Genomic DNA, 72,089 nt, shown 5'->3' on the forward strand with positions numbered 1-72,089 from the left:
ATTACAGGGAAGAGAGATGATAACTACATATTCCAGTAGATAACATATGATCAGATAGTATTAAGTGCTTTGAAGAATAATACAGGCTAAGGGAATGGAGTGTGATTGGAATGACCAGGGAAGATCTCTCTGAGGAGCTGACATATGAACAGCTCCTGCCCAAGTAAAGTGTGAGCACTGAGTTCAAAGACATAGAGTGAAATTCCCTTGGTGAGTTAAAGACATGGCAAGAAGTCCAGAAGGCCTGGATCAGAGTGTGCTAAGGGAAAAGGGTTAGAACAGACTTGGGAAATGATTCTAAAAATTCATTTTCTTGCCTGGCCAGCATGACTCAGTGGTTGAGCATCCACCTATGAACCAGGAGGTCAAAGTTTGATTCCCAGTCAGGGCACATGCCCGGGTTGCAGGCTTGATCCCCAGTGTGGAGCATTCAAGAGGCAGCCAATCAATGATTTCCTCTCATCATAGCTGTTTCTATATCTCTCTCTCTCCTTTCTTCTCTGAAATCAATAAAATATATATATATATTTTAAAGAAAAAGAAAAAATACAACTCATTTTCTTGGACCTGATCCAGTCATTAAGTTGTTAATGATTTAGAGTGATATTCTTGCCTTAGTATTATCAAGTTTGGTAATAATGTCTGTCTTAATACACAGATCTGATAAATATGGAAGGAAAGAGTATATGTAAAACCATTTTTGAACAATTAAAGAAGTTATGATTATCATCTTAAATCCTCAACCTCTGCTTTAAGGTTTTCCAGAGTGTTCTATAAAGATTAAAAAACAAACAACAACCAAACCTCCTTTCTCCTCTAGTTTTTCTGTAAGGATATGGCCTCCATTATTTAAAGCAAAAATTAACAGAACAAAGAAATATAGATAAATCCACAATTGTAGTGGAAAACTTTAGCATACTTTTCTCAATAATTGATAGAACAAGCAGATTAATGATATAAAATAATAGAATAAAGAAATTTACAAGCCGAAACCGGTTTGGCTCAGTGGATAGAGCATCGGCCTGCGGACTGAAAGGTCCCAGGTTCGATTCCGGTCAAGGGCATGTACCTGGGTTGCAGGCATATCCCCAGTGGCAGATGTGCAGGAGGCAGCTGATCGATGTTTCTCTCTCATCGATGTTTCTAACTCTCTATCTCTCTCCCTTCCTCTCTGTAAAAAATCAATAAAAAAAAAAGAAATTTACAAACAACTTAATAGATATACATAGTACTGCCTCTATCTACTCAGAATATACATTTACAAATTCACATGGAACAATCATTGACCTTATATTGAGTCTAAAAAATCATATGAAGAAAGCGTTATTAACACAACACAATCTATAAATTAGTAGTTTTTAATATCAGAAAATCTCTATGGGTTAGAAGAGTGTTAGAAATTAAAAAAATAGAATAAATAAAGGAAAATTAAAATAGACGATATCAAAAGTAAGGACATGTTGATTTTAAAGAAATAGTCTTTAAAGGCATATATTTGGGGGGAAAAGAGAAAAACTAGAAAAAATTAGATAAACATTCATTTTGATAAAGAACATCAAATTAAACTCTAAAAAGTAGAAGACAGACTAAATATTCATATAGAAATTTGTGATCTAGGAAGCATACACACAATAGAAAAAGGATCAATGCCAAAGTTAGTTCTCAGAAAAGACAAATAAAACTGATAAACCACTAGTGGACAAGTAAAGGAGAAAGAAGACACACCCATGCTAGAAATGACCAAATGAACATCTTGCAGATATTAAGATATTAAGAGGATACTGTGAACAGTTTTTTACAATGAATATAAATTTAGAGCAAATGGATAAATTCCCAGAAAAATATAACTATGACTCAAGGAGAAAGAGGAAATATGAATAATCTTACAGCCATGAAAGAAACTGAATCAATAATGAAAAGTCTTCCCACAACTGAACTCCAAGCACAAATAGTTCCATTGGCCAGTTATCCAAGTATAACACATGCTTATTCTAAGAAGCTAGCATTAACTTTGATATCAAAACCCAAAGGAACAATAAGGGAGAGGAAAATTACTGGTCAACCTAACTATAAACAAAGATCCAAAAAAGCTTCAACAAAGTAGTAGTAACAAACTAAATCCAAAAATATATTTTTAAAAGGATAGTACAGTTTAATAAAGGGAGATTTATTCCAAAAATATAAGTTTAGCATGACATGAGAAAGACAATTAATTTAACTTTTTACATTGTCATATTAACTCAATATAGGAAAATCACTTAATAATACCCAATATTTATTTGTAGTTAAAAAAAAAAAGTATTTAGCAATAAAAGAGTAGGAAAGAACATCTTAATCTGGTAGGGTGGCAAACTTTGTCTTATTAAAGAGCCAGACAGTAAATATTTTCAGCTTTGCAGGCCATTTGATCTCTGTCACACTACTTAACATTGCCATTGTGATACAAAACCAGCTGTAGACAATAATGACATTAATGGGCAAGGATGTGTTTCAATAAAATGTGTTTGTTTATAGAAACAGGTGACAGGCAAGATTGGGCCTATGGGCTATAGTCCTGATTTAGAGGGTAGCTATAAAATATAACTTATTGGTATATGTCACAGGAAATGGTGAAACCATTTGCTTTGAGATAGAAATAAGATAAAATTTTCCACTGTTATTACTGTGATTCACATTGTATTTGAGGTTGTAGTTAGTGCAATAAGGCAAGAAAAAGAAATAGAAGGTGCAAAGATTCAAAAGGAAAAATTAAAACTGCCAGTCTTTTCGGAAGAATTATGTATATATAAAATCCAAAAAAAACTACAGGTAATTTCTTTTTTTAATGCGGAGAATTTAGCATGATTCTAGGATACAAAAATCAATATAAAATTTTTTTCCTGCAAGAACTGAAAGAGTTATAGAGAGTATCAAAAATATAAAGTACCTAAGAATAAATCTATAAAAATAGGTATAAGACTTCTACAGAGAAACTGATAAACCTGAGAAACATTAAAAGGACCAAATAAATAGAACTAGAAAACATATTCATGGGATGAAATCTCTATATTTTAGAGATGTCAATTCTCCCCTACTGTAGAGATTAAATACAATTGCAAACAAAATCTCAACAGTTAGACAAACTATAGAATTAGACAAACTTATTCTGAAATATATAATAGATTTCAAGAGGTCAAGAATAGACAAAACATTTCTGAAGTAGAATAAGGTAGGGGGCTTGATCTAACAGATATCACAACTTATTTCAAAACTCAAATAAATAAAAGAGTGTGGTATTAACCCAGTGACAGAGAGCTTGGAAATAGGCCACTCTGTCACAGTCACTCATATATAACAGAAGTAGCACTATCAGTGAAAACATGGCGGTTTTTTAAGTAAATGGTGCTGGGAAAATTGGATATCGATGTAAGATAAGATAAAATCAGACCTATTCACACAATGTACTAAAATCAATCACAGAGAGATTCAAGACCAAAATGAAAACAGTAAAATTATAAATCTTTTAAAAATAATAAAGAGATATATCTATATGATCTTAGGGTAGAGGAAGATTTCTTAAATAAAACACAAACAAAATTATCCGTGAAGAAAGCAATTGATAAAATTCTTCCATATAACATTAAGAGCATCTGCTTATCTAAAGAACTAGAAAGAAGATAAAACTACAAACCATTATCTGAGATAACATTGGTAAATATGTTCTCCCATGCAGCGAGCATTCCTGTTGTTTTGTTGATGGTTTCTTTTGCTGTGCAGAAGCTTTTTATTTTGATGTAGTCCCATTTTTAATTTTCTCTTTAGTTTCCATTGTCCTAGGAGCTGTATCGGTGAAGATATTGCTTCGGCATATGTCTGAGATTTTGCTGCCTGTGGATTCCTTTAAGATTTTTATTGTTTCCCATATTACGTTTAAGTCCGTTATCCATTTTGAGTTTATTTTTGTGTATGGTGTAAGTTGGTGATCTAGTTTCATTTTTTTGCATGTATCTGTCCAATTTTCCCAACACCATTTATTGAAGAGACTACCTTGACTCCATTGTTGCTCTTGCCTCCTTTATCAAATAATAATTGAGCATAGTGGTTTGGGTCGATTTCTGGGCTCTCTATTCTATTCCATTGATCTATACGTCTGTTCGTGTGCCAGTACCAAGCAGTTTTGAGGACAGTGGCTTTGTAATACAGCTTGATATCTGGTATTGAGATCCCTCCAACTTTATTCTTCTTTCTCAGGATTGCTGCAGCTATTCGGGGTCTTTTTTTATTCCAGATGAATTTTTGGAGAGTTTGTTCTAGGTCTGTGAAAGATGCCATTGGTATTTTAATGGGGAGCACACTGAATCTATAGATTGCTTTGGGTATTATGGACATTTTAATGATGTTGATTCTACCAATCCATGAACACGGTATGTTCTCCCATCTGTTTATGTCTTCCTCTATCTCTTTTTTCAGTGCCATGTAGTTTCCCGAGTACAGGTCTTTTACCTTCTTAGTTAAGTTTATTCCTAAGTATCTTAATTTTTTGGGGGGTGCAATAGTAAATGGGATATTTTTATTAATCTCTCTTTCTGTAAGTTAACTATTTTTTTTTTTGCTTAAAAACTCTTTTTTTAATTATTATTAGTTAAGGTATTACAAATGTGTCCTCATCCCCCCCTTTAACCCCCAACCTCCCCCCCACACACAAACTCATGCTCCCATCCCCCCGTTATCCATGTCCATTGATTTGGCTTATATACAAGTATACAAGTCCTTCTGTTGATCTCTTCCCCTTACCCCCGCCCTCCCCTACTTTCCTTCTGGGGATTGATAGCCTGATCGCTGTTTCTCAGTCTTTGGGTCTGTCCTTTTTCATCAGTCTATGTTGTTCTCTATAATCCACAAATGAGTGAGATCATGTGGTATTTATCTTTCTCTGACTGGCTTATTTCACTTAGCATAATGCTCTCCAGTTCCATCCATACTGTTGCAAAAGGCAAGAGTTCCTTTTTTTTTACCGCAGCATAGTATTCCATTGTGTATGTGTACCACAGTTTTCTAATCCACTCATCTGCTGATGGGCACTTAGGCTGTTTCCAAATCTTAGCTATGGTGAATTGTGCTGCTATGAACATAGGGGTGCATATATCCTTTCTAATTGGCGTTACTGGTTTCTTGGGATATATTCCTAGGAGTGGGATCACAGGGTCAAATGGGAGTTCCATTTTTAGTCTTCTGAGGTAGCTCCATACTGTTCTCCACAGTGGCTGCACCAGTCTACATTCCCACCAGCAGTGCAGAAGGGTTCCTTTTTCTCCACATCCTCTCCAACACTTGTTGTTTGTTGATTTGTTGATGATAGCCATTCTGACAGGTGTGAGATGATAACGCATTGTCGTTTTGATTTGCATCTCTCATATAATTAGTGACTTTGAGCAGGTTTTCATATGTCTTTCTGCCTTCTGTATGTCCTCTTTCGAAAAGTGTCTATCTAGGTCCGTTGCCCATTTTTTTATTGGATTGTTTATCTTCCTTTTGTTAAGTTTCATGAGATCCCTGTATATGCTGAAAATTAAACCCTTATCGGTGGTATCATTGGTAAATATGTTCTCCCATGTAGTGGGTCTTCTTGTTGTTTTTTTGATGGTTTCCTTTGCTGTGAAAAAGCTTTTTATTTTGATGTAGTCCCATTTGTTTATTTTCTCTTTAGTTTCCATTGCCCTAGGAGCATTATCAGAGAAGAAATTTCTTCGGCATATGTTTGCGATTTCGCTGCCTGTGGATTCCTCTAGTATTTTTATGGTTTCCCGTCTTATGTTTAAGTCTTTTATCCATTTTGAGTTTATTTTTGTGTATGGTGTGAGTTGGTGATCTAGTTTCATCCTTTTGCATGTATCTGTCCAATTTTCCCAACACCATTTATTGAAAAGACTGTCTTGACTCCATTGTATGCTCTTGCCTCCTTTGTCGAATATTAATTGGGCATAGTGGTTTGGGTCGATTTCTGGGGTCTCTATTCTATTCCATTGATCTATATGTCTGTTCTTGTGCCAGTACCAAGCTGTTTTAAGAACAGTGGCTTTGTAATACAGTTTGATATCTGGTATTGAGATCCCACCTACTTTGTGTTTTCTCAGGATTGCTGCAGCTATTCGGGGTCTTTTTTTATTCCAGATGAATTTTTGGAACATTCGTTCTAGATTTGTGAAATATGCCGTTGGTAATTTAATGGGGATTGCATTGAATCTATAAATTGCTTTGGGTAGTATGGACATTTTGATGATGTTGATTCTACCAATCCATGAACACGGTATATTCTTCCATCTGTTTATGTCTTCCTCTATCTCTTTTTTCAGTGTCCTGTAGTTTTCAGCATATAAGTCTTTTACCTCCTTAGTTAAGTTTATTCCTAGGTATTTTAATTTTTTTGGTGCAATGGTAAATGGGATTGCTTCTGTAGTTTCACTTTCTGTAAGTTCACTATTGGTGTAGAGAAATGCCATGGATTTCTTAGCATTAATTTTGTATCCTGCCACATTGCCGAATTCATTTATTAAGTCTAATAATTTTTTGATGGAGTCTTTAGGGTTCTGTATGTACAGTATCATGTCATCTGCAAATAAGGACAGTTTTACTTCTTCTTTTCCAATCTGGATGCCTTTTATTTCTTCTTCGTGTCTGATCGCAATGGCTAGTACTTCCAGTACTATGTTGAACAGAAGTGGTGAGAGGGGGCATCCCTGTCTTGTTCCTGTTTTTAGGGGAAATGGTGTTAGTTTTTGCCCATTGAGTATGATGTTGGCTGTGGGCCTGTCATATATGGCTTTTATTATGTTGAGGTATGATCCCTCAATTCCTATCTTGCTGAGAGTTTTTATCAAGAAAGGGTGTTGGATTTTGTCAAATGCTTTTTCCGCATCAATTGATATGACTATGTGGTTTTTTTCTCTCAATTTATTTATGTGATGTATCACGTTTATTGATTTGCGGATATTGTACCATCCTTGCATCCCTGGGATAAATCCTACTTGGTCATGGTGTATGATCTTTTTGATGTACTGCTGGATCCGATTTGCTAGGATTTTGTTGAGGATTTTGGCATCTATGTTCATGAGGGATATTGGCCTATAATTCTCTTTCATTGTATTGTCTTTATCTGGTTTTGGGATTAGGGTGATGTTGGCTTCATAGAATGAGCTGGGAAGTGTTCCTTCCTCTTGGATCTTTCGACATAGTCTGAGGAGGATAGGTTTTAGGTCTTCCTTGAATGTTTGGTAAAACTCCCCTGTGAAGCCATCTGGCCCCGGGCTTTTGTTTGCTGGAAGCTTTTTGATTACTGCTTCGATTTCCTCCATAGTTATTGGCCTATTGAGATTTTTAGATTCTTCCTGGTTAAGTTTTGGAAGGTTGTATTTATCTAGGAATATGTCCATTTCCTCCAGGTTGTCTAGTGTGTTGGAGTAGAGTTGTTCATAGTATTTTCTAACAATCCTTTGTATTTCTATGGGGTCTGTTGTTATTTCTCCTCTTTCATTTCTGATTTTGTTTATTTGGGTCCTCTCTCTTTGTTTCTTGGTGAGCCTGGCTAGAGGTGTATCAATCTTGTTTATCCTTTCAAAGAACCAGCTCTTGGTTTTGTTGATCTTTTGTATTGTTTTTTTGGTCTCTATGTCGTTTATCTCCGCTCTGATCTTTGTTATTTCCTTCCTTCTGCTTACAGTGGGCTTTTTTTGTTGCTCTCTTTCTAATTCTTCGAGTTGTAGAGTTAGGTCATTTATTCTCATTGTTTCTTGTTTCTTGCAGTAGGCTTGTAGAGCTATGAACTTCCCTCTCAAGACTGCTTTTGCTGTGTCCCATAGGTTTTGGATTGTTGTGTTTTCATTGTCATTCGTTGCCATGATGTTTTTTATTTCTTCTTTGATCTCACTGGTGACCCAGTCATTGTTTAATAGCATGCTATTTAGTCTCCATGTGTTTGATTTTTTTGGATTGTTTTTGTTGTAGTTGATTTCCAGTTTTATGCCTTTGTGGTCTGAGAAGATACTTGATATGATTTCAATTTTCTTGAATTTGAAGAGGCTTTGTCTGTGACCCAATATATGGTCTATCTTTGAAGATGACAAATGTGCACCTGAGGAGAATGTATATTCTGTGGCTTTGGGGTGAAATGTTCTGAAGATGTCAATTAATTCCATCTGATCTAGTGAGTCATTTAGGATTGATGTTTCTTTTCTGAGTTTCTGTTTAGAGGATTTGTCCAGTGGCGATAATGGGGTGTTAAGGTCCCCTACTATGATTGTATTGCTGTCAATCTCTCCCTTGATCTTCTCCAGAAGATTTCTTACGTATTTGGGTGCTCCTATATTGGGTGCATATATATTTACCAGAGTTATTTCTTCTTGTTGGACTGCTCCCTTTAGTATTATGAAGTGGCCTTCTTGATCTCTTTTTATGTCCTTCACTTTGAGATCTAATTTGTCAGATATAAGTATTGCTACCCCGGCTTTTTTTTCACTTCCACTGGCCTGAAAAACCTTTTTCCATCCCTTCACCATCAGTCTGTGTGCGTCTTTTTTTCTGAGGTGGGTTTCCTGTAGACAGCAGATATATGGGTCATGTTTTCTTATCCACTCATTTACCCTATGCCTTTTGACTGGGGAATTTAATCCATTTACATTTAAAGTTATTATTGATAGAAACTTGTTAGTCGCCATTTTTGTTCTTTACCGCTGCGTTCCTTCTTTGTTTCCTGTTTTTTCTATTTACAGCAGACCCTTTAGCATTTCTTGCATTGCTGGTTTGGTTGTAATAAACTCCCGTAGACCATTTTTGTCTGTGAAGCTCCTGATTTGACCCTCAATTTTGATTGATAGCCTCGCTGGGTATAGTATTCTTGGATTCAGACCCTTCCTTTGCATGACTTTGTATATTTCATTCCATTCCCTTCTTGCCTGATGTGTTTCTGTTGAGAAATCGGTCGCTAGTCTGATGGGGGATCCTTTGTAGGTAACTTTCTGTCTCTCTCTGGCTGCTTTTAAGATTCTTGCTTTGTCGTTGGTGTTTGCCAATTTAATTATTATGTGCCTTGGTGTCGGTCTTTTCGGGTTCATTTTGTTTGGGACTCTGTGAGCTTCTTGGATTTGTGTGAGTTTTTTCCTCCCTATAGCAGGGAAATTTTCTGTTACTATTTTTTCAAACAGGTTTTCTATTCCTTGCTCCGTTTCCTCTCCTTCTGGCACCCCTATTATTCGGATGTTGTTTCGTTTAGCATTGTCCCAGAGTTCTCTTAGGCTCTCTTCCTGCTTTTTAATTTTTTTTTCTAGATGCTGTTCTGTTTGGGTATTTTTTTCTACCTTGTCTTCTAGCTCGCTGATACGGTCCTCTGCTTCTTCTAGTCTACTGTTGATGCTTTCTATTGAGTTCTTTATGGCAGTGATGTCGTTTTTCATTTCTTCTTGGTTTCTCTTCATTTCCTCTTGGTTCTTCTTCATTTCCTCTTGGTTCCTACACATATTGTTGAATTGGTCTTCCATTCTTTTCATCCACCTTATGACCATTACTCTGAATTCTTTCTCTGACAGGTTGCTTGCCTCCATTGCCTCTATTTCGTTTACTTCCTTTTCTGATGATGCCTGTTTTTCTTTCATATTTGGGTTGGTTCTTTGTTTCACCATGATTTCTCTTCTCAAGGTGTTTGGTTATGTAGATCTCTCTCTGTTGCGCTGATTCAAAGGCACAAAATACAACACAACAAGGCACAATGTACAAGGCACCGAACTAAATGCATTCACGATATTAATAACCCCAAATAAAGGTGACCCCCCGAGCGAAGAGAATTAGGGGATAAAGAAGAAAAAAGAGAAAAATATTAGAGAGAAAAATAAAAAACAAAAAGGAGTGCCAAAATGAGATTGGGAAAAGGGAGAGAAAAAAAAACACACAAAAAGACCAAAAAAAAAAAAAACAACAACAACAAAAACAAAAAAAAAAAAATTAAGAGAATGAAATAGAGGTGGGGAAGAGGCTATTTGTATGGGGAGAGCGAGGGATTGGAAATTAGATATATAAGTAGGGTGAAATTTAGACAGTGGGTAGAAAGAAGGAATAGGTAAAATCCAAAGCAGGAATAGGGTAAGAGAAACAGGACAACAAAAGGGGAAAAGTGAGGAAGAGAGTTTTGGCTTAAGGGTAAATGTGAGATAGAGAGAAATGATGCTAAAGGAACGATGAAAATAGAGTGTAGAACACTAATCCCAAAATAAAATAAAGAAAAATGAAAAAAAAATAATAAAAAATAAAATGACCCTTGAAAAAATGGTAAAAGGATAGCAATAATACTGGTTAAAAAAATGTAGTAATTAAAAAGGTAAAATCAGGTGATGAAAAAAAAATAAATAAATAAATAAAATTGGTTCTTAATGAAATGGTGAAAAAAGAATTAAAAAATATATATATAAAAATATTCGGAAGTGAAGGTGCTTCAGATCTTCCACTCTTCTTTTTGGCACGCCTCAGTCCTGCCAGGCATTCAGGGGAGTGTTGAACTTCCCTGCGATACACTGTCCCTCCGTGCAGTAAACCACAGACCTGAATTTAAGGCAGGTTGTATTTTTTTACCAGACTGCCTTTATTTGTGATCGCAAAAGAGACAGTTCGTGGCTCTGCCTCTGGGTGGCAGTGTGTCTGGGTTTACCTCCGAGGCTCTAAGACCTCTCTATCAGTAGGGTTTTGTCCTCTATGGTATTTGGAACTGATTCGGGAAAGACCACTGCCCAGAGCTGGTTCCTTGCCACTGTCTGCTGTTTCCTAGGCTCCCCAAAAAGAACTTTCCCCTACAGGCTCTGCGAATGACCCCAACTGGGGAATCCCATGCGCTGGGTTTAATAATCAAATGCACGGATCTAAGGGGAACTGTAACAAGAGCCTGATAGTTGTGGGAATTCGCAAGCCTCCACCTTCCAGGTCTGCGCACAGTCTCCGCGCGCCCACTCGCCCCTGGCACCAAGCAGCCAGCAGATTGGCAAAGTCCAAGGCTGCTCCTTTACATCCAGTCCAGCTATGGGCTCATTTTTCGCGTTCCCTTCTGCCAGCAGCCCTGTGGGGCCCCTTCCCCACTCGCAGGTCACGCTGGTCCCAAGGGCTGCAGACTCTGTGGGGCGCAGATTCCGCTCTGCGCGCGCGCGAGCTCGGTCCTCCCTCCAACCCGAACTACAAACCGCACCTTTAGGGGATGTCCAACCTTTCCGTGAGAAGAAGCAGTGCTCATCTGAGTTCATGCAGTCACGCTGCTTGAGATCCCTTGTTTCCAGGTTAGTAGCTGGTCTCTGGATGCCGGCAACAACCACCCAAGATGGCGCAGTCTCCGCTGCTTAGCTGGCGCACCTGTAAGTTAACTATTGATGTATAAAAATACTATAGATTTCTTGGCATTAATTTTGTATCCTGCTACATTGCCGAATCCATTTATTAAGTCTAATAATTCGAAAGAGGACATAAGGAAGGCCAAGAGACATGTGAAAACATGCTCAAAGTCACTAATCATCCAAGAGATGCAAATCAAAACAATAATGAGGTATCATCTCACACCTGTCAGGATGGCTATCATCAATAAATCAACAAACAACAAGTGCTGTAGAGGATGCAGAAAAAAAGGAACCCTCGTGCACTGCTGGTGGGAATGCAGACTGGTGCAGCCACTGTGGAGAACAGTATGGAGTTTCCTCAAAAAACTAAAAATGGAACTTCCATTTGACCTAGTGATCCCACTTCTAGGAATATACCCCAAGAAACTAGAAACACCAATCAGAAAGTTTATATGACCCCTATGTTCCTAGCAGCACAATTTACAATAGCTAAGATTTGGAAACAGCCTAAGTGCTCATCAGCAGAAGAGTGGATTAAAAAACAGTGGTACATCTACACAATAGAATATTATGCTGCAGTAAAAAAGAAGGAACTCCTACCATTTGCAACAGCATAGATGGAACTGGAGAGCATTATGCTAAGCAAACTAAGTCAGTCATAGAAAGATAAATATCACATGATCTCACACATTTGTGGATTATAATAAACAACAAACTGATGAACAAAAACAGATCCAGAATTTGAGAAGCATTGATCAGATGCTCAAACCTCAGAGGGAAGGTAGGGGAGGGTGGGGGTAAGTGAGAAAGAGCAGCCAAAGGACTTGTATGCATGCATATAAGCATAACCAATGGACACAGACACCAGGGGGTGAGGGCATGAGTGGGGGGCAGGGGGGAGCGGAGGCAGGGCAATGGGGGAATAAGGACTCAAATGTAATGCCTTAATCAATAAAAGAAAAGTAAAAAAAATAGAAAGTTTTCCCGAATTCCCAGAAAAACATGAAATAAAGTAAGATACTACAAACCATAGAGAAAGTTATTGGCAATGTATAAACACAAAAAGAAACTATAGCAAATTCAACAACATAAATATATCTCTTAAATGTAATGCTGAAATACAGAAGCTAGGCAAAAAGGATACATGATTGCCATTCTCATCAAATAGAGTTTTGAAAAAACAACTAAACTAAAATGTAATTTTTAGAGACATATATGTAGTTGTTACTGTCTCCTTTCTTTTCTTTATAGTTTTACTAGAGGTCCAGTGCATGAAATTCGTGCACAGCAGGGGGGGAGGGAGGGTGTCCTTCAGCCCAGCCTGAACCCTCTCCAAACTGGGATCCCTCAAGGGATGTCTGACTGCCTGTTTAGGCCCGATCCCACTAAACGGGCAGTCAGACATCCCTCTCAGAATCCAGGATTGCTGGCTCCCAACTGCTTGCCTGCCTGCCTGCCTGCCTGCCTGCCTGCCTGATTGTCCCTAACCACTTCTGCCTGCCAGCCTGATCACCCCCTAACCACTCCCCTGCCAGCCTGATTGACACTAAACTGCTTCCCTGATGGCCAGATTGCCCCTAACTGCCCTCCCCTGCCAGCTTGGTCCCCCACAACTGCCCTCCCCTGCAGGCCTGTTCACCCACAACTGCCCTCCCCTGCAGGCCTGGTCACCCCTAAGTGCCCTCCCCTGCAAACCTGGTCACCCCTAAGTGCCCTCCCCTGCTGGCCTGGTTTCAAATTAATAGTTTTAATGCTGGGCTCTTTTCCGTTTTTAAAGTATCATTCCTACATACTGTATAAGATAAAATGACATTCACTACCACCGTATGGTCTCAAACTCATACACCAAAAAATAAGAATTAAAAATGGTAGTAATGGACACATTTTAAAAACTAAAGTAGTAATACTTTTAAAACATAGTTTTCATGAAGCTCTATTAGTCTGACATTCCTCTGTGCCTAGAATCTGTCTTTTCAATTCTATTTTGAGCCTTTTGGTCATTTCTCTGATAGCAATGCCAATAAAGCCACCAGTTGCCATTAATCTCAGTTCTATGAAAGAATAAATCATTCCCACAATCAATTAAACAATGAATGCATTAAAATAAGACCCATTAGAGCTATGTCTAGACATTCACCCCATAGTTATGAGACAGGCTTGTCATAATCATTTCAACTTTAACTGGATGTTTCTTTAATAATTCCTTCCAGCAGAGACAAGACTGAAGATTTTATTGTGGGAGTACCCAAATACAGTAGAGTTTAAATTGAAATACTTCATCGGGAATTTCAGCTCTACGTCTGAAAAGCTTCCCTGTACCATTAATTTGTATGCCAAGGATTGGTCCTAAGCTTTGTTTTCCAGTAACCTATGATGCAAAAAACACTGTGAGGTTTGTAACGGTACCAGCTCTTTTTCACATTCCCAAGCTTTTAATACATTGCCTTGCAAAGATGAAGAGAGCTCACAGACAATGGCTGTCTGTTATTTTTTTCCTTCAAGCGGTCAACCTTATAAGAAGACTGATTTCAAGGTGTTTTAATAATTTGGGCCTTTGTGGGAATAAAAATGTCTAAGAGCTTCTTGAATTCAGTTGATCTTTACAAATAAATGTATGAGTTATTTTTTCATATTTAATTTCTTAATACTATGAATGTATGGATGAATTTCAGTAATTTTCAGAGAAACTTTGAATAAATTGTTGAACTAGTTTCTAAAGTTTTGTTGTTACTCTTGTTGTTGTCAAGTTTCATCTGTCATATTTTATTCACCAAAAAAAACAAAACAAAAAAAAACACCACACACTCATTTCCACCCTAAGGAAATAGAGAAAAAAGGAAGTCATTTATCTAATGATTTGTTGGCAACAGGAAATCGCTTCTATTCACTGATATACCAACAATTTTCTCATTAAGGTAATAAAGGGACAGAAAACCCATAAACATATAGAATTTCCATATTGTTAGCATGGGGAAGAGACTAGAGCTGGGGAGAAGGAACTTGAGGGAGCAAAAGGAGAGCTCCCTAAAAACCTAAGCTAAAACAGAAATGCTTTGGGTATAACAAGTGAGTCAGGGAGTTATAAAATGTCATATTTTGATTTATTTCCATTAATAAGATATTTTTCAATAGAGAAAATTATAATGGGAGATAATTTTGAGAATTTGTCCTGGATTTAGTTCCAATGAAGCAGAATAGAGGGAGTACCGGTGATACCATTGTAATAATCTGGTTATTATTTAACTGGGAAGAAGTACAGGGAAGACTAGATTATTAGGCATGCCATTTATACAGCTTTCATAATTTAACACTCTCCAAGTCTGTTCCCCGCTGATGGATGGGGGAAGGGACTGAAAGAAGGCAGTTTAGATGCATGCCCAGTATGGTCTGAGTGATGTGGGAAGGTGCCTACCTGTCTCTCAGCCACACCTGGGAGCAAGTCAGTGGCCAGGATAGGTGTGGCCACTGCAAGGGCGTGAAACCTGAATATTTAAACTTCTAGATAAAGCAGCACACACTCTTGCCTCTCCTGCGTGCCTGTGCTCTTGTGACTGTTGCAGGAGGCATGCTCCCTTGCATTCGCCCATGTGGCTCATGGCCACGTGGGACCCACACAATGGACTAATGGACTTTAATTAACTGGTGCTGACTGGACCCAGCTGCAACATGAAATGGAAGCTCTGGTCACTGGTCCTACTTTTAGTTCTACTGGAACCCCAGTTGCACCTCTTACAGGATTGGTTTAAAAAGCATGGGACTTTGCAACCTGAGGAATGTAACTCCTCGCAAATAAAGCTTTTACCACACCTCATTCTCCTGTGCGAATCTTAGAAAATTCTTTTTCCAAAGATATCCCAAGAACCTTGCTCCAGCAAGTGATGGGGGAAGTTTGATTCTCTGGTGACATAAGGGTCTGCTCCAAGTACTGAGCACACTCAGGTATCCTCCCACTCTAATCAGGGTTGAGCCAAAATTATAAGCAGGTGTCTAACCTTAGGTATCATCCTTAGTGACTTAAAAATACACTCAGCATTTATATAGCAACTTCCTAAATTAAAAGTGGACCATGGGTGTCTAATCTGGATACTTGAGTGAGCATAAGAAGGTTCACAAGCAACTTAAATTGTAAGCAAAATATCATGCACATGTATATATAACACAACTTTCTAGGGAGAGAATCCATAGCATTTACAAATACTTTTTTAAATGCATACAATCTTTCAGCATCTGTAACATATATGAGGTGTATGTCTCATTTAGTTCCTGGTCCCATCAGAATAATCTCATGAACACAAAGAAAAGTACTTTATTAGGATTATGTAACTAAACATTCCAAGACTTTTTAATTTTAGTTTCAGTGGATTTTTTCATCTAAGTATATCAAGTGCTCTAGACAGTAGACTTAAAAATAACTAAGAGGCCCAGCCAGTAGTTGAGTGTCGACCTATGAACCAGGAGGTCATGGTTTGATTTCTGGTTGGGTCACATGCCCAGATCGCAGGCTCCATCCCTAGTGTGGGCATGAAGAAGGCAACCAATCAATTATTATTTCTCATCATTGATGTTTCTATCTCTCTCCCTCTCCTTTCCTCTCTGAATTCAATAAAAATATATTTTTTTTAAACTAAGAAAAAGATGTCCCTGTGACACAGACATATAAAATGATGTGTCCAACCCCTCTCTGATCACCTCAGCCCTTTCCTCCATTACCTCCAGTCATATATAAACCTTCTGGGGGGGAAAAAAACACACAACTGACCCTCTGTGAATGTATTAGAGATAAAAATAAGTAAAAATAAAAATAACAACATGATATATTCTTGAATTATGATCTTGCCAATGCAAAGAAATAGCTCATAATTTCATCTACTATTGCTGGCTGGTTATGGGAATTAGAAACAGAAATATAATGATAGAAACATGACCTTTGAACAATGGTTGAACAATATTCTAGCTGTGTCTAGCCAAGTCTGCTGTCATGCACCAGTTCTTACTATGACAGTTTTGAATGTCTTTTCCGATAGCAGCATTTGAGGGACTAATTTAAAATGAAATCCATGTTTGCATGCATACATAATAGGGAGAGTGTGGGAGGTTAATAAATGCATATTTCTCATGGAAATAAAAAAGGAAAAATTGTTTTTCATCAATAGAAAAACACATAAGAGGAAAATATACATTACAATGGGAAAATATTATAGATCAAGGTTCACCTCAAATCCTGGCCTACATGCTCATGATTATTTTATTTTCTTTATTCAACACCATTTGTTCTTTCCTGAATGCCAGCATGTGATAATAGGAATGAGATCCTATTGCAGTGAGAAAGACCTGAGTTATAGTCTCAATTAATCATAAACTAGAACTTTGATGGCTCAACTTTTCATTCTGTAAAATAGAAGCAACAACAGATTCTTCACAAAAATTTAAGGAAGCTGGCTTATCAACAGAAACATGATTTCCGTTAGCCCATACTTGTCACTGTTTTTGAATCTCCTTATTCCAACTCTGATTCCAAATCTATGTGTGAAAAAATGCTCAGAACAATGACTGACACATTATGGCCCTCAAAACACAGAGATAACTTATGGTTGGAATTAAAATGGTCATGGTAACTTTTCTAAATATATTTTTATTGATATCAGAGAGGAAGGGAGAGAGAAAGAGAGACATAGAAACATCAATGATGAGAATCATTGATCGGTTGCCTCCTGTATGCCCCCCACTGGGGATTTGAGCCCATAACCTGGGCATATGCCCTGACTGAGAATCGAACTGTGACCTCCTGGTTCATAGGTTGGCACTCAACCACTGAGCCATGCCAGTCAAGCAGGTCATAGTAACATACCTGTAGATAATATCGTAGTCTTATGGTTTATCTTTAAAAAACATAAATATCTTAAAACTTATACCTGAAGTCAAGAGTTGATTATATTTGATATTTAAGAGTTAACAACATTGTAAGTCAAAGTCAAACTACATCTCTGTTACAATTGGATTTTTTTTTCACTATAATATATGATGATACCAATGGAAGATCTGACTCATGTCTTACAGTATTTGCAAATTACCTCAGCAAACATGGAAGCAATTTACAACCAATAATGCTACATATTAAAATTTCACAATATTCTGTCATCTGTTGTTGTCATCAAGAAGAACACTTCCTTCCTACTAACTTCTGTTTTGTATTTTAAAACTGACTACACAGTCATCGAACACATTAAGAAGAGAGCCTCTTAAAACAATTTACTGAGAGGAATAATACAGTGAAAGAGTCACTGCCTAGAAGATTATTTCCTCTTAATTGATGTTCTAAACATTTTAATTGCTTTAATGCACACTAATCATCAAAGCTTAAACTCTGTCTTTGCAAAAACTCTTTCAATATTAAAGTACCCATTAGAGTAACACTGTGTAGGTCCCTACAAACAAATTGTTAGAAAACTCTTAATCAAGAGCATACCCCTAATGATAATAAAGGCCTATATCTGAAATAACTAAAAACAGGGCCTAAGATGGGGGTTTTATCCATTCACATCTCATCTTTTCAGAATTAATTTGACTCTCCAGTTCCTACAAAACTGACAGTCTTATGGGTATTAACCTGGACTTTAGAGTTGCAAGTCACAGAAATCCAAGCTAACTAGTTTAAGCATAAAATAAAGAGTGGGTGGAGTCTTATCACTGAGTGGCATCTCACTATTGTGGTTGAGATCATGTGCTATAGATTCTTATTTTAGCTCCATGCCTTTTTAACTGTGCGATCTTTGGTGAGTGAGTTATGCTTTCCTTTCCTCAGCTCCTATTAAATGAGGACAGAGATAAAAACTAATTAATGGAATTGTTGAGAGGATTGCATAATTCAACACATGTAAAACACTTAGAAAATTGCTTGGAACATAATAAATGTTTAATAAAAAATTTTAAAGAGCAGAGGTAAAACTAATTTTAGAGAGAAATGGAACCAATGGATAAATTCCATCACTTATTGTTTTCTTTCTATCTACATTTCAATATTTCCCAACTTCAGACAAATAGCTTAGCAATTGTTCTAAAAGAGCCTTCTTTTCTAAGATCAATATAAAATACTAAAGCCCCGGTGCATGAAAATTGTGCATGGGTAGGGTCCCTAGGTCTGGCCAGCGATCAGGGCCAATCTGTGGGGTAACCGGCGGGGTGATCAGGGGACCTCCCCTGGCACCCGTCTTGGCTGGCCTGGGGCCTGTGGTCTGGGGGCAGCTCCTGCATTGAGTGTCTGCCCCCTGGTGGTCAGTGCTTGTCACAGTGACCGGTCATTTCACCATTTGGTCAATTTGCATATTAGGCTTTTATTATATAGGATTTCAGGGAAGGACTCTGATTGGCCCAGTTTACGTGATGTGCCCATTCCTGGACTAGCCATTTTGCAGGTAAGGATCTATGATTAGCAGGACCAGGATTCCTAGTTTATGCCAGTTATCTTGGCACCTTCCACTCTCTCAAATGTTCCCATTTCCATAACATTATCCACACAGTATCCTTGCTACAATGTTTAATCTGAAGCTATTTAAAAGGAAACAATCAGAAATATCTAAATTGTGGGACATTATATAATATAATCATCATGGATGCTTTAAAATATTAATGTAAATGATAATCCATTTTTAAAAGAAGATTAAATGAGATAAAATAAGATAACCCAATGAAAAGCAATATCCTAGGAACTGAGTGAACACTTATAGAGAACATTTTGTGAACAGTCAGGTGTGATGGCAGCACTGCACTTATGTAGAAGAATGCCCTTTGCTCTGTGAGATACACCCTGGAAGAGTTGAGAGAAGACTGTCACATTTGCACCTTTCTTTCAAATGATTCAAACAAAAAAGGTTACATGGATAGAGATACAGAGCAAGTGTCACAAAAATGTTAGCAATTGTTGCATCTGCATAATTCAACAGATTATATTATTCTTTTTTTTTTTTAATCCTCACCCAAGGATATGTTTTTATTGGTTTTTTTTTTGTTTGTTTGTGTTTTTTTTTTGAAAGAGAGAAGAAGTGGGGGCGGGGGAGAGAAAGAGAGAGAGAGAAACATCTCTGTGAGAGAGAAAAATCAATTGGTTGCCTCCCATATGTACCTCAACTGGGGATTGAGCTTGCAACCTTTTGATGTACAGAGATGGTGCTCCAACCAACTGAGCTACCCTGCCAGGACTGTATTATTCTTTTGATGCTTCTGTAGGTTTAATTATTTTCAAAATAAAAAGATGGGGGAATAAAATTACCCCATGTGAATGCAATACATTATATAGTTTATCTATGATTGGACCACTGGATTGGTTGTCTACCCTTCAATAATTTCTAATTAGTCTATGAAAGGGAATTAAATTCACATAAAAAGGTGGCTAGTTCCATTCAGAAGTGTTTTACATATGAAGAAGAGCAAGTTCCTAAGGAGTTTGAAACAAAAGAAGAATTAATGTGCATCAGGCAGCCACCCAGTTGAATTAGAATAATTTAATATGCAAAAGATGTCTAGTACATATGCCATTATTCTTGAATTCTACTTATAAGGAGTAAACCAATCATTGTCCTTTTAGCAAGGAAATGCCTCTTTGTGAATTGCTTCCCTAAAATTACCACAGACCTTTACATGTACCTGGTCAGAAAAACTTCACTGAGAGAGGCTTACATTATGGTCCCCAAAATTGGGTCCCATCCGATCTGAAAATTACTGACAATTATCCATTACTACTACTATTTCTCTAACCAAAACCTAGGAGAACCTGCAAACTTTCCTGTGATGAAGCTTTGTTGTTGTTGTTGTTCATTAAAATTTTAAGGAATGCTCACCATTTCAAATGTCATAATTATGAAAGGTATTTGAAAAGTAAGGCCATAAATAGTGATCTGAGTTCGAATCCTGAACTTACCATTTGTAAGATGCCACTTTGGGGAAGTTACTTTACATCTCTGAGACTCCGTTTTATTATTGGAAACATGAGAATCATCACACCAGCCTTACAGGGTTGTTGCAAGTATTTGATCAAATAAGGGAAAATATGTAATAACTGCTTTCTGTGAATGAAAATGATGCAGAGGAGGACTCAGCTCCTGACTTCAGGGACCTCACTATCTAGTAACCTCTCTCTCTCCTCACCCATGTTGCTGCTTCCCCCAAACAATTAGAATTTTTGTCCAAAATAAGTGAATGATCCTCTATACAGGCAAATGCAACACAGAAAAGACAGGCTTTTTTATGTCTAAGACAACTTAATTGCAGAGCATCTAATTTTCATCTTGTTTTGTTTTTTAAACACTACCTTAATCCAAGTTCATTACCATGCATCAAGTTCTAAAAAGGCATTCATTCCCTTTTCTTTCCTTTCTATATGACATATTACTTTCTCTTTGCACAAAAATAATTAGCATTCTCTTAAATTAATTTAGATTGTCCCCATCACTAGATATGTCTAAATGTTTTTGTGAATAAGTAGGACCTTGTTACAGAGTACTATGTCATCAATAAAACAAAATACATAGTTGGTGAATTACCTGGTACAAATTCATTTTCTCCAGATTATAGAATCTTTGTTTGCAGTAAGTGTGTAATAGATGGAAAGAATGTAGTTAAGCTACTTGGTAAGATATTTGAATTCACAGAATTAGAAAAAAATTATTTTGGTTTGGAAATTAAGAGAGCAAGACCTCAATATCAGTATATGAAACAATCTAGAATACTAAAAGTCACTGATATTTGTTCTGAATTGAATGCAGGGATTTCAAAATAAAGACTGAGAACTAGGCAAGATTGAAGAATTCAACTTTTTTACCTTTATACCACAATAACCTAATACAAAGGCAAAATAAAATACAATTAGGACTTTCACTATTAGAAATACCAATTCCCAACCCTCACCAATCCTGCCCAGAACTCAGAATCTTAAATGATACTGTTATAAAGCCTATTGCTTTAATAGAGTAGGCTCAATTTTATAAATAGTCTGAAGCAAAACCATTTCATTATTTACACAATCCATTCACTTATTTAAAAGTTTTTAAAATGCTAATGAGCCAAATTGAGATTCAATTTCTCCTCTCTGTGGAAAAAGTTCACCAGAGAAGACAAAAAGCAAAAATTATCTCCCCAAATAGAAAATAAAACAATGTCTTAAATCCAAACAAATATTTACACCTTGGCGTACTATTTTGCAATACTTCAAGGCGAAAAAATATTCAATAGAAATGGAAACAAAAGTTTTGTTTTGTTTAAGTCCTTCCTTATTATTAGGAAACTATTGAAATAGAAGGCATAGTTCCTAGAAGAGATGAATCATTATCTAGAGCAGAAGTAATGAGGCATTAAAGGCTCTCGCACGGATCTTAAATGCAGTCAGCCCCAAACAGTGATAAATGAAATGGTCAAGATTTTAAAAGTCAAGGGGAAAAATAAGTCAAGGGAAGCTTTGTGGCAGAGGGCCCAGAAGAATCAAGTAATGTGTGGAAAGTGAACTTCCAGTCTCTAACATTTTAAATGTTTTCATTTCTCTAAAGAACCAAATTTTCAGATGGTTTAGATTGGCCTTTCTTTATGATCTTAAATTAGTCCCTTAATTGTCCACAATTCTCCCTATTTAAACCTTCTAGGCCTCCAAAAGACAGAATAGAATCTTTAGTTCCTTGGAAGCAAGTAAAATTTAAAATCAAGATATTTCTATTGTCCCTATACCTGCTATATATTTTAAATAATTCCTGTAAAGGGATTTGTGAATAGAGATGCCTGTGGCTTGAATGTTTGTGCCCCGCCCTTCCCACCTCCCCATCTGACCCCAAGCCCCACAAAATTCAAATCTTAAACCCTAATGCCAAATGTAGCAGTATTAGGAGGTGGGGCCTTTGAAAGGTGATCAGGTCCTAAGGGCAGAGCCCCCATGAATGGGATCCCTGGCTCTGGAGAGATGCCTAAGCCCCTCCCACCATGTGTAGCTAATACAAGAAGTCTGTGACCCAGAAGAAGGCCCTCATCTGACCATGCGGGCACCCTGATCTTAGACTTGCAGCCTCCAAAACTGTGAGAGATAAATTTCTGCCACACATTTTGTTATAACAGCCTGAAAGGACTAAAACATGAGACTTATTAGAAACAAGTTGAGGTCAAGTCCCCTACAACAAACAGAAGTATAAGGCCCAATTCTTACTGCCAACCAAGTTCAGTGGGTTATGACATTTCAGAGCTAATTATTTCTCCTGCTGATTAGATGACATCTCCTCCTGTCCTAACAATTACTGCTAACAAATGTGCATTTTTAAATTTAGAGGGTGATGATGTAGACGAGGATACATAGAGCTACTAAGATAATTGACACTAATGGCCAAATAAACCCTTAGAGGTAACAGAAAGGAGTACGGAAAAAATTGTAGCAAGTATCTCCATGAGCAAGCCTACTGGGGTGCTGGGAATTGTCTCTAGTTTGATCTTAGAGGTGGTTGCATTAAGCTGTACATGTGTAAACATCTATTAGGTTATATCCTTACTTTTGGTGCACTACACTCTATGTAAGTTATGGCTCCATAAGGAAGTAAAAAACACATCTATGAGTTGATATTTTTCAATAGCTCTAAAATCCACGTTTTGTTTGGAGTTAAACCCTTCAACTATTATAATGATTAAGAGCACATGGGTTCTCCATGGCTTTCATGCACCCATGACATTCATGTTAAATCTCTGTAACTCCCTTGAGAAGCTATGTTCCTTCCTATATAATCAAAGCTCGGAAAACCAGGGCCAACATTTGACTTAATAAGTGAGCAGAAAGGTCACGTATATCAAATAGTTACTGTGCCTAAAAGTCCTTTCTACCTCCTGGCAGAACTCTAGACATGTCCACTCTTAATCAAACCTTTGGGTAAATGTATTCAAGCATTTTACTAAAATGCAATTTTTAGAATAAAGGTTTTCTAAAAGTCTCCTAAAATAGCTTTGAAGGAGTGGAATACAGGGAATGTTTACTGGTGTCTAAAAAGTCCAGTGCATGGATACCACCCATGAAGGATAAGCTCCAATGTTATATCAGGATGTTGCCTGCTAGCAGAAATGGGAAAAGTGGTGGAATGGGGGGAACAAAAGAGAGACAGCATTCAATTTTTTCCTGCCAAGCACATGGAGAGATTATTCAAGTATTAATGCTACTCTCCCATCCCCTCATCACCAGAGATACAGGCTGGAAATTTGAGTGTGGGATGCATAGAGAAAGGCAGGGAAAAGGAGACAAAACTCCTCTCCAAAATTCATCAACCCCAATGCAGATGAAACCTCCCCAGAATTATGAACTGGGAAACTTGGCTTCAGGTCCAAATCTGTCGCTATGTAGCTGTGCAGTTATCACTTAATTTCTCCCATTCACCATTTCTTCATCTATAAAAGGAAGAGGTGGAACCAGATGATGTATAAGCCAGGGATTCCAAGTGCTCCTGGTCTTGCTGAATTATACTATCTCCTACTCTGTCCTGTTGGGTTCTATAACTTTGCAATTAGAGAGGAGGAATGTTTCCACTTGGAGCAGGAGGTTGTCATTGTTTATTTTCATGTCTACCGTGGCAACATTCAAACATGCTGAGATCACAGATATGCCTGGCTCTCTCCCCAGTGTCCTCTCACTGGCATGCTTTCCAGAGAAGCAGACTTGAAACAATAAAGGACAAAATCGCTGGGAATTCCTACATGTCCCCTAAGATAATGCATCACTCTCAGGATTCAGGATTGGCCGTATGTCATTAGTATTTTTGCCAATGGCACCAATTCTCCCCCAGGTTTTTGGGTTCTAATTCATAGGTGACTGTCCCCGGGTGATAGTCATTGGATTTTACTGAAGATTCGACTCTTAAAACCTAAAATTATGAACATTATTCTATTTCCGAGGGCAAATCTGCAGACAGAGCTAAAACTGTACTGCTAGCAAAGACCAAAAGATTTTAAATGTCAGTTCTTTTCTCTACATTTCAAAGCAATATTTCAAAATAGTAATATTTAATAGGTTGAATTGCAGTTTGCAACATTAGAATGACTTTAAGGAGTTTGAGATTTAGTCTGTCAGTGAGGATACTATCCAATGACTTAGAGCATCAATTTTCAACCTTTTTCATCTCATAAACTACTAAAATTCTGCAACACACCAAAAAATAGATTGTGTATTTTTTGCCAATCTGGTTAAAAATAGGTATAACTTTGATTGATTTACAAAAAAAAATAATAATAGTAATTACCTATCCTTTTTGCTCCAAAGTGACTTTAAAAAACCAGGTGCCTATACTTGTATATAAGGATTTCTGGTACCAAGAATTAACCAGTCAGACACAAGCTTATTATGTGACATAACCAATAGGATGCAACTCGATTATATGACCTAAATATTTATGGTTCAAGACAGGACATTCACACTGTATGGTTATTGTGTTGGTTGTTGTCATTATTTTATTTGACAGTCTAAGGAAAGGAAGTCAGTGCCCCTGACTGAATAGGCAGATGTTGCATGTTTTAAAAATTCTTGCAGCACACTGGTTGTACATCCCTGACTTAGAGGGTATAGAGTGTTGTAGACCTGTGAATGTGAAAGTCCAGACATATTCTCCAGGATCTTGCGCTAACAAAATGACTCAGGCACACAACGAAATCATGTAAAAGATTAAAAGTTGGCATTGCTCCTGCCAAGAAAACAAGTTTCTGAGACAGAATCCGTTCCTTAGGGAGTATGGCAGCCATCAAATCACGGACAAAATAAGGAGAAAGGTTCCATGTTATTTGGCAAGCACTGTGCAGCCACAGCGGCCCTCACAAACCCCTGTCCTGCCCTGAGCTGGAGTGGAGAGAGGTGGGAGAGAAACTAGTATCTGAGAGGTACTTTAAATTAAAAAATCAGGGCTGCAGATATGGCATCCAGAGGAGAGAGGACATGATCTTTACCCCAAGTCTGCTATAATGAGTATACTTCATAAAAGGTCACTAATTCCACCAGAAAAAGTAAAAAAAAAGGTAAAAACATATATTTCCACTGGTAGCAGGATCTGTTTAATATTCTGTTTACCACTTTCATTGGTGTCTTCACAAAACTAAATTTTACGACCCGGCACACCTGCTAAAAATAAAAGCATGATTTAGTAATAAGCTTACTTTCAACTACATATCATTCTGATTTCTAAAAATCCAGTCCTAAACAAGCCTGATTTTAAATTTAAAGTGCGCTGTCCTTTTTAATTTCTAAAAATAGTTGGCTTAGCTAAATATGTAGGTCTTGCAGAATTGGCTAGATTTATGAAACATTCCTTAATAAACTAAACAGTGTCTATATAAAAAGCAGATGCAATACCTTTGTAATTCAATTTTATAGTTTAAAAATATTCTACGTGGAAGTGCCAAATTCTGCCCTGCAGAGACACAGGGCTCCCAATGACGTCAATAAGAGACACACACCCCCAAAGGAGGGCAAAACGGTGCCCCGAGCACTTAAATTTAGTAATCCATTAGGCGCAGCAAGGAAGAAAAGATCAGTTCAAATACCATCTCATCAGCATTTAAATCTGCCAATGCTAAATGCTATTCAGGGCATGTTAAACCCACGGTTTAGAGATGAAGAAATGTAACAGCAGAACAGTCACGTTCCATACAATTTCTGACCAATTTTTTAATTGGAATTTCTTGTACACGTCTATTCCCAAAGGTAACTAGGCCTTCATTCCTTCTGAGACCATCTTTTACCATTTTAAGACAGCTGGAGAGTCTGACTTCCTGAAATAAAATGTAGAACTTGAGGTTGTATAAACAAGGAAAAACCTCTGCCTTAAATGAATACAAAGAGGATTTATACATGAACTAATGACTGCTTCTGATGCAAGCCAGCACTCTGGAGTCTCTTGAAGAGGACAGATGAAGGGAAGACAGTGGGAAAAGAGAAAAGCTAAGAGCTGCAAGAGCTGAGTGATGCTTCCAGAGAAGCCACTGATTCTCTGTGTCTCTGGCACCTTGTCTAGGTTCAACTGACGCATAGGAAACTCTTCTATCTTAACTATATGCTGTTAAAGTAAAGTGAGGATGCAGTACTACACTAAGTATAAAAATATTTTAAAGAATTAAATGCATCATAGGAAAATATAGTAGTAGCAAAAACATCCTCTGGATATAGTCTTCAAATTTAAATTATCATTAATAATGATTCTTTGTTGGATTCTGTCATTAATGGAATTTTTCTAGGAGGGTTCATTCCTTGACTGCTCCATGAATTTTAAACACCTTGGAGACATACCATGTTTGATTAATTATAAAGCAAGACTAGAGTTGGACAATCTTCCTCCCAATAATCATCCCTCTTTCTATTCCCTTCCTCTTTAGGTCAGTTTTGCTTCCTGCTTACAGAATAATCTTACTAGAGAGCATTGTTCCCAGTAGAAACTTCACTGCTGCCCCGTTAACCAGAGGGCAAGTCTGAATGTCCTAACCTGACCATCAAGGTTCTCTTTGATCTGCCACACTCTCCAGTTCCCAGTCTGAACTATTCACTGCCCTCCTATCAAGCCTTCACACTTTCCCACATTGCCATTTTGCTCTGTCTGCCAACAAGCCCATTTCCAGAGGTCCCTGTGTAGATTGCCCTTTAATTTGGACCTCCCACAGATCACCTCCCACACAGGGCCACACACATCCCTTGCCAGAAGTATTTTATTCCTCCCTGATCTCCTCATAGCAGCTAGCTTGTACAGTGGTCCCCCCTGATCCATGAGGTACATGTTCCAAGACCCCCAGTAGTAGTATCAAACCCTATATAGAGGGTGGGGCAAAAGTAGCTTGACAGTTGTTCATATGGAAAATAACAAAAAACTAATAATACAAGAATAAACTCTGTGAGTCAACTGTCACCTTAATTTTGCCCAACCCTGTATTTTCATATACATATATACCTATAATAGTTTAATTTATAAAGTAAGCAGAGTAAGAGATTACCAACAACTAAAAACAAGGTAGCACAATTATAATAATGTACTGTAATAATAGTTATGTGAATGGGGTCTCTCGCTCAAAATATCTGAAATTTCCCATTTAATATTTTCAGACTGCAGTGGACCATAGGTAACTAAAATTGTGGAAAGTGAAACGGAGGATAAGGGAAGATTTTGGTGCTTCCTTAATGCAATGAATAACATTCTCCACTTTCAGTTACTAATGTGATTTATTTCTCTCATTAGCCTTACGGGCAAGTTGCACATTTAATTCATACTTTTTATCAGAAAATGCCTAGACTGATATTTCACCAGCATTGCAAGAGCCAAAGATACTTGCTGGGATAGATTAGTACACGACGTTCTGATTATTGGTGAGGAAACAATCATTACAGTCAAAATCAAAAGAGATTAAAATGCTCAAGAGTGGCCAGAGCACCAGAGGACTATAAAATGTGCTGGCGCAAGTAGCTTCTAGTCTGGCAACAGGTTCCAGTGCGAATTTCTTTCCCGGGATCACATCTTAAAATTTGAAGCTATCACTTGTTACATTATTGCGGGAGAAAGATAACGAGAGAGGCAGCTGAGGAGCCTTTTGTGCCGTCACCATCTAACCCTCACAGTTCATCTGAATGCTGCTCGCCCTGACTTAGAAGCCCGGCAGGTTTTATAAAAGACAGGCTCACAACAACGCAAACAAGGAAGCGCTTCCACTTCTCCCACAGAAACGCGTCCACAAGGTGGTGTCCTACCTCCTGTCTCTACAAATGAGGAGCGGAGACTCTCTAGATGGCAAAGGAGGGACCAGGCGGATAAGAAATATGGCTGACCCCTTAGCTAGATGGCTGCAAATTAGACTGAAGGGAACATTTTTGGATGTTAATAAATCAAGCCATGGTGGAGCCCTTAACCATTTGCAGCTGCAGGGCCCTCCGCCGATCCACCTGCGGCGTTCCGGGGGCATGCAGAGGCTGAGTCCACCCCCACGGTCTCTGACTTAATAAAACTGGCCTGGAGATTTGGCATCTGTATTTTTTTAAATATATTTTTACTGATTTCAGAGAGGAAGGGAGAGGGAAAGATAGAAACATCAGTGATGAGAATCATTGATCGGCTGCCTCCTACACACCCCCACTGGGAATGGAGCCTGGCATGTGTCCTGACCCGGAATCCACTGTGACTTCCTGGTTCATAAGTCCATGCTGAACCACTGAACCACACCAGCTAGTCAGGCATTTGTATTTTTAACAAACGCCCAGGACACTGTGTTGTATACACCAGAGATGAAGATTCAAGTTGAGTTTAAAAGTTATTTTCCTTTTTAAATTTTAGTGCCCCCATGTAGTAACACTATGCCATTATATCAACAACTTAAAATGACCAATCACTGCCACTAGGTTCATTAAAGTAAGGCAACCAGAATCAACATCAGATATATACAGGATGAGAATATTTTACAAAGCATTTTATTGATTAATCAATTATAATCTCAGAATTTGTGTGTTGGGATGGGGGTGGGGAGTGAGGAGAATTTTCCAATTAAAACCAAAACCATTTTCTTTCTTATAAGAGAATTTCATTAATGAAATTAATGTTTTGGGTTCAAAAGAGACTAAATAGGTAAAATAAGATATCTATATTCACCAGCTCCCCTGGGGTGTTTGAAGTAGCACGCAGTTGCTTAATCCATTCCACTCTTCTCCATCTGCCAGCAATGCCTCAGTAAGAAAATTTATCTCAGGCTTATTTTCTTCTGAAATCTCTTCCTTTCTCCCCTTCTCCAATTATTTATGTCTTTTCCTTGACTAGTAGAAGCAACAACTGAGTCTCATCATTTAGAAGATGTTGTTAGAATAAGAGTCCACCTTTTGAATTAGACATTTGAATCTAATCCAATCAATCTGAAATCTCTGAGTTTCAAAAAACATGGCCAGAGACCTAGCTGGTTTGGTTTAGTGGATAGAGCATCAGCCTGCAGACCAAAGGGTCCTGGGTTCGATCCCAGTCATGAGCACGTACCTTGGTGGCAGGCAGGAGGCAACCAATATCTGTCTTTCCCTCTCTCCTCCACTCTCCCTAAAAATCAATGGGAAAATATCCTCGGTTGAGGATTAGCAAAAAAAACATGGCAGGAAATAGCATTTTCTCATGATCGTTTAGTCTGTCCTGCTGCATGTTTTGTTTGTTGCATTACCTAAAACTGAAGCAATGAACATAAGATGGTGAAAGTTATTCATAACTTAAAAGTGTGCAAGAGGGCATGTCTCAGGTTTCTTAATTATAAGGCTCCTGTTTGACTCATTTTCTCTTTTAACTATTTTCTCTTTCCTTTTATCAGATCAGACTTTTGTCTCAGCTCTAGTTAGATTTCTCAAATAGAAAATCTCTCCGTTCTCTAAACCATCATCTAAATTTTGCTTTATTTCATAACTCAACATGTTTCAAAATTTATTTTAAAAGGGCATTCTTCTCCATTTAGCTACATTATATTATATAGAGACCAAAGCAAGCCTATAGTAAAAATAAGCAAAAAATAATAATTATGGAAACAAAGAGAGAAATGAACCTTGTCCTGGCTTCAGCAAAAACAACCCAATTTCTCCTCACTCAGTCTATGTAAAAGCCACCGTACTATTATGGGATATGTGATATTGTAAGGCAAAAAGATATAAGAATAAAAGTAAGAACAAATAATCAAAGTATCACTCAGGAGACACCAATTCATATAGAAGCTTCTTGATTCTGAATCTTTCCACTATCAGGTTCGATCTCTCAACAATTTCCTGTCCATATGACAGCTTTTTAAATAAATTGCCCAGTGGCTTAGTAGAAAGCTAAGTGCTGCTTTAGATGGGGGCTCATCAAGTCAACTCCAACAGTACTGATGCAGCGAAATCCTTCTTCAATACCTTTTCTGATTATCAAGTCTTCCTGAATCAAGATTCAAAATGGCAAGGCAGAAACGGGTCACATTAAATTTGAAAAACAAAGCACACAGCTTGTACGTACAAGGAAGAAAGGAAAATGAGCTCCTGAACTTCACTGCAATGGATCTCTTAAGAGTGGTTGTTATCAAGTCCACCCAAGACAGATACATCTATCAAGTCTGCATTGCACTGCTCTTGACTGGGGAGGTTGGACTTTTCCTTGTGTAAAATGTATCACTGTTCAGTTGTCTGAATGTTATAGCTTACTTACTTATAGTGTATACATAATAAAGATATAAAACAGGTATTATTAACAAATCATATAAATTACTAATCACCAAAATTGGAGGAGAAAAATAGAAGCTACAGTTGACCCTTGAACAACATACTTTGAACTGTATGGGTCCATTTGCACATGAATTCTTTTTTATAAATATGTACAGTACCTGAAATGTATTTTCTCCATAAAAATTGAGTACATAATTAGCACATACAAAATATGTGCTAATAATCAACTATATATGTTCTGGTCAACAATAGGCTATTAGAAGTTAAGTTTTGGGGGAGTCAAAAGTAATACGTGGATTTTTTACTGCATTGGGAGTGAACACCCCAATCCCTGCATTGTTTAAGGGTCACCTATAATTGTAACAGGAAGAGTTTGGCTATCTATAAATCTGAAATGTTTATTTAGAGCATAGGACAATAGCACTAACACATTATAAAAATACAAAATAGCCCTAGCCAGTTTGGCTCAATGGATAGAGCATCAGCCTGCAGACTGAAGGGTCTCGAGGGTGATACCGGTCAAGGGCACACACTGTGGTTGCAGGCTCAATCCCCAGACCTGGCTGGAGCATGTGCAGCAGGCAACCAATCAACGTGTCTCTCTCCCATCTATGTTTCTCTCTGTCTCTCCCCTTCCCTTCCATTCTCTCTAAAAAAAATCAATGGAAAAATATCCTGTTGTTAATCCTTAACAACAACAGAAAGAATACCTCAAAATATTTCCTACCAAGTTTCCTCTATTTCATCTAACAATGACAGAAAAAGAGAGAGAATATGGGAGAATATGCTACTCCCTCTGCTTGAAACCCCCTTACTTTTACCTACATACTTTATGTGCATTCCTTTTATCACTAAGACTCTGAAAATCACATTACATCAGATGTGCTTTGCTTATGTTTCTTCTCCCCACTTAGATGATGAGTTCCTGAGGGTAGAACACAGGGTTAGAGAGTGTTTATCTTTGAATTTCCATTGCTTAGCACATTTTTGTGCTGGGCAGCTGACGCCATGCATGATACTACTAGTAGTAAAAACAGTACCATTTATTAAGTACCCAATAAGCATCGGATCCTGTGCTCACAACTTTCTAAATATTATCTCTGCTAAGAAAAATAACCCTGTTTGGTAGATTTTCTTGAAACACATTTTGCAGATGAGGGAGCAGGCAGGAAGAGGATATGTCATTTGCCTAGTATCACACAACTTTTAAGAGGTGGAGTTTGAATTTTAACCCAGCTGAAAATAATTGATACACATATACTTTCCACTATACCATTTATCAGGTGCTCAAAAAAATGTTTGTTGAGATGCATATTAAAAATAAAATAACATGAGCCATATAACACTAAACTCATGGTTGATCTCTTCTCTCCCCCCAACCCACTTCCCTCTGAGAAGCCTCAGTCTGTTGCATGCTTCTATGTCTCTGGATCTATTTTGCTCATCAGTTTATTTTATTTATTAGATTCCACATGTGAGTGAGAGCATATGATACTTGTCTTTCTCTGACTGACTTATTTCACTTAGCATGATACTCTCCAGGTCCCTCCATGCGGTCTCAAAGGGTAAGAGACAGCTTCTTAAGGACAGACCATATCTTCTTTATTCATGTATCCCCAAGTCCCAGTCTCTTCCTATTACATCAGAGTCTCTTACAGACGATTGATAAATTAATGTGGCTTATTTATTCTTAAGTTATTAAAATCTCTTTAATACAACTTCTTTTTTTAGTATGAATGAACTTAAGGCTCAATTAAATAGGAGAGAAGCTGGGAGGAAAAGAATGTCTAGTCCTCATATCTCATAAAGCAGTTAAATGGTATATGAGCATGCCAGTTTGCAATAAATCCACCTTTTTCTCTTTGGTTTTTAATGTGCATGTGTCTGTATGTGTGTTTGCCACATGTCTTCCAGTTCAAAACAAGCATTATATTGTTAATGTTATGAAATTCCAATTTACACAGAGAGCCCACTGGCTCTTTCAGATTCCCAGATAGTCTCTGCAACCAAAGATGCTGGGAAAAGTGGATATCCTCACCCAAAAGAATGACAGAGAAGCCCTATCTTTCACCATACACAAAAATCAACTCAAAATGGATTCAAGCTTTGAACATAAGACCTGAAAGCATAAAACCCCAAAAAGAAAAACAGAATAAGCTCCTCAACATTGGTCTTGGCAATGATTTTTTGGATTTGACACCAAAAGCAAAAGCAACAACAGCAAAAATAAACAAGCAGGACTACATCAAACTAAAAAGCTGGTTGGGTTGAAATACATGAAGAAAATCAGGCCACATACTGATAAGTACTGGAAAAGTGAGGAGTGTTTAATAGACTTAGATTAGCACACCTGACACTACATTAAAACTCAATGAACAGTAGCTTTTTGAAGGTTAGTTGCAATATAGATCCTAAAAACATATCAACGAAGTTATTATGCTCCATTGGTCTGCCCTACATTTTGAATAGACCTTTTACCCATGCATGCTTTTATAATATCATGAGCATGGGACCATATTTTGAAAATCACTTTGATGGGCAAATACATATGTGGAACAGAATAGAAATTTAAGAAATATACCCACACATATACATTCAACTGATCTTCAATAGGCACTCAGACAATCAATGAAGAAAAAAATGTTTTTCAAATAAAGCTGGAACAACCAGAGAACCATGTGGTGAAAAAGATCCTTAACCCTACCTACCATACACAAATAATTAATTTGAGACATAATAGTTAATTATAGTCTTATAAACATAAATACTGAAGCTGAAACGGTATACTTCTAGGAGAAAAGAGTACACTTTAATGATCTCCAGCTAAGTGGAGATTTTTTTAAAAGAAAACACAAAAGCAACATTAAAAAAATGTCTTTTCTATGAAAATGTGCACTCCACTGGCTTCCTTTCTCCTCAGACATCATATGACACAACCATGAAAATTAACATGGATCTAATCAGATAACTTCAGTGTGTCAGCAAGTTTTCCTAAATTGCCAGCAAGAGGAAGGCACCATTATTCTCCACTGTCACCACCTCACCACATGCTTGCATGTCATAGCTATGTCAGATTTGAAATATCTACCCCCCCCCCACATTAAAAAAAAAAAAGTAATTGAAATATCATCATTAAACTTTAGACCAGAACCTCTACTTGTAGTTTGGGGCAGATTATCTTCAAGAGTAGGTGCATTGCTTAGCCTGCTACATGGTGATAGTGACTCATCTGTATAAGTAATTTGAGAAAGGAGATATGCGGTCACCAAGGAGGAAGCTGTGAATAAAATTATCACCAGAAGTACCTTACCAAGCACCAACAGCTACAGATACAAAACAACCACAGTTAGCTCCATCTCCTACGTTGACAACTGTGGTGCTGCCAATACATCACAGATGCGTACACATGGGCAGGGGCAGGGATGATTTCACGAGCTGTGTGATGGCTGTTTGGAAACAGTAGTGGGCTCATCCCACACTGGAATTGTACATCTGTTATATATCCAGCATTTTATTTCGGAGAATCTTTGCATTCATTAAACCCCTTTGGTGGTACATTCATTTAGCTGGGCTAAATATCATATGAATATTCATTAATGTACCTGATTTACATAGTTACTAAGCTATTAGGCACTACCGCCGATATTCTAAACCAGGACTCTGTGTTATCATCACTCATGTACTGCCTACCATGACTACTGATGTTCATGGCCCTAAAGAATTATGTGATGTTTGAAGTCCCTTCTATATACCAAAGGAAATAAGTTCATCTCCAAATTAAATCTCAAGTGAAAATTAAAATGGTAAAGAGGGTCTATCTCTGGTCTATTAAACCAGCAAAGATTAAGAGAAACGATAAAGGTATGGGGAAATGGGACCCCTAAAGACTACTTAAGGAAATGTAAACTAGTACAAACTTTTTAGAGAACAGTTTGTCAATATATATTAAAGCCTTACAAATAATAATAGCTAACATTTATATAATGCTTATAATGTCATATAATATTCTAAGTGTTTTGCTTTTATTATCTAATTAATCATAAAAATGTCCCTATAAAATATGGGTTATTAATAGCTTCATTTTAAAGATGAAGGAACTGAGACTCAGAGAGATTAATTAATTTCTCCAAGATCACACAGCTGTTAAATGGCAGAACAAGAATTTGAACACAGGAAACTAGTCTTCAAGAGTCCCTGTGATTATTAGCCACATTATATTGCATCTCAAACTGTACAGACCTTCAACCTCCCATCCTCTTCTAGGACTTTATGCTAAGGAAATAAAAAAAAGAATTTTTTTTAAAAAAGTTCTCTTCTAGAATGTTCACTATAGCATTTTAATAACAATAAAAAATTTCCAAGTGTAAATTTTGTAAAATTTTAATATAAAAATTATTTCATATCCAAGTGGCAGCCTGCTATAAAGCCACATTTTAAATGTTAATTCTTATAAAATGGAAAAAATAGTATGCATAGCAAGATCTTGGGATGGCTTTTCTTCTCCATGTTTCCCAAAGCCTGCCTTCTTTGACCTACGCTGTGCCCCTGAGAGACTAACCCCTAGTGTCCATATCACCTAGGCTCCCTTCAAGGCTGGATTCCAGCTGGATTCTGCCAAAAGGAAGCACTAACATGAGACTACATCCAAAGGAGAGAAAAAAGAGAACCACGCTGCAGTGTGGCAGTGGTTGCGTCCTTTCGGGATTACAGCTGCTGGTCAGAAGCCCCTTCTCCAGGACCCTAGTTTTCATTGGACTCCAATAATGTTATTGCTTTCCTAGGTCCCCTCAGGCTGTGGAGGTGATAGCCACCATTGTTAGCTCCCAAGTATCTCAAGCTTTTTTGTTGGCTCCCGATACCCTCCCCACATTTATATAAATGGTCCTTTCATTGAGCTCTCTCTAGTGGAGCCATCAGAGAAGACTTCTGTTGCTTACAGAGACCCTAACTGTGAGGGGTGGGAAGTGGGGTAGGAAATGCAGTTTCGTTTAGAAAAAGTCTGATAGAATATATGAGAAAATGCTGTCAGTGTTTTCCTTTGGGTGGTGAAATTATGAGTTGTTCATTTTAATCTTTATTCATAGACACCGAAGAAAGAGAGAACTTTATTCACATCTTGGTTCCAAATGTCATGAAAACATTGAGTAAATGACCTGATGTCATGTCACCATTTATAAAGTAAAAATAATAATGTCTACCTCTTTGGGCTTTTATGGATATAAAGTAAGATAGTCCATGTAAATAAAGGCTTACGTCTGCAGTAGGTGTTCATATGATTTCTTTTTTTTTTTTTAACTACTTTCTAATACATGATTTGTGGGGTGAGATTACATAACATACAACAAAAGTATATATCAGAAATGCTGAATATTATCAATGACTATATGAATGTATATTTTGAAGTTTTACAATTAAAAAAAAAAACCTTCTACACATAGTAAAAGGTGATCTGAAACATTTTTTATAATTTTGTGAAATTCACTATACATCTACCCATTAAATTATCACTTAGAATATAGAATAAAAGAAATAGAATGCCACTCTTGGTTTGTATAGATAGCTAAGAGCTAGCTCCATAGAGAAACAGACTTCCCCAGAAACTATTGTGTTCTTGGTTGACATTAGCTTTTAATGTTACAATAAACATTCAAGTGACACAGTCCCTCTTTTAACAAAAAAAAAAATGAAATTTTAATTTTTCTTTAGAGCTATTCACCATGACACTTCCAAGCCATTCATCTTCTCAGTCCTATAACTCAAGTATGACTCACAGAATGTATTCCAACACTTTCCTATCCACCGTAATCAATGCTAGGTGACCTAAAGATGGCATCACTCAACCCCAAAGGCCAACTGTTTAAATGATAACTTTTTCCACTGCTCTCACCAAAAATGAACAACTGTATAAAATAATCAAAAAATGTTATAATAAAAACAAAATTAATAAGATTTTATCCAAGCTAAAGTTTTGAAAGGAGCCAACATCATTGAAATGTCTGATGCCAGACAGGGCCTAAAGGAGTTCACAAGTTCAGTCATTATGGGAAACTGAAGGAAATGTGGTCAGACCTGCTGTCACTTTAAAGAATATCACTGAAGCTTTGCAAAAATGATGTATGTTCCCATTCAAACATACCAAAAGCTATTGAACTTAATTTCCTTTCTAAACATGTACTTTGCTATCCTCAATTGCTGATGGGTGAGGAAATGCTTTAACCCACAGGGCATTTTTGGTCCGCTGACAAATGTGTTCACAAGCAGCCAACTGTTCCCACAAACATCTTTTTATGTGTAAGATTTCAAGCAGACTGCCATTTCAAAGGTTTTGCATCTCTCCATTCCTTTTCCTGTTCAAGAATCCAGCCATCTTTCCATCCTGAATCTCTTTCCTCATCATGTCAATTTTGTGTTTCTCTCCTAACATCTTCAAGGATTATTACCTTGGCCATCAAAATTAAGTCACATCATTGCTCTCCTTGGCTCTTTTCACTCATGTGCCTTGGTGGGTGCAGCCCTTTTTGGTCTAACGCTGTGTGACTGATTATTTTCTACTGGCTAGAATTTCCTCTGCCCTATCACCAAGCTCAGCCCAGCAGCAAGACACCTGGCTTCAGCACCCAAGACTTTCACACTTCACTTAGTTCGGTGTCATGGGAACTTCTCATCCAAAAAATACAAATCATAAATTGCTTCTGGGCTGATTCTTAAAAAAAAAAATCTACCAGAAAAAAATAAAATGCAACTTCCACTCTTGTATCTGGCAACTGGTGAAAACTGAATACTTCAAAATTCCCAGGGTAAGATGGGGAGACAATTTACACTGTTATTTTACTGCACTTCTTTCTTGCTTAAAACCTGTAAAAATAAGGTGAGTTCATGTGGAAAATTCTCATGCATGTTGAAATATTTAGTACAAACCTCTATGCACATTTAAAGACACATATGCAATGTATGTGCACATGGTAACGTCTTCATTGCAAACTACTGGTGGAGATAACATAGTTCAGCATCTAGCAGTTCCATGGCTTATAAGCAACTAGATGTCAATTGGATGGAACCATTCTTCTCTCATTATCTCTTAATGTGCTTTGGAGACTATTAGTATAAAGAAGTTAGAGGACGGAACCTGAATATAATTTGATGAATTCTAATTATCGCTGTCATGACAGATTGTTTTTCCTCCAGTTGTGTAAGCTGATTCACAGCACGTCTCTCTTACTTCTAAACAGCATATAGCAAGATGGCACGTACACCAACAAGGGGCCAGGCACATGTCTACCAACTACAAGGACAGAGAACTCTAGAAAAGAAATAAAGACATGGCTACTTGTGCTCAAGGAGAATTTCTCTTCCTACAAGTTGTAAGCTGTGAAATATAAATTTAGCTCTCTCGACTTCCTGGTGGAAAAGTAAATACTTGAACTCCAAGGCACACTGATAAAAAGGGTTACTTTTTCACCATTATTCCTCCCTCCCCATAATATTAGGTTGCATTAAGCCAAAAAGAAATATTGACTATCTGGTGCCAATTCACTCCTTTCCTTTTGTGATATTTGCTTAGACCATGCTCACATCCTGCCACATCTATCTCTGCCTCTCAGCTGCTTAATCAGATGGTAAATGACTTGAGATAGTATAACATCACAGATAGAAGGTGCTCATATATTTACCCAGTGGATGACTGAATGCCCTGATTGCAACTATTAAATATAGGAAAATTAGGGTAGATACTACTTAATACTTCACAGGAGCAATCCAAATAACTCGGTTCTCATGCAAATGCTGCTACTCTTTCACACTCAATTTTTGGTTATTAAAACATAGCTTGCTCTTTCAAGACATTTATATAACCTACAAAGTGACCCCCCAATAAGTCTTTCACCCACCTGACACTATACATAGTCATTACAATATTATTGACTATATTGACTATGTGACTATTGCCAATGTATACTTCTTAATCCCTTCACCTTTTCCACCCTCTCTCCTTTTTTTTTTTTTAATCATAATGGCTTAGGCACTCTCTTAGGGAAAGTTTAGAATATCCAGCACACTCTGATTATTTTCTGTTTTCTATCTACTATGTCTAAATTTGTTGCTATTGCTTTCACAGTACCATTATGCTAAGGGCTAAGTTGAAAATGGAAAAAAAATTACTCAGGGTTTTAGCTGCATTTAATGTCTCTACTTCCATATAATCCTATATATTCACGTTCCCTAGGAGCTGCCACCCACACAGGCTTTAGTCTCTTATACTGCCGCTAAGTAAGTGAATATATGAGATAGTCAGAAATTCTAATTCTGAAAGCATGCACTGAGAAAAGTTTTCTACTGTACCATGTATTATTTTTTCTTAATATTTTATTTTTATTGTTGACAATATTACAGATGTCCCCCATTGCCTCCCTATACTCACCTCTACCCAATCCCACTCTCCCCTTCTTCTAACTCTCGTTTCACTGTGGTATGTGTACATGGGCTATTATTTAAGTTCTGTTTTTAACTTCATATTGTATTCAAAATCATGTAAAAACCCTATCTTTTTTTTTTCTCTCACAGGCAAATATATAGAGAGCTAACTGTTATATAATAACACAAGTATCAAAAGAGGGAACAAGATTCAAAAAGCTGGCGGTAAATCTACGTACATATTCAAGCACTAAACGTGATGTCCTCCTGCTCTCCTGTCTTTCCTATTAGGGTGCTACACAGACTAGTCGCTCATACCTGGCTGTATTCTGTTGTAAACCCCCAAATTGAGGCTAGATGACCAGGGTCTCAAAGCCACTTATTTTCATTTAACTCGAAATGAAATTCCCAAGAGAAGATCAGAACCGCTGGTTTGAGACAAAATTGACCCAATCTCAGAATATTTTGTCAAGTCTAAGAAGTGATATAGAAGTATGTATGTGTGCATGTGTGTGCGTGCAAAGGAAGTGCCTCAAGAAAATTGGTATAAACAAAATGCCACTGGAAGAATCCAATTAACTGAAAACTGTTTCATGACCAACATCCATTTGCAAATGACTCATCTAAAATGTGAGAGATTATTAAATTCATTCTCTCATTTATTCTTTCAGAGCATGTACATTTTACATGCTAGTCAACTTTCCCCCATTTACACTGAAATGTCCAAGGGCCCTTGGATTCCCAGATAAGCTGATTTCAAGTATCCCCTTGCCCCATGCTCCCACCATGAGAACTGATGTCTATAAAGACTCTGCTGTGCTAGTTCCCACTCCTACTTTACTTTAGTCTAATTTGCAATTTAAATGTATGTTATGCAATATACATATACACACGATTTCTATAAAATCTGTTTTTTAATATGATAAAAATTGATTTTAAAAATAACTTCTATTGAGTTATATGTGAGTAAAACTACATTAAAAGTTTAGAAAAAATAAAAAGTTAGCAATAGTCTGAACTCTTATTGCTCTAAAAATGTATTTCAGAGCTCACTCTACTTGAAAGAAAGCAAAGTTACAAACGGTACTTATGAATAATGATTTATTCAAGAAACCTGAATTCCAATCAACAGATGATGGGGGGAAAAACAACAACAGAACCAAAGATTGCTCAGTGAAAAAGTGTGCACAACTGTGAATGTGTGGGTGGAGTCAAATAAAAGGTTGGAGGCATTTAGTATCACTTTGGGTATGTCTAGCTTTATTTCAATTAGCTAATCAACTTTCAACTTTGGGCTTTGATTGCTTTAGTAAGAAGGCCCACTATATGTATAAGACATTTTTAAATTATACATCTATTGATTTTAATAACCACTACCTTTCTACTCTTTAACAATGTCAATTCTGAACCTAGGACAAAACACTTCCCCTGAATACTAATCTGCACCAATCAAATGCAGGGCAATGTTTCCACCATTGCACTAGTATGCAGAGACACTGTCAGATTAGGTTCCCACACTTATGAGGGCAGCCCTTTCTTTAGATCATTTTCCTCCCAGGATCATAGGTAACTAAGGCACATCCCTGGTCTCATCTACCATCAGAACAAGCCCGACTTGGTCTATCTCAACCCCTGCCTTTCTTCTCTACCACCAGCACAGCCAGAATGCTAACAAGGCCGATGAGAGGACCTAAGCATCTATTTCCTGGGCTTCAGCTTCCAAACTCTTCTTTGCAGGTGGTCAAAACATGAGCCCAAGCTACTCTGAAGACCTGGCCATCTCACTTTTTCCCAAAACTTTATGCTCTCTCTCACTGCCTGCTCAGTTGACCCCAGGCTCGCAGCCTACACCAGCCATGCTCTAGACATGTGGTCAATGCTTTCACTCATCGAGCCTTTGATTCCTATGGTGGATGCCAGTGTGTCCTTTTTTCCATTGGGATGACAAGTTCCAAAATTCAATTTTGAGAGAGAAGGAAAATAAGAAAAGACGTCTATAGGCTGGCTTTGTTACAATGCTCTTAGGCTGAACTGATATAGAAAACAGAACCCTCCAGAACCCTCGAGTCCAGCCTAAGAGAATCCTACAATGCTGTCCAATGACCAAGGTGAAAATAGTCATTTTGCCTTGCATTTTTTTTTGGATACGAATTCCCTCAGGAACTTATACAAAGTGGTAAGCTCAAGAAAGCTCCCCTGGCCAATCATGACCGTATTGTTATATTAATATTATTTCTTAAAGCAATCTCAGTGATCATAACCAACAACAACACAGAGAACACATATTATGATTTTTAGTTAAATTAGCGTTACCCTACCAGAGGTTTCTACTTCTATCATTGACAGATTATAATGCTGTTCAAGATAATAGAAAATAAAGCATTGCCGAAGTCGGTTTGGCTCGGTGGATGGAGCGTCGGCCTGCGGACTGAGGGGTCCCGGGTTCGAGTTCAGTCAAGGGCATGTACCTGGGTTGCGGGCACATCCCCAGTGGGAGATGTGCAGGAGGCAGCTGATCGATGTTTCTCTCTCATCGATGTTTCTAGCTCTCTATCTGTCTCCCTTCCTCTCTGTAGAAAATCAATGAGATATATTTTTTTTAAAAAAAAGAAAATAAAATAAAGCATTGATAAATAGTGTATTAACATGGAAATCTTACAATCCCATACCTTGTTCTTAAAGTGTTATCACTAATATGAGAAAGCTAAAATACAAAACTTAAAAGACATTACTTTTGTATTTTTAATATCTTTACTCACTACTTATGGTTACTGCAATATGTCTCTTATTACTGACAAATTGGAACATTGCTATAGGCTATTCTACAACTTCTAGAACCTTGAAAAACTTTTGCACAACTCATCACTTCAAATATTAGAGGATAACAATTAGATACCACACATTTTCCAAATATCCTAAGTAATATTTGTTGAAAAGTTACTACATGACAGATCCTATTCTAATCAATTTACATGTATCAGCTTATTTAATCTTCACAGCAAACATATGACATTTTAAATATCAGTAACATAAGGCAAAATGAGTTTCAATAAGTTTCAGTAAGGTCCCCAAGATCTCAAGCACTAAGAGGTAGAGGTGAGATTCAAATCCATGTAATCTGGCGTTAGAGGCCCTGTTCATAACCACTCTGATAATCTATATCACAAAACTGATCAAAACAAAATTTTATCCCCCAAAGGTAGGTGCTAGGTAGGAGGATAATTATGCCATCAGCAAAGTTACAATTTAGTTGAGAAAAAATGCAAGTCATAAATGATTCAGAATGAGCCCAACATGATGAATTGAAATGACCTTGAGAAGAAACTTGTTCTTTTGATTACTGCTGTTTACTGTTTTATTCTTTATGGGATTTGGAATTTTTTTATTCCCAAATAATTACAGAATCTTTAATGAAAGAAGTAGGGTTTGTAAGATTTTAAAAGGCAAAAGAAAGATGAGCGAGGCCATATTAGGCAGAGGGAAAAGAAATGCAGTAGCATTGTAGTATGAAATACTTTTTCTGTTTAAGAAATGGTGTAGTATAGCTAAGATCTGGAAACAGCCTAAGTGCCCATCAGTAGATGAATGGATTAGAAAACTGTGGTACATCTACACGATGGAATACTATGCTGCTATAAAAAAGAAGGAACTCTTACCATTTGCAACGGCATGGATGGAACTGGAGAGCATTATGCTAAGTGAAATAAGCCAGTCAATGAAGGAAAAATACCACATGATCTCACTCATTCATGGATAATAAAGACCATTATAAACTTATGAACAAAAATAGATACAGAGGCAGAGCTGCCTCAAACAGACTGTCAAACTGCAGCAGGAAGGCCGGGGAGGGTAGGGGGGCAGAAAGGGGGGGGGGGGTAAGAGATCAACCGAAGGTCTTATATGCATGCATATAAGCATAACCAATGGACATAAGACACTGTGGGGTAGGGGAGGCCAGGGGATTGTCAAGGGCGGGGGAAAAAAGGAGACATATGTAATACCCTTTGTAATACTTTAAGCAATTAAAAAAAAAAGAAATGGTGAAGAGATGATATGGTTAGAATAGTGTTTCAAAGGAATGCTCACTGGAAACACCAAAAAAAAAAAAGTAGTTGCCCAGCATAAGAGTAAGTTGAAAAAAAGGTGGGTTACAAAAAAACTAATAACTGGAGGCTGCTTTTTAAGGGCTATGATGAAACAGCTGTACCAGAATAAACTAGCTCAAAAGCAAAACAATATATATATAAAGCTCCTTGAAGGCATCAGGCAGCAATCAAGTCAACCAAGAACTAAGAGGCCAACCTCCTAAAGGGGAAGAGATAAACAGAGTGAGTTCTATTTTCGTCTGCTGCTTTGCCCTTTTGGGGCATTTGCCTATTCACCGTTCGAAGCATGGAATCCAAACAGAAAACAGTGGCTTAGAACTTGTAGGTGTAACACTGGATTTGAAAAATAAAAATAAAACTTCAGGGATGCCAAAGAAGTCAGGACTTGAGGGGCCAAGATCCTAGTGAAAAGGGAACCATGTAGTTGTGACCCCAAAATTCTGTGTGCAGTCTTCACTTCAAGTGATTTGTTGACTCCTTAGGATTCTATATTATCAGCAAATGTAAGGTGCAAAATATGAACAAGTTCAGTTGAGGAGTGCTTAGAGGGGTTTAACTGGTTGAAAGGAACACTTGAAGACTTGTCTTACAATCACACTTGTATAGCAATACCCACTTTTTACTTATGGGAAATTTTAGTGGGGATGACTTGAACCCACATTTGCAGAACAAAAATTGTGTTTTTGCTTAGAAAATATGTCTATTTGTGGGTGGTTTGGGAAGGGGATAAAGAAAATTTGAGGGGAGACATCCAATCTGACCACCCCTGTGCCTCAGCATTTAAATTAATTTGTCACGTTTTAATGATATCATTCCTTTGTGAACTCAGCAGCTTTTCATACTTTGTAATCTGCCACCAAAAAGTCATAGATAATAGTGGCCATATGTAAATGTTTTGACTCCAAATGGCTTTATTTGGAAAAATAAGCACAAAAAAGGCAAGCGTATACATAAGGAATTAAGCATGGCGATTTGTTATTCAACCTCATTCACATCTATGGTTTCTACACAAGATGTTATTATGAGTTCGATGTTCAGCTGAATAATAATCCCCCAAATATATTCACATCCTAATTCCAGGCATGTATGAATGTTATTTTATATGTCAAGGGGACTTTGAAAATACACTCAAAATAAAGATCTTAAAATGAAGATTATCTTGGATTATGTGGGTGGGCCAAATGCAATTACAATGGCCCCTGTAAGAGGGATACAAGTGAGAGTTAAGAGAAAGTGATATGATGACAGCAGCAGAGATTGGAGTAATGTGCTCTGAAGAAGGAGTCTATGGAGGTAAATCCCCAGAAGCTGAAAAGTCAAGGAAACATTTTCCTTCCCTAAAGCATCTAGAACAGCGGTTCTCAACCTGTGGGTCACGACCCACAGGGGCCTCCTAAGGCCATCAAAAAACACATATATAATTACATATTGTTTTTGTGATTAATCACTATGCTTTAATTATGTTCAATTTGTAACAATGAAATTGGGGGTCACCACAACATGAGGAACTATATTAAAGGGTCGCGGCATTAGGAAGGTTGAGAACCACTGATCTAGAAGGAACCAGCCTTGACTTTAACCCAAACTAATTTGAGCTTCTGACCTCCAGAACCATATGAGAATGAATATGTGTTGTTTTAAACCATCAAATCCATGTTAATTTTTTAAAGCAGTAATAAGAAACTCATACAGCATCCTAGTGAAATGTTTATCAAACAAGGTGCATATCAGAATCCCCTGGGCAATTTGTTAAAGAACAGGTCCTTGGATCCCATTCCTAAAAATTCTGATTCCCTAGATCTTTGATGAGACAGAGAAGTTGCTGGGATAATTGTTGTGCTGCAAACCAGAATATAAGTCAGAAAGGTGATTGGAGAAAAGTCACTGCCTGAATTAGTTTCTTAGGGCTGCCATACCAAATTGTCACAAACTTGAAATCTTAAGACAAGAATGTATGCTTTCATAGGTCAGGAAATCAGAAGTCCAAAATTGGTTTCAGTGAGCAAAATACCAAAGTGTCCACATGCCTGCATTCCCACAGGAAGTGGTGGGAAAGAATTTGTTCCTTCTCTCTTCCAGTTTCTGGTGGCTGCTAGCATTCCTTGACTTGTGGCCACATCACACTTCTATCTCTGTGGTCATGTTGCCTCCTCCTCTTTGTGTATGAAATTTCCTTCTGCCTTCCTCTTATAAAGACAGTTGTGATTGGAATTGGTACCCATGTGGATAATCCAGGACAATCATCCTATCCCCAGATCTTTAGTTTCATCACTTCTACAAAAATCCTTTTCTCTTATAAAGTAACTAGATGCCTGGTACACGAAATTCGTGCACTGGGGTGGGGGGGAGGGGGTCCCTCAGTCCGACCTGCGTTCTCTCGCAGTCCAGGAGCCCTCAGGGGATGTCTGACTGCCAGCTTAGGCCTGCTCCCCACGGAGGCGGGAGAGGCTCCCGCCATCACCGCTGAGCTCGCCAGCTGTGAGCCCAGCTTCTGGCTGAGCAGCACTCCCGCTGTAGGAATGCACTGACCACGAGGAGGCAGCTCCTGTATTGAGCATCTCCCCCCTGGTAGTCAGTGTATATCATAGAGACCAGTCATTCCCCCGTTCAGTAGATTTGCACATTAGCCTTTTATTATGTAGGATACCTACTGGTACCAGGGATCAGAACCTGATATCTCAGCCTACTACACTCCCTTAGGGCCTGTCAAGGTAATTTAGGGATGAAGACAGTAGAGCCAAAGCCAACTTTCTAAAAATACAAGACTAAAATCTTTTTATATTCAAATCCCCTTCTTAACCTTTATAAGCTACAATTATGCTATTAAAAAAATAACCAGTATTGCCTGGTCCATGTGGCTCAGTGGTTGAGCACCAACCCATGAATCAGAAGGTCACCAGTTTGATTCCCTGTCAGGGTACATGCCCCAGTGTGGTATTAATCCTCAATAGGGGGTGTGCAAAAGGCAGCTGATTAATGTTTCTCTCTCATTGTTGTTTCTATCTCTCTATCCCTTTCCCTTCTTCTCTCTCTAAAAAAATAAACAAACATATATCCTTTAAAAAATAAAATAACCAGTCTCGCTGAAGTATTCTAGTGATTAATGAGGCTATGATAAGCAGGAAATTGGGGGTTTATTGGAAGAAGCAGGTTCCTAGAATTCAGTATTATTCACATTATGAGGTTATATGCCCCTTTTAAAAATTGGCTTCTCACAAGGGTGCTTCTGTACACAAAGGCATTGCCAACAAATGAATCTATATGAAAATTCTCTATCACATATGTGACTATACAGATTACAGGAAATGTTGGTTGGAGAGTTATTTTTATGGAAAAGTCTATTTCAAATTTAAATAAACCCAAGATTCCTTTGCCTGCATTTTTACTCTAGGAAATAAAGAAATTCAGATTCTATGGTTCACTGACAAGAGCATTCTTTTCCTATTTGGCTTTTTAAGGTACTTCAGGTAAATAATCCTGAAGAGAGATTATTCCATAGTCACAAGAAACACACACCAGAATTCAAATAATGGTCTACAAAATGTGGAAAGTGTGGTGATGCTTCACAGAAGTAATAATACAGATTTTCTTTTCAAAAAAAATATTCCCTTCCTTTGGAAATGGCAAGTACTCATTCTAATATTTTTCTAACATCCCTGTACAATGAGGCGTTAGGCCTTTCCTAACTGTAAAATGTTGTCCTTGTTCTCAGATATACATTTTTATAACCATCCCCTAAAGACATTTATAGTTCCACTTCCCTTTACTATTCCCTACTCAAAATTGCAATGACCAGCTCCTTAAAATAATCCATGGCTTGGATATCAACAATCTAATTTCAACTTTAGCAGGTCATCATTCCATTCTAAATAGCTTTCAGAAAAAATAATAATTTCCCATTCATCCCACCTGAGTATGACCCTACTTCCCTTGCCCACAAGGTATTATTTGCTTATTTGAATTCCCTTGGTAGCAGTGGCTCCAAATTGTGCTGTCAATACTCTGAGCTAATCTGCCAGCCTCTGTTCCTTAAAATTCCCAGAGCAGCAGTGTTGGCTAATAACTATCTAATAATGTAACATATCATATAATGAATACTGTTCTATCATAACCAGGTAATACTAATGCCGTATAAGAACCCCTCATCAGAATTACCTAGGAAGCTTGGAAAAATGCAGTTCCAGATCCCCATCTCCAACCTACTAAATATTATTTCTAGGAAAGTAACAGGAATTTTCACTTTTCACAAACAAAATGGAGCCACGGGTAAATTAGAATTCAATGATTAGAGAGGTCTAACGCTTTGAAATATCCATTTCATGTATTATCTTTCTCCCACAACACCCAGGTCTTAATGGTTTAATGGCAGTGTTCTGTGGAAATAAAATGCTCTTGGTTAGCCCCATAAAGTTAAACATCATCCACATACCACTCAGTAACTATTTCATATTCTTACTGTACCCTTAAATGCTAACTCCATTTTTATGTTGAATTGCTATCCAGTGTTATTCTTCCCTTCTCAATCATTGTAACTCCAACATTTCCTTACTTACTCTTCATTATTTCAGTGCTCAGATCCATTTTCTAGAGACTTCTCCTTAGTGTCCTTTTCCTAATCCAAAAACTTTATATTAAGGTCGGAAGGGTGGGTAGGCAAGAAAAAATCAAGTACCTAGAGGATGTATTATTTGGAGGGAAATTTTTTGACAAATGGAACAGGAGAAGGTAGCAATTAACCTGCTTTGAGCACATTTTGGACCACAAAATTACCAGCAGGACCTAATTTCCCCTTGGTTAGCATAATAGAGAAGACTAATTATAAGAGGCTTTTTCTTAGGAGAAAAAAAATCTAGTCTTGTGTTATGTGACACGGGGAACCTAACTCTTCCTTTCAGTAGAGATTTTTAGTCAGCATAACAGCATGAGGATCACTTAATCTTGTTCAGTTTTACTGAGAATAAACTTTTTTTTTTCCAAAAGGGAGTTAATGCAGCCACCACAGACACAACTCTTCACAAAACACCATTGACAGAAGCAATTGCTACCCACGTACTTTACACTAAAATAGGGGAACCTCTCGGGCAAGACACAGAGGAAGAAAATCCAGTGGTAACTGGGACAGAGAACAGATTTCGCCTTTGTACAAAGTAAAACTCCTACGTTCAAGCTGTCTTGGTAAAGTGCTTCACTGGAGAATGTTGTTGGCCAATTTACATGGCATTTGGAGTTGAAGTTATATGCCATTTGGGGAAGATTACTATAATTAGAAAAATGGCCTGATTATTTTTCTGGCAACGGTGAAGAAAGAGAACAGACTTTTCAGCTTATAAAGACAAGTCCTTGAGAAACCTCAAAAGGTTTAGGGGATGCTGTTTGACAGGAAAGAACATCTCATGTGACCCTCTTGGATCTGTTGAAAACCAAATTTTTTTTTTTTAAAGCCAAAACCACCAAAGGGGGGGCGGGAGGATAAAAAATTAAAAACCAGAAAGAAATACACCTTTCTATTGGATTTTGAAACAGAGATGATAGAAACGGTCTTTTCTATTGCACTGTAAGCTTCATCTACAGGTCCGTGCAAGAAGCACGAATATGGGGTTGGGAGGGAAAAGTGTGGATTTTCAGTGACAAGAGTTGGAAGATGGTTTCATGAGAGCATTGCTTGATAGCTATGTGTGTTCTCACTGCAAATAATATGATAATATATAACCTCAGAAATTAAAAGAGCAGCTCCTATTATTTTAGGTCTCAAGTTAACATTTATGATATAAAAGGCAAAATCATAGTAAGTTCCTCTTCTCTTGGTGAGAGAGGAAGACTGCTGTATTGACTTGAACACCCATTTTCGGGGCCTCCGTCTCACAGGGCACTACCTTTCACACAGAAGGGGAGTGGGAACAGTAAGAGTTCAGTTCAGGAAGAATGACCCAATGATTTCACTATTTAGGTTCTATGTGCTGAAGTCAGCAACTGAAAAATCTGCACTTGCTGGAGGCAAATACTAACAAGTAGTTAGTATAATAAATGTGAGAGGTCCATCATGGACCTTGGGCTTTAGCAAGGGCTAAAAACTAAGCACCGATTGTTCTGTGGAGACAATGGTGGCTCAGGGCAATCTCCTAACCTGATCATCTTGTACTGTTTACCAAAGCTTACCTTTGATGTGTGTGTTTGCTTTGCTAAAGGGCAAATGTATATTCTAGTAAATAAAAAGCTATGGGTCCAGAGATTGGGGAGCCACTCCACTAGAGAGCTGGTTTCTGTCTGGCTCCCCCAAAAAGGCCTTCTAAATTTATATTTCTTGTCTAGTCTCTATTCATTTATGTCGCAGCCCTTTCTCCAGATTCCTGAACCCTTGCTGCAAAAAGGCTGCGACATGCTCTAGACCAGTGGTTGGCAAACTGCAGCTCTTTGGCCCCTTGAGTGTGGCTCTTCCACAAAATATCAACTTCTGTGCATGGGCCACGAAGTTTCAATCGCACTGTACGTGCACACCCACACGTGGTATTTTGTTGAAGAGCCACACTCAAGGGGTCAAAGAGCCACATGTGGCTCGTGAGCCGCAGTTTGCCGACCACGTTACTAGACCAAACATGTCTTCACAAAAATACAACTTAAAATTGTCATAAACTCTTTTTTTAAGTGTAAGGGGAAAATTGGGATGGTGAAACAATATCAAAATAATGTGCATTTGGGGATGGAAGGCAAAGAGCATGATAGATAGGAAGAAGTAAAACGAGTCATTAATGGTTGCTACTTTGATGTCATGAGCTATCTAATGAAAATGTTCCCTTGGTCAATGTGTCTCTCATTATAATGTTTCCTATCTTTAGTGACTTCTGAAGTGTCCCTTCCCCTTTGAGGCACTTTATCTAACACAGAAAGACCACGTTGGATTGTAAACTGTGCTAGAAGTAAAAGAGCAGCTCTGTCCTTCAAGGTTCTTAGAGGAGTCATTAAATTAAGGCCCCTTTGATCAAGAATCTCAGGGCCTTTTTTTATTCAACAGCTTAAATGGAAAATGTAAATACATATAAAAATACTGTCCCCCTCCCATAATAATTTTGAATCATGTTCTAATTTCAATTTAACCTTTAAAAATTATTTAGCAAGTTCTTTCTTACTTTATTGCAGTTAACTCATTTTAAGTATGAGTATTGTTCCAATCAGATTCTTATGAATTGCATGTTTTCTGGGGGAAAAAGATTTGGTGCATTATATCATAGCATTAATCAAGTAATTCTCCTGTGCTTCTTTTGGCAATAATCAATTCATTTGGGGGGGAAAAAGAAAAATCCTTGAGAATTACACATCCTAGGTTAATCTTTGGTGTGTATTATGTTAAGTAATTGAAATATATTTTAATGCAATTAGAAGGTATTTAACATAGTGCATAGACTATAAAGACACAGGGTAAAAATTATTTTCAATAGAAGGAATGTAGATCTTTTTATGAGCTGCTATGAACAGGTTAATCAAAGATGGGTTATCATGCTGGGAAAGAATTCTGAAACCAAACTATTACAGGCTGAACTATGTCCCCTCAAAATTCACAGATTGAAGCCCTAATCTTCAGTACCTCAGAATATGGTTGTATTTGTATTTGTATTTGATAGGCCTTTACAGAGGTGATTAAGTTAAAATGAGGCCATTAGTATGGGTTCTAATACATTCTGACTGGTATGTATTCTCCAGGGGTGTACACACATGGAGAAAAGACTTTGTGAGGACACAGCAAGAAGATGTCTGTCTGTAGTCCAAAGAAACGGGCCTCAGGAGAAACCAACGCTGCTGGTACCTTGATCTTGTCTTGGACTTTCAGCCTCCCAAACAGTGAGAAACACATTTCTGTTGTTCAAACCACCCAGTCTGCAGTATTTTGCTATGGCAACCTGAGTAGACTAATCCACAAACCATCAAGTAATGGTAGCAATCTGGAAGCAAGGTCCTAATACTCGATTGGAGTTGACAACACAGAGAGCTGGTGTAAAAACACAGAACAAGGAGTGAGGTCTGCAACAGAGGAAAAAAGAGTCAGGTTGCTAAGTTAAAAAAAGAGACATAAGAAATATACATTGATTTCTAAGCCATGAAGAGGAGACCTGGCTATTTCCTATCAGATGAGGATTCTATTGAATGCAATGCTAGAGAATATCAACTTCACCTCTGAAGGAAGGGAGATGAATGATCTGGCATGGATTTTACAAGACGTTGGTAAGGCAAGAATAAGATCTTTTGTTACTGTGAGAGATTAGGCAAAAGGTTATTTCAGTTCTAAATAAGGCAGGATTAGAGACATCTCAACAGGGATTGAGGCTGACAGAATTAACCCAGGGAAGGAAGAGAGAGAAGGTTTTTTGGTCAATAACAGAAATTTTCAAAATAGAAAAAATTAAAATGAACTCAGATGGTTGACTTCATTTCTAATGTTATTTAGATGTTATTTGAAAAACACAAACTCAATAAAGGACAGGAGATGAGTTGTGTTTGAAAGTTTGATCCTGGGCTTAGGCATCCACATGATATGCAGATTCTTTAATGGCATTGAGGCGTGTTAAACCAATCAAGGAAGAGACTCTCCATTTCCCATTCTCCTCCCCATCTTTGTTTCTCCCTCCCAAAGAATGAACCCCTGTTCTTGCAATCCTGGGAAACTCTTCTCAGAGTCTGCATATGTTCCTTTATAATCTTTGGGACTGCCCTCGCCTATATTTAGGTCTTTGGACTATCATCATTCCAATGTATACTACTTCGCCTAGGCTGAAAATATTCCCTGTAGAAAATAGTATTAATTTATCAGCTGGTGTGATTTCTCATTATTCAAAGAACTAAACACTACTTGACAAAGTATATCTGCTTTGTTAGGGAGAAGAAAATGGAACATTCACTTTCAGTTCCACGCAGCCTCAAATGACTAGTAATGCCACTGGATTATTTAGAGTCTATGTTTCTGTGGTGGGTCAATTATTTCCAAGCAATTCAACAGAGCACCTCCCTTGAGTAAAAAATGACAGCAGGGACATAGAGAGATAAACAAGATACGTTCTCGGAGCTTCAGGAGTTCCAATCAAGAGAGGAAGCCCAGATCCAAATATTGCTAATACCAATCAGATTATGAAAACACCACAGTCTAAAGCGGGCAAGTGCTGAGAAAGTTTATGGAGGGCATAGATTGATTCTAAATGAGGATGATGGAGAGGCTTCCCTAAGGAAATTGTATCCAAGTTTGAGAATCCTACCTGACAGGGCAAAACTCACTTCCACATAAGAGACCTATTTTCACATTGGTAGTCTGAGATTCCTTACAAGGCTGAAAAACTGTCTGTTGCAGAGGAAAAAAAATGTGTCATTTTAACTTATCTTGATGTCTAATTCTTCTGAAATTAAAAACTCAGAAAGGCATATACTTTCAGGTCTATTAAAGATAAAGCCTCAGTGACTCACTAGTAGTTTCATTGCACTTATTTTTGAAAGCCAATTTTAACAGAAATCATACAAGATAAATATTAAGAGATTGCTTCAGGACAGTTGGCCTCAGACATCTGAAGTTGCCACTCTCAATGCATCAGACATTGCCCACTGTTATTCCAAGACAGTGCTAGACATTCTTTATGCCAGTTTTGTACTGTCTGCCATGGTTCATTGAGTGCCACAGGACACCATGTACATGTGCCTGTATATGCATGAGTGTGTGTGTGTGCACATGGGCATGCTAATGCCAGATCTGAGTCTGAATGGAAAACAATGAACTTCTAGCAACAACAGTCCTAAGAAAAGGAACAAGCCTAAGAAAGAATAGTCTGATTCTTCTTGCCATAGAAATATACTATAACCACTCAATTACATGGGGATCCAGATGAGCCAGCTCCTGAAACTAAGTACACATATTTGGGATTGTTTTTAACAGTCTCCATGACAACTCCTGGGGTTGCCTCCTCTTCTCAGAACCCTGTTTTTACACACACGAAGGAGCACAGCCACACCACACACAGGCTCCAAAATTTACACTGGCTCCTCGTTCAGTTAAGGACCTTGTCTAAATTGCTTTCCTAGTTATTTTGAATTTTCTCCCTGAACTTCCTCCAGTTCCCTGAGATGCCTTTACCTCTGTCAGCTCCTTCTTCGTGCTGTCCTTTCACATCAACCATCAAGACCCGGAGAGGACTGGTTTCCTGTTCCACCAATAAATCTCTGTCAGCTGAGGCAAGTGCCTCTCGGGAACTGTCCTTCTGCTGTTTTCCCCTGCCCAGTTCTTCTTGCACATTCAGCCAAAGACCCTTCTCCCAGAGAGGCATTTATGACAGCCCTGCTCCCAATCCATTTGTAAGATTAAGTCTAAATTTATCAGCTGAATAGAATGAACCCCCCAAAAGCTGGCTATAGACCTTATCTGCTGCTATTGGGCTTCAACCTTGATTGCAACTGGAATCATCTATTCTCTGTTCTTTAAATGGGCACCAATTTCCCAACTCCACTCCTTTGCTCATGCTATTCCCCTTGCCTACAATATCCTGCCACCTTCTCTTCGCTTTATTTAGGCACTGTTGATTCTCATTTTTTGCCATAGTTGTGTTCTATAAAATCACCACAAACACTGAATTAGCAAATACTGAACCAAGGTACTTAGGAGAAATACAGGGTTAGGTTCCTGCGAGCCTCCAGCAACAACATTTTTGTCAATCAGTCAATACTCAATTTTGTTTGCTATGTGTTTCTGTTTAAAGACGCCTATGTAATATAAATTGTTGATTCATTAACATTGCATTCATGGCCAAAACACTATGTAACTCGTTCCTGAATGAAGCATATCAGACACACACATTTCTCCATAAGGCACCTCACAGCCTTCAGGAACACGAGCCAGCACTTCAATACTACGCTTGAGGGCCATTTTAAACAACACAATCACCAACAAAAATGTGAGAAACATGGCACTAAACAGACCGCAAAAAGGACACTTGTTTACAGTATAAGAAGTGAAGCAAGAAGGCAGAATGGCCTTGTCTGACCTCAGCCGGGAACATCTGTGTTGGGCAAGTCAAATCTTTCACCACTCTGCTCATGGCCGTGAATGACTGAGAAAGGGCCACACGTATTGATTTGGGCTTACAAAGAAACTGTAGTGAGTAGGCGTATTCTCAAATGTGGGCTGTGAAAATAATAAAGTTTCACTCTATTACCTATTCATCAAGCCACAGAGTAGCAAAATTGGTCCTGAACTTCCAGTGGAAAATCTGGATGGGACAAGCCCTTTCTGCCAGTGTGAAAGTTAGCCAGTATTTCACCTTTCTCAGCCTTCATTTCCTCAGCTTTAAAGTGGCAGTAATAACATGACGACTCAAATAAGAGATGGTGGATGTAAAATCCACCTGTTTCAATAAAGCACTTTATAGATGACAGGTGGTATGGTAGTCCAATCTTCCACAAAATCTTTCCTGATTAGTCTGTCCAATCTCTGTCTTCCCTGAATTCAGAGCTCTTATTACTTAAAATATTTATTTGTTGCCCTGGCCAGTGTGACTCAGCTGGTTGGAGCGTCGTCTCATACACCAAAAGGTGGTGGTTTTGATTCCTGGTCAGAGCACATACCCGGGTTACAGGTTCAATACCCAAGTGGGGCATGTGTGGGAGGCAACTGATCAATGTTTCTCTCTCTCTCTCTCCCTTTCTCTATCTAGCATCAGTTAAGAAAATTAAAATATTTACTTGTCACTTGACATAGTCTTTCATATTTTGTACTTCCTCAATTCCTTCTAATTGTTTAACTGTTGGCTTCTCAAATAGAAGATAAGCTGCTTGAGGACAAGGAACTCTTGTCTGCTTCTTCATCTCATTCACCCTCGTCGGGAGTTCTAGTCATAAACGAAGGCATGCCTGCAAAGCTCACATAAATCGTTCCGCAGACTTCTCCCAGGACCCTGACAGCAAGGCCTTATGTATAAGTATGATGCCAGGGTATGGCTCTTAGCATCTGGCTGGCAAGCAGTCAGGCCAGCAAACTTTTGAGACCTGTTGGCAAAAGAGCTTATCTTTCCCTGGAGATAAACTACCTGGCACTAAACCAAAGCCACTTATAGACAAGTTAAGAAAGTTCAGTTGACTTTCTGATAGCTTCTATGCTTCTAGTTTTTGACGGAGACCAGCCCCAAGCATGCTACCCTTGGAGGAACAAATCTTCTCATCAGGGCACATGATCTGAAAAAAACAACTGGGATTGTTTTACCCCTTCATGAAATGGCTACACAGCTTCTTATTTTTCAGATATGTGAGGTTTATAAAACTCTCTGGTTTGGACTAACGTTGGGGTGTTGATTAGGACCCAACACCCAAACATCCTGATTACCCTCCCTTTTCTAATAACTTAAGCTACTTCCATCCACTTCCAATTCCCATTCCCGGCAGCCCCCAGTGTCACGGGATTTCAGGATGGGAATAAATGGGGAGAGGAGAAAAGGGACAACTCTCAGAGGAAAGCGATCTGCCTGGTGCAATGCGAGAGCATCACCTCACACAGATAGCTCGCGACGTGCTCTTGGCTGTCGGTCTCTCCTTCTACTTTCTTAGTGATTTATTCAAGGGGCTCTGCTTTGTTTCACTTGCAAACTATTTTAACATCGCTGTGGGTAAACAGAGTGTCACCAGATTTCCCGTCTTTCCTGGGTCATTTTTCCTGGTTATATAAATGTTTGTCTTAATCCTACTTCTTCCTCTGCACTTCTCAAAATGTTTTTCTACGCTTCTAGTCTGCACAGGGTCAGTGTGCTAATTACCCAATGAGATGAAGATGAAGGAAACTCTGCATTTGGGGCCAAATAGCCCGGCTCCGAGTCTTCGGGCAACATCATATTTTTTCATAACATGCGTAGCCATCCATCCCGGCACCCTTCACCCTCACATATTGTCTCAGATTACTAACTGACAGCTCCGAAGGGACTCAGAGCAGAAAACTCCAGTGTAAGGATCCAGTAATGGCTGCTTCTGCCCTGTGGTTTTCAGAGGTGGGGCAGACTGCAGCCAGGTATGCTGACTTATCAGCATGTTTTCTTCAGCCCCAAACGTCAAGGGTAGGGGGAGAAATCTTGGTTAAATGTGAATGCTCCACAGTCTTCCCACCATCCGAACTGTGTTGTATTTGGCAAATGGGTTTCTGGCAAGAGAACAACACGTTAAGCTCTGGCATGACATAGTTTGTGATAAGCTTAACTGAATTCAAGAAGGAGCAATCGATGCCAACTGTTTTTACACTCTTACAATTTCTCATGCGCGCAGCGGGGGGCGGGGAGGGAAGCTCAAAGTTTGAATATTTCAGAAGCAATTTGATACATAAACTGTGTTCATTAATCCTGGTATTATTCTGAAGTGGTTGCAAAATTACAACCTTCTGATCATGTCCAGAGAGCACTATTTAGACTAAAATATTAATGACCAAAACAGGACAAAAAATATACCACTAAGTTGCTTTAAAAAAAAAATACTTCCTATTCAACTCCAAAGTGAACAGGGAAAGGAACCATTTTTTGCTATAAACTAACATAGCTGAAGTCATCACAGGCATTAATTTTTCTCTTTCTTTATGAGAACTGCTCATAGTTTTGTAAGCCTCACCACCAGAACAAAATTTCTGTTGAAAGTGTTTAATGGTAGAGACTAAAAATTCTATCACCTAAAAATCTAGCAACTTCTACATTTTACTCAACTGAACTCAGCATAGCTTTTCGCTAAGGGGAATAATTCTAGCTGTAAGAGATGATTCATTCATGAGCAACCGGCCTACACATTCCATTTTTTTCTATGGAGACGCTGACAGCTGAGCTCAGGTTTAGCACGTAGTCAAAAGAGAAAATACCTTGGGAAACTTTTCAGGACCAGGGCAATGACATTTCAAATTATTTTAAAGGTGAAGCCAAACATTAAGAGAATGGCACAGGCCAACCTCTATAAATCAAAGTATTCTTTTCATATAGGACTGTAGTCACAGTCTTGTTGCATAAGAGACTGTTAGATGTGGGTAAGCACACAGATAGCTATTCAAGCAGGACTGAAACGGTGTAAGAAAGGCCTTTGCTTGTCTTTTGGTTTGCCTCTGTGCCTAAATACTACCTTCAGAGTGATAGTAGAAGGCAGGCAAAGCGAGTATGAAGACAGAATGCCTTTGAGAATCTGATAAAAATCATAAACTTGTTTCCTGAAAAAATGATTATATGCACAATTTGGCAAATGTGCAGGAGGTTACTGAGCTCTGTAAAAGGCATCTACAGAACTGTAATGATTTATGGACCTCATGTGAAGAATCCCAGAATGAAGGCATTTCCCCCCAGAAAGAAGCAAGTGTCTTTGAATGAAGTAATCTCTGTCTGTTTGAATCATTGGCACTCACTGATTTATTCTTTTTCAATAAATTCATATTCGGCACCTTTCCTTACACAAAGCACCATTCAAAATGCTATCTATACACCCCTCGGTGATGGCAGCGGAACCTCGTCATTCACTGGTAGGTTTGGATCAAGAGCAGAGTTTTGCTTTATACAGTATATTGTATTCAAAAGGTTTTGTTCTTTATTGTAATAAATATTTTGTTCTTTATTACTTATACTTACAGTATGAGTAACAGTATATTGTATTCAAAAGGTTTTGTTCTTTATTGTTGTTCTGCTCAAGTTTCACTTCTTATATTTACTTTTTAAGAAATGATTTCTGCAAACCCAGAAAACATGTCAACTTTTATTTATGCAGTTTGGGGTAAGTGTCTGCAAAAACCTCACACTCATTGGAGAGATCATTATTACCAGTTATCCATTCCAATATATAGGCTCGAACCTTAGGCAATATTGCCTCTACCTATGCAACGGGCCCCAAGGGCACGTTCAGAAAGAGGACTCCAGGCCTTCTTAGCTGCCTTCCACTGCTGCAATGCCGGCAGGTTCAGACGGCAATGCCCCCAAATGAAGGGACTGAGAAGGCTGCTGAATCCTAGCAGAATGCAAAGCACAATCCCAACACTTAAAGACTCTTTAGCTGAGAATTCCCAAGACTCCTTCAGCTATTTCAACTACCTTATCTTTGGAAATTGAATTAAAAGATTAAAAGACATTTTCAGGTAAGTGGGTTTAAAACCTATCTTCTTATAAGACTACTTGCTAGTCTTATAACTATGGGTAAGGCAGTTAACATTTTAAAATCTAATTAAATCCCTATCATGAAGGCTCTTGTGAAGACTAGATGAGATCATCTTCTAAGGGTTTAGTGTGGTTCGGGAGAGAAGCATTCTATAAATTTTAATTATTTGTAGCATACATTACCTGCCATAATCCTCAAAAACTCTGAAAGTTAGTGAGTTCTGGCCCAGAAAAGTAAAGCATGCTCAGAGTGACATAGGAGAACAGTTGGGGAATCCCAACTGAAAAACGGATTCAGGCAAAGTGTGCAGAGCATTGCTGATACAATAATAAAGAAGACACAGTCTTTGTTTTCAGGATGGAACAGAGTCCAATGAGAGAAGTCTCCCACAAGCACGTTTATACACCTGATGAGATTCTTCAGCAGTAAAAACAAAGGTAGGGACCCTAAATTATGTGTTTCAGTTGGTTGGAGCATCATCCTATATACCAAAAGATTGTGGTCAGGGCACATATCTAGGTTGAGGGTTCGATCCCCAGTCAGGGTATGTATAAGAGGCAACTGATTGATGTTTCTCTCTCCATTCTTCTCTCTAAACATAACTTTGGGTGAGGATTTTTTAAAAGGAAAACAAATGTAGGGGTCTCCAGGGAAAATCATGGTGGGATGGGGGGAGTCAGCAATGATTTTCTATAAAAAAATAAATAACACTTAATCTGGCTTTCAAAGTGCAGTGAAAACATATGAAGTCAGGATACCTGGATGGAATTAGTCTACCACTTACAAGCAATGAGATTTTGAATAAATTTCTTAATATTCTCTAAGTTACAGTTCTTCTCAGGTGGAAAATGGCAGTAACAATATCCACTCTCATAAAATTTCTGGGAGAATTAAATAATGTTTATAAAACCCTTATCACCATGTAATTCATTGTTTAAACCAGGACACTTTCAAAAATATGAGAAGACACTATTAAAAATTATACCCGAGTAAGAGGCAAAAACCTGAACATATGGTCACTCACCATACCTAGCATACAGATGGCACTCAAATATATCAGTCCTTTTATTTGTCCCTTGGCCTTGAAGGATGCATAGTAATTTCCCAGACAGAGGAAAGGGAGAAAATACGTAACAAACAGAGGGAACTCCATAACTAAAGAAATATTCCACCATAAAATGTTTGTAAAACAGTTCATCTCATTCATATAATCATATAATTATAAAATATCATTCTGGAAGGAAATCAGATATTAAATCCAGATCATTCATTTTATAATGAAAATGAACCTCTGGATGGTGAAATAACAGGGTTATCTTGTCTTAGAGCCAGGACCAATGCCTAGGTTTCCTCACTGCCCACCACTGTATTATCCCTCATCTCTAAGAAATATGTCTCCTAAACCAGAGCTGTCATAGAAATGATGGAAAATTCGTAACTTCTCTCAACAGCTTGTCTCACAGTTCTTAAATTCTTCCTGATTGAATCCAACCAACTGCAGATCCAGCTCAGACGTCTTCAGGGAAGATGAGCACAACTAGCCACTCTCTTGCCAAGGAGGAGAAAGAATCTTACTCTGTTCCATGTTATTCATTGCTAAGTTAAGAAAGAACAAACGACGTAGTTCTCATTTATATAACTTATTTCCTTTGGATTTAGAGATGCCATTCATAATAGATATATTCATAGGGCAAATAATTTAGGAATTGGATTTCATAAATAATAATATACTTCATATAAAGCTCGGTCTTTCAATTGATGAAATAACTCCCTAGGGCAGAAGTCATCAATATTTTTCTGCACAGCGTGAATGAGCTAACTGGCACACACTCCCTCATTAACAGTGATTCATAAAAGGGAGTAGGGAACGCAGAATCTCTGGGAGATATGCATAATTTTTTTTCAAAGGTCCTCCGATTATTCTGATACTCTCCTGACTTCCTCCTGACATCCCTCCCACGCCTTAAGCCATTTTTCATAACTCTGGGACTACATTGAACATAGAGAATGTCTCCACCTGGAAAACAAATGAGATAGAAAGATTTCCATCCTTGCTTAGTTGCATTGTTATGGCTCAATAGTTTCCTTTCTAAAACTGTACCGCCTCGTCCCCCAAGCAGAGTTAGTTACTCCACCCTCTGGAATCTGTGCCGTTTGCATTCATCCCTATTACAGCCCTTAGCCACACTCTGTTACAATAATTACTCCGATCTCTCTGCTCAATAGACGGCTACTCGGATACATATAGGAGGCTTTATACTACTCTGCAAGCCCAACTACAGACTGGCACATAGTAGGAACTCTAACAGGAACATATTTGAACATAATCACCCACTGAATGAATTCCTTGGTGTATTTAGAGGAGAATATATTAATATAGAATGCTCCCCATGAATTGCTTTCAGGACAGAGGATATGGTCTATGTAAAAGCACTGAGTTCTTTGGAAGGAAGTTACTGTAAACTAGAAGGCATTATCCCCTTTATGGTATGTCAAATCACTGCAGTGCTTTTCTTAAATGGTACTTAGTGGCCTGGAAAGCTAACATCTCTCATTAAATGCCGGACTCCCAGAGAGTCGCTTATGTAACTGGAAGGACTCCAGTGATTTCGTTGCATGAAGTCATTTTCTTCTAAAAAGTGCTACATGCAAGAATTTATCTTACCTAGTTCATTATTTGTAACCTTAGAGATATGATAAAAAAAAAATTAATGTTCGAAAACCTTCACATGGTAGAAAAATGAGAGAGAGAAAAAAGCTAAGAAAATGTTTAAAAGGTAGGGTTGCAATGAGGGAACAGAGTACTACCCACCCCAAGCCTATTAAATAAACCACATGAAGTTTTTAGGCTCTCAAGTCCTGGTAGGATGCATGATATTCAAGAAAAGCTTACTTAACTATACATATTTTGGCTTTCATACGCATTCTTTCTGGTTTAAGGAGGGAGAAGTACTTCCAAGATGATGTAGATAGAGAAAGCAATGCAATGTAGACACAGAGTTTAAATTTCACCTCGTGATTTTTTACAAAATATAAAAAGTCATTGCACTTAATAAAATGATTGCTGGATTTTATGTCCTACAGCTATTTTATTTTCTTACTAGAGGCCCGGTGCACAAAAAATTTGTGCACTCGGAGGGGAGGGGGGTCCCTCAGCCCAGCCTGTGCCCTCTTGCAGTCTGGGACCCCTCGGGAGATAACGACCTGCTGGCTTAGGCCTGCTTCCAGGTGGCAGAGGGCAGGCCCAATCCCTAGGTGCAGCCCCTGGTCGGGCTCAGAGCAGGGCTGATTGGGGAGTTGGGGTGCCGCCCCCTGTCATGCACAGAGCAGGGCAGATCAGGAGGTTGCGATGCCACCCTCAGTCACGCTCAGGGTAGGGCCGATTGGGGGGTTGGGGCACCGTCCTCTGTCACACTCAAGGCAGGGTCAATGGGGAGGTTGCGGCACCACCCCCTGTCACTCAGAGAGCAGGGCCAATCAGGGGGTTGGGGCGCTGCCCCCTGTCACTCACAGAGCAGGGCCCATCAGGGGGTTGAGGAGCCCCCCCCTGTCACTCACAGAGTAGGGCCGATAGGGGAGTTGGGGCACCGCCCCCTGTCACACACAGAGCAAGGCGGATCAGGCGGCTGCGGCGCCGCCACTGTCACACTCAGGGCAGGGCCGACGGGGAGGTTATGGCTCTACCCCGTCACACACAGAGAAGGGCCCGTGGAGGGGGTTGGGTTGGGGCGCCACACCCTGTCACACACAGAGCAGGGCGGATCAGGGGGTTGGGGCGCCGCCACTGTCACACTCAGGGCAGGGCCGACGGGGAGGTTATGGCTCTACCCCGTCACACACAGAGCAGGGCCCATGGAGGGGGGATTGGGGCGCCGCACCGTGTCACACACAGAGCCGCAGGGCGATCAGAGGGTTGGGGAGCTCCCCCCATCAGGCACAGAGCAGAGCTGATCAGGGGGTTGGGGCGCCTTCCCCTGTCACGAACAGAGCAGGGCGGATAGGGAGGTTGTGGCCCCACCCCCTGTCACACACAGAGCCGCAGGGCGATCAGGGGGTTTGGGTGCTGCCCCCTGTCACGCTGATCCCGGTACCGGGAGGCCTCACAGCTCCGCTGATCCCAGTGCTGGGAGGCACATTACCCTTTTACTATATAGGATAGAGACTTGGTGCATGGGTGGGGGCTGGCTGGCTTGCCCTGAAGGGTGTCCTGGATCATGGTGGGGGTCCCCACTGGGGTGCCTGGATGAGAGGATGATGGCTGTTTGCAGCTGGTCACACACCCTTCAGGGTGGGGGTCCCCACTGGGGTGCCAGGCCAGTCTGGGTGAGGGGCTGAGGGTTGTTTTCAGGCTGGCGGGTGACTGAAGCTCCCAACCGCTCCTTTTTTTCTTTTTCTTTTTTTATTCTGGGCCAGCTTTAGCTCTGAGGCCTGGCTCCAGCTCTTAGGCCTCGGCTGCTGAAAGCAGATATCTGGTTTATTTGGGTTCTATAATGAAAACACTGTTTCAACTCCAGCTCTGAGATCCCGGCTGGCTGAAAGCAGGTTTCTGGGGTTTTGTTTAGCTTCTATATTTGTAACAATGTTTCAAACTGCAAGCTCAGAGGTCAGCAGCGGCAGGTGGGGAACGTTGGAGTCCTCCGTCACTGAAGCAAGCCAGCCTCATGTTCGCTTCAAGCTGCCTGGCTGCCGGCCGCCATCTTGGCTGGCAGTTAATTTGCATATCGCCCTGATTAGCCAATGGGAAGGGTAGCGGATGTACGGCTAATTACCATGTTTCTCTTTTATTAGATAGGATGTCCAGAAGGAATGGAAATGGTAATTTATCTATCAGCTTACTGATATTTATTTTTTAATCATTTACAATTGCATTGTACAAATATATAGCATGCATGCACAGGTTCCTTACAAAAATAATAGCATGCACACTTCCATGCACTATTTGTGGAGGTTTAAATGCCAAACTCTGTTCTTCAGGCTTCCAGAGGTAATCACAGACTGAAAGGCTTCTAGTATCCACCTGCAACATGACCACGCCCCTCAACACTAAAACAACTCTGTCCATCTGTTGGTCAGTTCACACACTACTCATTTATCACTAAATGCATTTGTTCCAAACTGTCTCTCAAGGTTTTATTAATTTCAAGTGCGCATTTTGAGACGTCCAGACTGAATTATAAACATTTAAGCACTATATTTGTATATTATTAATTTCTTATTAAAGGGATACCTTGGCGGTGTCCCCATGTTATCAGTGACTTCCAAGGCTAGGTATGTTCAGCACACATCTATGTAGCCTCTAACATATGCAGTGGGGCTACGAGCTGCTATAAGCAGCTGTAAAACTTGATTTTTGCTTCCAGGAGTTTCTGTCATTGTGCACCTTAAAGAAAGAAATGTGGGCAGGAAGAATCAAAGTACTTCAACAATGTTTGTCCGAAGAAGGTATCTTTCATTTTATGTTAACATATTTATGTTCGGCCTTCCCGTGGATGACACTATAAATTTTCTTTTATTCACTTTTTTCAGTTTGGTGACTGTCATATGAATACAATTCCAGTGACCTTTGGCATACAAACTTCTACACACAATGAGGAATGCTACAGAGAACTGAGTGCTGACACAAACATGTTCAGGCTGAAGAGCATGTGTCATATGTTCTATTGGCTGGAGAAAGATATTTTCCTGTCAAGTTCTAGATGTTTGAATTTAATTGAATAAACTTTGGGGTACACCCACCACATGCCCAATATATTAAGCACTGAAGATATAAAAACGAATAAAATATGTTCCCTGCCCTCAAGAAAACAAATTCTTCAGAAGGCTTATGAGTAATAATAGTCTAGAGAAGTTTGCCAAGACCAAAGAATGGTCCCATCATCTATCTACCAACTCATCTCAATGATGATTATAGACTCATCCTCTCCTTTTATCCAAATATTTCAATGGAATAAAAGCACCACTAATTCCACCTTCTAAATTCCTCTCAACCCCATTCCTATTACCACTGCCACAGCTCAGATCTGCTTCTCTTTCTATCTGGAATGCAGAAATAATTTCTATATTTATTGGAATTGTCTTAGTAGGAAGGGATAGAAACCTAAGTCAATCTAGCCTAAGCGCCCCCGCCCCAAAAGGTGGAGGGAGGTAATTTTTCTTAAATAAAAGAGTTGAATAGTCCCAAAAGTCAAAAGAATAACTGTGGGACCCAGTGCAATTTGTAGGGCATTTAAAAACCAGAAGCCAGAACTCCTTACCTGCCAATATCCTCTCTACCTTCATGTCTGTTTCATTATGTGCTATGGCTTTTTTTGTACTATTGCAATGGGTTTACACAGGCATCAGGGAATATGGCTGTACTGGGTTGAATAGAGCCCCCCAACATTCATATAAGTGTAACCGTAATTGGAAATAGGATCATTTCAGATATAATCAAGTTGAGAAGAGATCATACTGGATTAGGACGGGCCTTCATTTAATGACTGATGTCCATATAAGACAGCGGTTCTCAACCTGTGGGTCGCGACCCCTTTGGCAGTCGAAAGATCCTTTCACAGGGGTCACCTAAGACCATCCTGCATATCAGATATTTACATTATGATTCATAACAGTAGCAACATTACAGTTATGAAGTAGCAACGAAAATAATTTTATGGCTGGGTCACAACATGAGGAACTGTATTTAAAAGGCCAGAAGGTTGAGAACCACTGATATAAGAGGAGGGAAATTTGAGCACAGACACACAGTAAGAAGACTGCCGTTGCCAACAGAAGCAGAGACTGGAGTGCTACCTCTATAAGCTAAGGAACACCAAGGATTCCCTAGAAACACTAGAAGCTAGAAGAGACCTGGAATGATTTTCCCCCAGAGCCTTCAGAGGGAACTGACTTCAGCTTCCAGGACTGTGAGAGAATAAATTTCTGATATTATAAGACACCCAATTTGTGGGACTTTGTTATGCCAACCATAGCAAATCAATACAATGGCTAGTGGCAGACCTAGGTTTCCAACATTTCTGTTAGGAATCTTTAAAGAAAGAATGCTTTTGTCTTCCATATTAGCCTATTTAAAATCTTAACCCCAGAACCTAATTGACATAACATGAGTCAGATGCTTCTCCTTAAACACATCAAAGTGTACAGGGGTGGGTTGCTGTCATTGACCATGCCTCAGGAATATAGCCTTCTCTCAGACTGAAGAGAATTGGCAAGGGACAGTAATTGGACGCCTTCACCAAAACATGTGGAGTAGGAGAGGAGCAAAATTAAGACAAAAAAGACAAAGATATCAAAACAGTGATGAAGGGATGATGAGCAAACAAACTGATATCAACTAGGGTTTCTTATTTCTCTGCATCTAACTTTGTCCATCCACCCCCCACCACCACCACCCCACCCCACCCCCGCCCCCATTTATCCATTCACTAGATCTCTGTTAGACTAGTCTTCCTCAAGGCATCTCTTACCATTTGACCTCCCATAAATTTTTTAACGGTTTCCTTTAATTTTCAGAGAAGTATATATATCATCATTTTGCCCCTGCCTCTTGTACCAACTCCAACATGTACCCCACCTTCACCAGACCAAGTCTCTTACAATTCTCTCAGCACTTACACACACCCCTCTCATTGCTCTCCCTGCAATATTTTTTCTACTTTTCTCCATTTTGTTAATTTCTATTCATCCTTTAATATTATATTATTGCTCTTAACTACAACTATAAGAGGGACATTCACAAACACAAAATGATATATAGTAAGAACCAAAGAATGGATTGGGTATATTTAAAATTACAGTCAAAAGAATACTATTAGCAAGGTGAGAACTGCACTAAATTTACCGATACATTACCTATACGGACTTGGAGGCCACCAATACAAATCTAAAAATCACCTTTATTGAAATTCCAACTGAAAATTTGGTCTAAATTCTCAGAATAGTTGGCATCAACATCACCATAATTGCCCGAGCCTCCACTCTACTGGGTGCCAGTTATTTTCACTTTCCTCTGCATGCTGTGCCTGTGCCCTTTTCACCAAGGGTTCACATTGTTTGAAGAAGCCAAGGGAGAGCTTGTAGTTCACTGTTCCCTGATGTATATAAACTGTTCACTTATCCATCCATTCATTCAGCAAGTATTTATTCATGTCCGCACACTCTGTAAGGTCCTGGCATGTATGGAGGAATAACACTCATTTCTTAACTTCTTTAAGCCTGTGGTGTAGTGAAGGGAGAAAAGCCCTCAGGAGTTTACAAACTAACATGGAAAGAAAAAAAGTATTTAGTTACAACTTGGTGTGCTCTTCAGGAAATATACAAGTAAGTACTTCCCTGAAATATACACGTCAGCATGAGAGTGGGCCAAGGAGCAGCAAATACAGGGGAGTGGAGTGGAGGACCAGACCATGCTTCCCTGAGGGAGCAATATGCAGGCTAACGTCTCGGGCTTGGGAAGACTTTAGACAGGGTGTTGTTAAAGAAAGCATATTCCTGGGAGAAGGACAACAGGACAAAGGCCTTTAGGAAGCGGGCAGTAGGACAAGTACAAGGGACAAAGAGTAGATGACACATAGAGCTTGAGCAGGATCAGACAGGGTTCCATCATGCAGAGCCTCATTCGGCCATCGTAACCTCAAAATATAGCCCAAAAAACAATAGAGCTATGTAAGTCAGAACATCTGAAAATGAGTTTCCCCTCCATTCCTTTACAATAATTTAGTCATTTGAGGAAAATATATATATTAAAATATTAATAAATTACATGCAACTTCTCTCTATATTGAAGGTTCAGATCTACAGAAATAATCTAATACCTGTTTTTAAATTATTGATAGCACATTTATGAACCATCTGAAAGCTAAATGTTACTAAATATTTAAAACTAAACATTCTCTCTATGCTATACTTATAGATAAACTGATGGCTGAAACTTCTAGCAAAAAGTAAAAAGAAGGTAACAGAAGCTTTCCAATTTAACAAAATACATTTCAGCAAAATGCTAAAGGTTGAGTAAAATACAAGACAGGAAAAAAAATACACATAATGGACTTGACAATGGATTTTCTTCATAGGATATCTGAAAGTACATTTTATAAGGAAATGAATCTGCAGAGATAATCATAGGTTAATATAAAATACATGTGAAATGCAAGGACACTCACAGACTACAATGTCAGTAAGACTAGGTGAGGGATGTTGAAACATTGCAACCTGGATGCCTCTACGTAAGAGTTTATGGGGAAAGGACTAAACTGGATGCTGTCAGAGAGAACTTAGTGCGCGGGACAGGAGCTCAAATGATCATGAATTCAGTGACTGATCGGTAGAACTGATACAATTGCAGATTCCTAAGTCTTCTCCCTAATTGTGATTTTTGCTTTCTGCTTTTTTTTCTTCTCTCTGTCTTTGAGAATCCAGAAGCCAGAGCACTGTATCTGAACAAAAGTAATTTATTGGTATGTATTCCTCACTGTTAACTTGGATATGCATATCTCCATTTTTCTACTTGGACACAGAATAAGAACTGCCACATGAGTCAACATTTGCAAGACACATTGGGGTGAGAGTTACAATTTCTCACCAGAAAATGACCTCCGAGGTCTCTTTGAGTCCTGAGATGCTCTGGCATGCCCCATTTGTTGTACATCCATCATAACCAAGGGGCTAAGGTCAAGGCTGCAATAGCAGGAAGCACTGGTCTAGATCAGACACTTAAATGATGGGAAAAGAATGTGCTCTCGGCATCTCCCATTAACAGCCAATAAAATTCAAACAACATACATCTCATGAGTGGATAATAAAAATGAAAAAAAAAAATTTAAATTCAAAACAGAATTGGGACAGGACAGGGGAAAACCCTTTTGGGGAAAATCTAACCTAACCTTCAAGGAACCTTAAAAAGTAAGAGAGGAACAAGTTATTTTTTTACTATGAAAGGAAGTTAAATAGCCACATTTCCTCCACTTCAAGAACAGATTTGAACAGCCACAATTTGCCAGGATGAGTGGGCCAAGTAAATTACCTAATTGGGTGAGGGTCATTTACTCATATTAACTGATATTGTTTTAAGTCCATGTAATTCTCCAGCCAAAACAAATCAGTCTACAAAACCTTTCAATGGTTTTAAGTGATGATAGTATTGTATGCATTTAACATACTATTTCTTTAGCATTTAAAATATTTATACTAAATAGTTTTCATTTTTTGTTTTTTACTTTTTTAACATAAATGCTCTAAGCCAGACAACACAAGACATAAAATAAAAAGGTAAATTTTATGTATCATTGAAAATATACACAGGATATTTTTAAGGCCTTGAATATTCTAAATTAAATCAATAGCAACAGTTGGAAAGAAAAATATTATAACAAAATTCCAAAGCAGCAGCCAAAAAGAATTTACACAAAAAAACAACAACAGGAGAGCTAATAAATTTAGAAAAGTTTCAGGGTATGAGATCAACAAACAAAAATCAGCTGTTTCTCTACACCAGCAATGAACAATCTGAAGGAGAAATTAAGAAAACAAATCCATTTATAAATATAATGTTTAAAATGACAAGTTTTGAGGGCAGACTGCTTGAGTTCAAGGCCCAAGTGCCACTACTAATGGGGAGGGGGGGGAAACATTGTGCAAATTATCTAATCACTCGGTGCCTCACCTGTAAAAATGAAAATAAACCATAGCCTGCTTCATCGGGTAGCTGTGAGAATGAATCAGTTAATTCGCCTAAATTGCTGAAAACAGTCAACTGACACAGCGAGCTCTCAATAAATGTTAGAGAGAGAGAAAAAAATAAATTTAACAATAAACAAGCACAAATATAATTAGGAAGCCTCAAAGTGTACATTACTCACCAATGCTTTCATAGTTGAAGTTATGTATTTGGAGTTCGTTTTGTTTTCGTTCTTTGGCTGTGTGGCTTCACACTACAGGGCAGGGGAGAGACCACAGTGAAGGACCGCAACATGGATGATCATGCAAAAGCCACTGTGTCCTCTACAGGATTCTCTAATGAACAACTCATCTTTTCTGAAACCTGCCTTTGTCTCATCGTTTCCACATCTAGTCATTCAAGTCCCACTATTCTGTATTGAAAATGGTTCTCAAGACTTTGCTTTCTAATTCCTCTCTGTTCTCACTATTGTGGTTCAAGTTCACATGGTTTTTACCTGGAGTATCGCCACAGCCTCCAATTTCATGATCCTCAAGTCTTCCCTCTACATATCCACCAGGGGTGATCTCTCTACCCACACGATTTCCTGCTTAAATGCATCAAACTTCACGACAGCATCCCAAAGTTTTTATTCTAGATCACAACCTTCCACTCCAGACTCACCCGTTGTATCACCAACTGGTTTTCAATAAACTGCTGACAGTGCACTGTGCTCCCCTTGCTGGTTCTCCCTCCATTACCACTGTTCATGCTCCCTTCTCATCCAAGGAGGCCCTCTCTCACACTGTCTCATTCTCTTTGGTGGGCCAACACCTAATCATTCTTTAAGACTTTTATCAGGAGCCACCTTCTCCAGAATCATTGACTTGAACCCACATTCCTCCAAAATGACTCTCTCAGGTTGCTGTATGGTACCCTCCAAATATGTCCCCACTAGACTGTGATTTCCTTGGAAACAGAGTTGTTTGTTTATAGTTGTATCCTCTGTGTCCTACGTAGTATTTTTTACAGAGTAAAAACAAGAATCCAACCACTGTGTATCACCATGGTATCTCCAGCACCTAGCACAGGGCCTGACACATAACAGACACTCAATAAACACTAAAAAGAAAATGAGGGAGGAAAAGGGGGAGGGAGGGAGGGACAGATGGAGGAAAGGATGTTGGTTGAGAGGATAGTGTTAAGGGTCATAGAACCTGGATTGTACAGACACAGCAAGCCAAAGGGACTTTTTTAACATCACTTCAGCTTGCTGTCTCTGTACAACTCTGGGCTTTATAAAATCCATCCAGTGATACCACTCCTAACTGTCAATTTCTATATGACACTGGTTATATACTCCTTAGTATTCTCACTCATAAAATTAAGTTACTACTACCTACCCATTATTTTTTAACATTAAAAGACAAATGAAGTACGTAGGACAGAATCTGATACATATCTCTCAATAAATAGTAGCTATTAATTTTAGGAATATATCATTGGTTGAATAAATCAATGTAATCACATAGATAGATAATATATGGATAGAAAGCTAGTACAGATAGGATGGATGGATGATGGATGGGTGGGTGGGTAGATAAATCCACACAACCTCAGGATATATGTAATATAATCTCCTACCCACATACAGTTAGGTCATCTTCACCAAATTTCTTCCTTTGCAATCTGCCAACATTAATTAACTCTATGGTATTTCTCTTTCATGATTTAATTAAGCAAATATTCACTGAAGGCCTACCAGTGAATATTTTCTGTTTGTGCTCTCTCTGACTCATTTTGATCAGTCCTCTCAAAATGTGACTCTGGTTTCTTAATCATTTATTTAAAATGTGGTGACTCAAAGTAGTATTTTAATTAAGGCTTTTTCAATAAGTCTCTAAATAATAATAGAACAGCAGAATCACTTTCTGAAGCTTACATACAAGGTGGGGCAAAGTAGGTTTACAGCTGTTCATATGAAACATAAAACAATAATTAATAAATAATATTACAAGAATAAACTGTTTCACATACTCACAACTGTAAATCTACTTTTGCCCCATCCTGTATAATATTCCATTTATCATACTAAAAAATCAAGTTTTCTTTTATTAAAATATCATTATACTATGTATTAAGCATATGTTAAAATGAATTCTTCAGATCTAATTCTTTTCCCCTTATGCCTAAATAATACTACCTTAGAGCATAATGCTTGAGTTGTTTTTTGCTTTTTTTCCCACAGAGCACCTTGCTCTAATTTTAAAGGATTGTTTTCTTATTGTCATGATCATTTTGAATTTCAAATATTAATCATACTAGAGGCCCGGTGCACAAAAATTTGTGCACTGGGGGGGGGGGGGGGGTGGAGGCGGGATCCCTCAGCCCGGCCTGTGCCCATTCACAGTCCAGGACCCCTTAGGGGATGTCCACCTGTTGACTTTGGCCCACTCCCCGGGGGATCAGGCCTAAGCTTGCAGTCAGACATCCTTCTGGCAGCCAAGGAGCCCTCGAGGGATGTCCAACTAAAGGCTTAGGCCCCCAAGGGATCAGGTCTAAACCGTTAGTTGGACATTCTTAGTGCTTCCATGGAGGTGGGAGAGGCTCCTGCCACCACCACTGCGCTGGTCAGCCATGAGCCAACTTCTGGCTGAGTGGCACTCCCCATATGGAAGTACACTGACCACCAGGGGGTAGCTCCTGCATTGAGCATCTGCCCCCTGGTGGCCAGTGCACATCATAGCAACCGGTCAGTCTGCCGTTCAGTCAATGTGCATATTAGCCTTTTATTATTATTATATAGGATGTCCCTATTTCCCCCCTTTTGCACCCTCTACCCAGCTCTTGCCCCCCACTTCTCTCTGGCCATCACCATACTGTTGTCTGTGTCCATGGGTTGTGCATATATTTTCTTTGGCTAATCCCTTCTTTAAATTCACTTCTTTAAATTTTTATTTTCAGATAAGTGCTTATAACTGCACTATTATATATTTCCTATTATATCATTTAGAATTAAGATATTTTTTTAATTGAACCCTTGTAAATTTTAGCACAATTTAATAAATTATGCTAGAAGCGATTAGGAGATTTTTCATGTAATGCAGATACATTTCAATTAATAATTATTAATTTTTAAATTTTTCATATTTTAATTTGAAATAATCTCATACATGTAAAAAAACTATAAAATACTACAGCATATTATATGTACCCTTCACCCAATTTCTTAGGTGTTAATAATTTAAACATAACCATTATACAACTAACAAAATTTGGAATAT

This window comes from Myotis nattereri (assembly GCF_964212035.1).
Source record: "Myotis nattereri genome assembly, chromosome: 2".
In the NCBI taxonomy this organism is placed as follows: Eukaryota; Metazoa; Chordata; class Mammalia; order Chiroptera; family Vespertilionidae; genus Myotis; species Myotis nattereri.